This window comes from Hoplias malabaricus, chromosome 12, assembly GCF_029633855.1.
Source record: "Hoplias malabaricus isolate fHopMal1 chromosome 12, fHopMal1.hap1, whole genome shotgun sequence".
NCBI classification, from domain to species: domain Eukaryota; kingdom Metazoa; phylum Chordata; class Actinopteri; order Characiformes; family Erythrinidae; genus Hoplias; species Hoplias malabaricus.
Window position 1 is genome coordinate 9,612,456 of NC_089811.1, and position 72,089 is coordinate 9,684,544.

At 42.0% G+C, this 72,089-nt stretch overlaps 3 protein-coding genes and 1 long non-coding RNA gene across 5 annotated transcripts; 3 read left to right on the top strand and 1 right to left on the bottom strand.

Annotated features, from left to right (window-relative positions):
* Positions 1-295: 295 nt before the first annotated feature.
* On the bottom strand, positions 296-5,657 carry LOC136664119 (uncharacterized). The gene is made up of 3 exons (XR_010795080.1): positions 3,738-5,657; positions 3,543-3,609; positions 296-1,558 (listed from the first exon to the last, which is right to left on the bottom strand). It is a non-coding gene; the product is annotated as an uncharacterized lncRNA (long non-coding RNA).
* Positions 5,658-15,214: 9,557 nt separating this feature from the next.
* On the top strand, positions 15,215-20,538 carry LOC136664224 (putative methyltransferase DDB_G0268948). Its single transcript, XM_066641328.1, has 6 exons — positions 15,215-15,329; positions 15,816-15,976; positions 17,964-18,177; positions 18,482-18,582; positions 18,944-19,081; positions 20,094-20,538. The coding sequence occupies exons 1-6, from the start codon at positions 15,219-15,221 to the stop codon at positions 20,182-20,184; spliced, it is 816 nt and encodes a 271-aa protein (XP_066497425.1). The 5' UTR covers positions 15,215-15,218; the 3' UTR covers positions 20,185-20,538.
* A 597-nt stretch (positions 20,539-21,135) lies between these two features.
* LOC136710797 (putative methyltransferase DDB_G0268948) lies at positions 21,136-27,472 on the top strand. Of its 2 annotated transcripts, none has more exons than XM_066686623.1 (7): positions 21,136-21,260; positions 22,265-22,439; positions 24,858-25,018; positions 25,101-25,314; positions 26,033-26,133; positions 26,695-26,832; positions 27,084-27,471. In XM_066686623.1, the coding sequence occupies exons 2-7, from the start codon at positions 22,329-22,331 to the stop codon at positions 27,172-27,174; spliced, it is 816 nt and encodes a 271-aa protein (XP_066542720.1). In that variant the 5' UTR covers positions 21,136-21,260; positions 22,265-22,328; the 3' UTR covers positions 27,175-27,471. The 2 variants fall into 2 exon arrangements, with proteins under 2 accessions (XP_066542720.1, XP_066542721.1); XM_066686624.1 differs by lacking the exon at positions 21,136-21,260 and adding an exon at positions 21,655-21,938 and having other exon boundaries at positions 27,084-27,472.
* Positions 27,473-27,755: 283 nt separating this feature from the next.
* Positions 27,756-34,836, top strand: zgc:162780 (uncharacterized protein LOC555377 homolog). The gene is made up of 6 exons (XM_066686621.1): positions 27,756-28,232; positions 28,479-28,639; positions 29,356-29,569; positions 30,276-30,379; positions 30,927-31,064; positions 34,157-34,836. Exons 1-6 carry the CDS (start codon positions 28,122-28,124, stop codon positions 34,251-34,253), a joined length of 825 nt encoding a protein of 274 aa, XP_066542718.1. The 5' UTR covers positions 27,756-28,121; the 3' UTR covers positions 34,254-34,836.
* Positions 34,837-72,089: the final 37,253 nt, after the last annotated feature.

Here is a 72,089-nt window from a genome sequence, read left to right on the forward strand (position 1 = left end):
TGCATAATACAATGTTTTACTCTAAATATTTAAATGTACAGTAATATTTTCAGCAGAATTGCCAGCCATTTACTGCCTTTTTTCAGAAACAATACCTTTTTACAGAGGAACACTAATTACAAACAGTTTCTAAATTACATTCAATTCTTTATATGTACTGAACAATACCAGCATGTAATATTTTTGTATTAAGATTATAGTGTTACTATTAAATAAAAAAAAATCAAGTCTGCCAAGCATGAATACTTTAAAAATACTATAACCATAACATACACAAAAGAAGTCCAAATCTACATTCAGAATTAAAATCAGTAACACGCTTTATTAAAACTGAATATATGCAAAATGTGGACAAATTTCAAGTACTACATAACATGTTCAAATCATTTATTTTTTTACTTGAACTTAATATTTTTGCCCCTTATGATATTTGCTTTTTTTTTCCTAACCAAAAATACTTCACAATATCCAATTACATTATTGCCTTGATGAATTACAAGAAAGGTGCCCAAATCTTTATAGTAAAACATTACGTTATATCACGACTTTTGATCTTACCAGACAACACAAATAGTGACCGTAAAACATCATGAAAAATGTAATAAAAAATATGTAATCTGGATTGCTAAAACTTTGTATTTCAAATATCATCAGTGAACCCAACATGTTACTGACTTAGAGTCAGTTTTGTGTTGAACATGACCCTTTAAATACAAACCGGATTCCAAAAAAGTTGGGACACTAAACAAATTGTGAATAAAAACTGAATGCAATGATTTGGAGGTGCCAACATCTAATATTTTATTCAGAATATAACACAAATCACAGATCAAAAGTTTAAACTGAGATAATGTATCATTTTAAGGGAAAAATATGTTGTTTCAAAATTTCATGGCATCAACAAATCCCAAAAAAGTTGGGACAAGGCCATTTTTTACCACTGTGTGGCATCCCCCCTTCTTCTTACAACACTCAAAAGATGTCTGGGGACAGAGGAGACGTTGGGTAACACCATTCTGGTATCGCTGCACAACAAACATCTTTCTGCGCAACAATGGTGGAATTGGTGATCCTCTTACCATCTTGGCTTCAGAGAGACACTGACACCCTGAGAAGCTCTTTTTATACCCAATCAGGTTGTCAATTGACCTAATTAGTGTTAATTGGTCTTCCAGCTGTTTGTTATATGCTCAATTTCCTCCTTTTTGCCACTTATTGCTACTTGTCCCAACTTTGTTGGGATTTGTTGACACTGTGAAATTTTGAATGAACATATATTTTTTTAAAATGTTACATTTACTCAGATTAAACTTTTGATCTGTCATCTATGTTCTATTAAAAATAAAATATTGACATTTGCCATCTCCACATCATTGCATTCAGATTTTATTCACAATTTGTTTAGTGTCCCAACTTTTTTGGAATCCGGTTTGTAAATAAAATTTAATTCAAAGTCCATCAGTTTCTTTAAAGCAAGGATACACACGGATGCATGGTCCAGGACTTCTTGGTTGCTCTCTACGTTGACCACCCCTGGGGATTTGTACCAATGAGGCGTCTATAAAAATAAAAATTCCACAGTTAGTAACATAGCATGTGGAAATAAAGGTACAAAAAAGTTGCAATAAAAATTTTGTACACAAGAGGATACAGTAAGGGGAAGATCAGATGACATCATGGGCAAGACAATTTTTAAAACTAAACATAGCACAAAAATAAGGATATTTTTGTTTGGTAGATTATATCTTTGTTGTAACAATGTTTCTTGGCAATAAATCTTATACTGTTGGAATCATGTTAATTTCCCTTTGAAATGGTGCCACATTTATAAGGAACATGCATTTGTGGGATGAGCAGTAGAAATGAGTATGTGGGTTGTGCCAATGAAACATTAGCCCAATCCTCTCTGCCGATGTCGTTTGGTGAGTTGTGACTGGCTGACTGAAGTTTGAAGAAACAAGACATATTGGCAATTTAACAATGTATTCTTTTAACAAATAGGAGCTTCAGTAGCGTGTGGAAGAACCATAAACAGCCAAAACAGCCCAGGACTTTCTCTTCATGATGGTCACCATCCTGGTTACACACTGCTGGTCACACATGTGGTTGTGTTGGTCACTGTGGCATGAACAGCACTCCCAAGCTGATCCCACAAGTGTTCATTGGGGTTGAGGTCAGGAGCTAGCAGGCCATTCCATCCTCTCCACTACCAAATTCTGGAGGTAGTCTCTGATAAACACCGCTCTGTGGGGGCATGTGTTGTCATTTTGGAGGTTAGAGTTTGGTCCCAGACTGTGGAGATATGGGATTGCCACTGGTTGTAGAATTTCATCTCAATATCTTTTTCTGCATTGAGATTGCTTGCAATGACGATAAACCTCATTTTTCAAGTGAAGGAGATGCCACATCACACCATCACACAAAATCTACTGCTCATCTCACAAAAGCATGTTTAAAAGAGAAATTAACAGTAATGGTATAAGGTTTATTGGCAAGAAGCACTGTTACAACAAAGAAATAATCAACCAGACAAAAATTTTCTTACTTTTTGTGCTATGTTTATTTTTATTTTTCTGCAAGTAATCAGAGCAAATGAGTGAGGTAAAGGGTGAATTACATTAATAATTACAGTTAGATAATGCAGCATGTCCTATTTGGTGCTAAAAATAAACACTAATACTTTGACATTGTATTTTGTTATGGCTTTCATAATGTCATTTCGTATCATATATCTCCATTTCTTTTAGGCATATCGAGATATGAATTTTTGGTCATATCGCCCAGCCCTAGTTGTCGCTTGCTCACACTTTTTGTAGTGAAGACTGAGGATAGATATTAATACGAACTCAACAAAACCATTTTTTTCAAAAGTACTGCAATTTCAATTTGATACCTGATCTAAAAGTCATGTATACTGATATGCTATGCAATATTTCAATGTATCATAGTAATCAGAAAATCCTGTATTTGACCTTTAATTTCACATATCAAAAGCACAAATTTCAACTGCATCAAATAATTCCCACAATGACCCTAATTAGAATTAAATGGTTGCAACAGATGAATGAATGACAGTAAACAGTAACTGTCCTTCATAATAATTTCATAAAGAATTATCCAACAGAAACGGGTCAAAATATTAAAAAGCAATTACCTTCAGATAATTTTAGAATTTTTTAATCCATTTTCATACATGGGGTTTCTGCATCAGTAAAGTTATCATATTTCAAGGTTTTTATATATAATAATACTTTTAATTACAGGTAAGATAACATTAAATAGAGGCTAGTTTAATTTAGAGAAGGAAGTAAACAAGTAGAGAGAGAGAAAGAAAGAAATTTCCTGTCGATATTGGAAATTGAAATTTTAGTACAAGGTGAATAGGGCTGCCTTTCCAGAAATTAATGGAGGCTTGAGCAAACATAGGTCACTTGTCCTTCCACTGTCAGCAAATATCTTGCATTGGTCAAAAATTCCACTGTAATTAATTCAAATGTTAAACTTTTGTCATTCTGGAGTATCTTGCAATTATATATACATACCCAGAATAAACATCTGAGGACTCACAAGCAGGTTAAAGGTTTCAAAATCAGCAACTGTGGCACTTGCCTAAATGATGAGAATATAAATAATTTTAAGTCTTCAACATTTACCATTGCAGTTTTCAATGACATGTCAAATTAAAACCTATATGATATAGCCTAGGTCTAGTTTCAGTTTTCCTGTTTTAATGATACCTGTAAATGTGAGCCTTAAATGCAGCCAACTTCCTGAAAGTCATGGCACGACGAGACTCTCCACATTTAAAACATTTAGTACAGAGATATAAGATGTCATTTCATATGCATTACAAAAACCAACACACTACATTTGTGATCACAGAACTGGTAGCCAACATTTAGTATTTAGACACTTTAAATGCAATACTCTTAAACTCTGATAAACAATTAAAATGTACACTCTATATAAACTAAATAACAAAAATGGGAGTCTCAAATCAGATTTGGAATGGTATGGAGCCCCTAAAGGGACTGGGGGAAAAATTAAAAAAAGACTATTGATTTTGTGTTCCCTTGCAAACATTATTGCATTCCCTCGCAAATACATTGCGCTCCTTTGCAAATGTTTATGATACACAATTGTCTTTGTTACGGAGCCCCTAAAGGGACTGGGGAAAAAAAGACTTTGGCGTTCCTTCGCAAACACAATTGCGTTACCTCGCAAATACTTTGTGGGCTCCGTAGTACTGTGCTTGCTGTTGATTATGTGCTTGCTGTGCGTGTCAGATGAACTATGGAGCAGCTCGTTGAAATTTACTTTGATCTTGGACTGAAATATAAAGACATAGCATTTCTTCTCAACAGAGAACATGGATATGTTATTGGGGAGCACCAACTGAAACATTTGATGCTGTGTTGTTAATAGCTTAGCAAAGAGGATGAGAGAATTTAAAGTGCAAGCGCATGGACAAAGGTTACGTGAACAGTATAGAGATACAGACAATGAACACAGTTTCCAATCAGTGGGAGAGAAAGGAGAGTGAACACCTAAATAAATGTGTAGCTATTGGTAGTGTACTGGAGTAATGTGTGTGTGTGTAAACGTCAGTCAGAAAAGGGTATCCTGTTTTTACTGCAGCTTTATTTAAAAAAAAAAATAAATAAAATAAAACATTTTCCAGATAAAACGAAATGCATGGTGTAGCGACCGGCTCTAGCTCCACAGCCGTGTCTGGAGTCAGCGCGCTGAGCCACGTCTCTGTAAAAATTAGCCCGCAGTGTGCCCTGAGATCTCTGTGTTGCGCCTTACACCCTCCATCTTGTTATTGAATGACTGGATTTTTAAGAGTCTTTGCTAGGTAAAGGTTTTTCGTTAACATTCTTAGCTTGACCCCTACCCCAGTCAATAACAATAAAAAAAACACAGCCTTCCACACTTTTTCTTTCTTTCATGAAGCAGCCTACGTCTCATACACCTGTTACTATGGAAATACGGCGTTCTGACTAGAACTTTCAGGATGCTACATAACGTATATAAACCTGTTGCTGACAACTTCTGATGTTAGGCAGTTCCTTACAGATGTATACAGATGTATTCCTTACAGACGTCGCACTGGCACAAAACTGTGTGTTAGTAGAGATAAATAAATACATATATATCTGTTTCAAGTGGCTGGATTTCACTGGAAACTGCAGTGTCCTGATGTGTTGACTGAGCCACAAAGACAATTGTGTATCATAAAACATTTGCAAAGGAGCGCAATGTATTTGCGAGGGAACGCAAAATCAATAGTCTTTTTTTTTCCCCAGTCCCTTTAGGGGCTCCGTAGAATGGAGCTCAAAATTCTGCAGCAAAATACAGTAGCCTATAATTCTCAATACAGCACAAAGTAAAATCTATTTTACTCCCCCCATCTTGCACCTCATTCACACCTGACACTCCAAATATATATTAGCTAATAATCTGGAATGGAGTTTGTCTGTAGCTAACATTACATGTTTACAATGTCTACAACATCTACGTTTACAATTCTCTGTTATAATGAACGTAGCTAATTTTACCAAACTGACCAATATCAATGACCAGAATCCCTGTCCATCTCTATGTTTATATTTCCCTCCGTTCTCTTCTTTAAAAAGTATTACTCTGCTAGCTAACTAAAACTCGAATAGTACCCGCAAGAAGCCCAAAACTGGACTTTGAGTGTACAATTGTTTGTACAGTTAAATTATCGTTCTCTACTACGCTAAATATAAATAAATAATGCTACGACTGACCCGTACTTTCACCGGCAGCCTGTTTCAATGGAGCAGAACCCTCTCTTTCTTTTCTTCCCGCCTCTTCTCTCCTACCTTTCCCTCAGCCTCCTGCTTGTAAGCCGTCACAAAACTGGTGATGTCTCCGGCTTCAATCCCCTCCAACGGACTAATTTGAGGGGGGGAAACGCCAGTTGACGATATCTGCGACGATAAAACATTAACATTTTTTGGGAGCAAACAAGTGTGCAAATTCAACAGGAGTTATCTGGTTAAATGTTCGCGGCTATCATAACTAGCACCATCTATCTTGCTAAAAAGCAGTACCAAGACAATGTGGTTGGAAACGTTTAGAGCTGTATGATTAAAACATACATTTACTCATTCCTTTTGTTCCAAAATCCCTAAAGTACGATGACGCTTGCAGCCTCTGAATACGTTTTGTCTCTTTCTCTCCGTCTCTGTTCTCGTCACCCCGCCCCCAGGGAACCGTTAGCCCCGTTCTCGCTAACCGCCCCACCCTCAACAAAATAATTTAAATAAAATAAAACAATATTAACGCAAATCATCATCATTATCATCATCATCTTTTAAGCTTGTCCATTTCAGGGTCGCGGTGTAACGAAATGAAAAAACAAAATGCCCAAGGGGGGGGGGGGGGTATTTTGGAACTAATGTAATTACGAATGTAATTTTGGAACTAAGCTATATTTACGTTGTCAAAACAATAAAATAAGTGATAAATAAATGGTGTAAATAAGTTACTCACCTTTAGATGCCATTTGCAGTCCTCAGCCTCCCCAGCTCACAATACAGTGAAATACTGTAAAGCTAGCTTCATTGCTGCTTCCAGTCTGTTACCCAAGATACATTACAATACACATTAAAATACTGTATTCAAAAATACATTACAATACAGTAGCAAACTCGCTACAGCATTTATTTATAGTGTGTTTTGTATTCTTAAGACGGCAAGCATATACCTGTCAAATGGCTTGAAAATGTTGGTAACCCACTGATGGTAGGCCACTGCTGGTCCACCATTGGACTGCTCAGATTATTGCCCACTTAAGAACATCTCAGTAGTTTTTGATCTCTTAAAACTAATTTTAAATGATTTTGATGATTTCTTATTCTATAATTTTACATTTTGGTCATGATATCTCACAACTGAATTTTGTTATGTTATGTCAATATGGCATCAGAATAATGTTTTGAACACACTGCATTTTGGTTTCTTAACATTGCAGCTTGGGGCAGCACGATGGTGCTGCAGGTACTGTCGCTGTCACACAGCTCTAGGGTCCTGGAGCGGCAGGTGACTGTGAGTAGTTTGGTGTGTTTTTCCTGTGTCCACGGGGGTTTCCTCCAGGTGTTCAGGTTTCCTTCCAAGGTCCAAAAACACATGTTGTTAGGTGGATTGGTGACTCAAAAGTGTCCATAGGTGTGAATGCATGAGTGTGTGTCACCCTGCGAAGGACTGGCGACCCCTCCAGGGTGTGTTCCTGCCTTGCTCCCAGTGATTCTGAGTAGGCTCAGGACCCACTGCGACCCTGAACTGGATTAGCAGTTACAGACAATGAATGAATTAATTAATTAATTTCAGTATGGTAGAGTATCAGAATGATGTTTGGAATTTTTTATAAAATTCAACTTGGGACTGCAACAGGTAGTGTTGCTGTCACACAAATCTAGGGTGCTGCAGCTGTAGGTTCGAACCCTGCTCCGCATGACTGTCTGTGATTAGTTGGGTGTGTTTTCCCTATGTTCATGTGGGTTTTCTCCGGGTGTTCCAATTTACTCCCATGGTCCAAAAACACATGTTGGTAGCTCAGTTGGCTACTCAAAACTGTCCATAGGTATAAGTGTGTGAATGAGTGTGTGAGTGTGTGTCGCACTGTGAAGGAAAAGTGCCCCACTGATTCCAGTTAGGCTCCGGACCCACTGCAACCCTAAAGTGGATAAGCAGTTACATTTAATAAATGAATGAACGAATGTTGCATCTTAAACCAACTAAGTATATCCAATATTGTTAGAATGTCACATTGAGTTGACATTTAGATTATGATGTTTATCATACACTGGGTTTTGATTACCAATACCTAACAAATAAATGTAGGTATTTTACATCAAGATGACGTTAAATTTGAAGTACTAAACCCCACGACCTAAAACCAACAAAATATCAATGTCTATTGATGTTAGTCTAATGTTTACCAGGCGTTGGGATTTGGTCACCCTATATTATAACTTAAAGTTGGCATTTTTTTATATCAACTTGACATCAGGATGTGACGTTTGGAAAATGTTGGATTTTGGTTACATAACATCACAACTTAAAACCAACAAATTTTCAACGTCTATTGATGTTAGAATAGCAGGTTGAACTGACGTTAAAATTCAGACGTTTATCAGACGTTGGGATTTGGTCACCATACCTTACAACTTAATGTTGGTAATTTACGTCAATTTGACATCAGGATGTGACGTTTGGAAGATGTTGGATTTTGGTTACATAACATCACAAATTAAAGCCAACAAATTTTCAACGTCTATTGATGTTAGAATGGCAGGTTGAACTGACGTTAAAATTCAGACGTTTATCAAACGTGGGGATTTGGTCTCCATAACTTACAGCTTAATGTTGGTAATTTACGTCAATTTGACATCAGGATGTGACGTTTGGAAGATGTTGGATTTTGGTTACATAACATCACAAATAAAACCAACAAATTATCAACGTCTATTGATGTTAGAATGGCAAGTTGAACTGACGTTAAAATTCAGACGTTTATCAGACGTTGGGATTTGGTCACCATACCTTACAGCTTAATGTTGGTAATTTACGTCAATTGGACATCAGGATGTGACGTTTGGAAGATGTTGGATTTTGGTTACATAACATCACAAATTAAAACCAACAAATTATCAACGTCTATTGATGTTAGAATGGCAAGTTGAACTGACGTTAAAATTCAGACGTTTATCAGACGTTGGGATTTGGTCACCATACCTTACAGCTTAATGTTGGTAATTTACGTCAATTTGACATCAGGATGTGACGTTTGGAAGATGTTGGATTTTGGTTACATAACATCACTACTTAAAACCAACAAATTATCAACGTCTATTGATGTTAGAATGGCAGGTTGAACTGACGTTAAAATTCAGACGTTTATCAGACGTTGGGATTTGGTCACCATACCTTACAGCTTAATGTTGGTAATTTACGTCAATTTGACATCAGGATGTGATGTTTGGAAGATGTTGGATTTTGGTTGCATAACATCACTACTTAAAACCAACAAATTATCAACGTCTATTGATGTTAGAATGGCAGGTTGAACTGACGTTAAAATTCAGACGTTTATCAGACGTTGGGATTTGGTCACCATACCTTACAGCTTAATGTTGGTAATTTACGTCAATTTGACATCAGGATGTGATGTTTGGAAGATGTTGGATTTTGGTTACATAACATCACTACTTAAAAGCAACAAATTATCAACGTCTATTGATGTTAGAATGGCAAGTTGAACTGACGTTAAAATTCAGACGTTTATCAGACGTTGGGATTTGGTCACCATACCTTACAGCTTAATGTTGGTAATTTACGTCAATTTGACATCAGGATGTGACGTTTGGAAGATGTTGGATTTTGGTTACATAACATCACTACTTAAAACCAACAAATTATCAACGTCTATTGATGTTAGAATGGCAGGTTGAACTGACGTTAAAATTCAGACGTTGGGATTTGGTCACCATACCTTACAGCTTAATGTTGGTAATTTACGTCAATTTGACATCAGGATGTGATGTTTGGAAGATGTTGGATTTTGGTTGCATAACATCACTACTTAAAACCAACAAATTATCAACGTCTATTGATGTTAGAATGGCAGGTTGAACTGACGTTAAAATTCAGACGTTTATCAGACGTTGGGATTTGGTCACCATACCTTACAGCTTAATGTTGGTAATTTACGTCAATTAGACATCAGGATGTGATGTTTGGAAGATGTTGGATTTTGGTTACATAACATCACTACTTAAAACCAACAAATTATCAACGTCTATTGATGTTAGAATGGCAAGTTGAACTGACGTTAAAATTCAGACGTTTATCAGACGTTGGGATTTGGTCACCATACCTTACAGCTTAATGTTGGTAATTTACGTCAATTTGACATCAGGATGTGACGTTTGGAAGATGTTGGATTTTGGTTACATAACATCACTACTTAAAACCAACAAATTATCAACGTCTATTGATGTTAGAATGGCAGGTTGAACTGACGTTAAAATTCAGACGTTTATCAGACGTTGGGATTTGGTCACCATACCTTACAGCTTAATGTTGGTAATTTACGTCAATTTGACATCAGGATGTGATGTTTGGAAGATGTTGGATTTTGGTTACATAACATCACTACTTAAAACCAACAAATTATCAACGTCTATTGATGTTAGAATGGCAGGTTGAACTGACGTTAAAATTCAGACGTTTATCAGACGTTGGGATTTGGTCACCATACCTTACAGCTTAATGTTGGTAATTTACGTCAATTGGACATCAGGATGTGATGTTTGGAAGATGTTGGATTTTGGTTACATAACATCACTACTTAAAAGCAACAAATTATCAACGTCTATTGATGTTAGAATGGCAGGTTGAACTGACGTTAAAATTCAGACGTTTATCAGACGTTGGGATTTGGTCACCATACCTTACAGCTTAATGTTGGTAATTTACGTCAATTTGACATCAGGATGTGATGTTTGGAAGATGTTGGATTTTGGTTACATAACATCACTACTTAAAACCAACAAATTATCAACGTCTATTGATGTTAAAATGGCAAGTTGAACTGACGTTAAAATTCAGACGTTTATCAGACGTTGGGATTTGGTCACCATACCTTACAGCTTAATGTTGGTAATTTATGTAAATTTGACATCAGGATGTGACGTTTGGAAGATGTTGGATTTTGGTTACATAACATCACTACTTAAAACCAACAAATTATCAACGTCTATTGATGTTAGAATGGCAGGTTGAACTGACGTTAAAATTCAGACGTTAATCAGACGTTGGTATTTGGTCACCAAACCTTACAACTAAATGTTGGTATTTTACGTCTATTTGACATGAGGATATGACGTTTATTAGACGTTGGATTGTGGTTACATAATATCATGACTTAAAACTAACAAAATATCAGTGTCATATGTCGTCAGTTTCTTACGTCAGTTTAACATCGGTATTAGACGTTACCCTGACGTAAAATTTTGGTCATCCGACGTCACGACCAACATTCAACCACATATCAACGTCTTTTGACGTTGGTGGCCAGCTGGGGTACTCCTAAACCCCCCAGGAGCTGGCACAGGAGAGGGCACGGAAAACAAGACAGGACAACAAACCAACGGGTGACAGGACTCAGGACAGGACGGGAACAGACACAGGAGCTGGGGACACGACAGGACCGAATATACGAGACGGGACATGGGACATGACAGGAGACTGACAAAGGGGGGCAGTAAGAGACGAGAACGGACTGGACAGGACAGGAGTGGACACATGGGACTTGACAGGGTTTTTGACATTGGACATGACACTGGATGGAAACAGGGACTGGACAGAAGACGGGACAGGTGACAGAACTTGGTGCTGGGACTGGACGGGAGCAGAGACTGGTGACAAGACACTGGACAGGATAGGAACGTTAGACTGGACAGGGGTACGTGACTGGACAGAAGACAGGACAGGTGACATGACACTAGACTGGAACGGAGACGGGACTGGAGACTGGACAGGGGATTGGAAGGGAAACTGGACCGGAGACAAGACAGGTGACTGGACATTGGACGGATACAGGAACTGGACGTGAGACAAGACAGAGGGTTGAAACGGGGACTGGACAGGACTAACAGGGGACTGGACAGGAGACAAGACAGAGGGTTGAAACGGGGACTGGACAGGACTAACAGGGGACTGGACAGGAGACAAGACAGAGGGTTGAAACAGAGACTGGACCGGAGACGGGACTTGAGACTGGACAGGGATTTGAAACGGAGATTGGATTGGAGAGAAGACAGGGGACTGAACACTGGACGGATATGGAGACTGGACGTGACTAACAGGGGACTGAACATGAGACAAGATAGGGGGTTGAAACATAGACTGGACAGGGCTGACAGGGGACTGGACAGGACTCACAGGAGACTGGACTGGACTTGGTAGGGGAACAGGGACCAAGATGTTTACGGGGACAGACATGAATACAGTAACAGGTACAGGGACAGAGACAAAGGCTGACACGGGTACTGGGACAAGGACAGAGACGGGAACCATGACAGGGACAGACAAGGGAACCAAAATAACAGGGGGGTGCCCAGGACTGGCTAATGTCTGTGGGGCAGTCTGAGGAACCAGCCTGGGCACAGTTCTGGGGATCGGCCCTGAAGTCCTTCGGGCCGACCTACGGACATGGACAGGGGAGGCCGTAGCCACAGTCACGGGGACAGGAGCGGCGGGTGCCGCTGTAGTCACGGGGACAGGAGCGGCGGGCGCCGCCATCACGGGGACTGGAGCGGCGGGTGCCCCCATCACCGACACAGGAAGCCCCGCAGCAATGTCCACGGGGGCAGGGGAACCTGCGACGTCGTCCACGGGGGCAGGGGGACCTGCGACGTCGTCCACGGGGGCAGGGAAACCTGCGACGTCGTCCACGGGGGCAGGGGAACCTGCGACGTCGTCCACGGGGGCAGGGGAACCTGCGACGTCGTCCACGGGGGCAGGGGAACCTGCGACGTCGTCCACGGGGGCAGGGGAACCTGCGACGTCGTCCACGGAGGCAGGAGAGGCGCGCGTCGCGCTCACGAAGACAGGGGTTTGTGCTGCTCGCTGGGCTCGCGCTGGAGCTGTAAAGGGTTTAGGGGGTTTCACAGGCGCACCCATTAAATCCCTCAGAGGTGCGCCCCTGTTAGCCTCAGACCTCAGAGCTACGGAGGTGAGGCTAACAGCCCCTACCCTTAACGCCCCCCCAAAAATTTCCCCGGACCTGAGGGGGTAATCCTCCAGCGAGGGGGGAACTCCAGAACGGTTCTTCCGCCGACTCTTTCGACTCCCGCTGGCGCAACTACTCGATTCCCGAGTCGACTCCTCCGCTATAGGATCCGGAGCAGCGCCAGGCAGGAGCTGGAGCCGGCGACTCCATTCCGAGGCCGCTTTCAAAGCCTCCCCCACAGGATCTTTGGGGCCTGTGCGGAATGGAGTCCGGCGAACGGCACATCCCTTGAGATAATAGTCTGTGCTAGCTGCGTCCTGGGGGTCGTACATTCTGTCAGGAGCGAGGGGCGGATTGAGGGAGGCGGACGCACTCGCTAAAACACAGCTTTTTAATAAAGGAGAATAACAAAACAAAGATACATTAAAATAACGAAAACAAACAGGGAGCTAACCAGGCTAAACTAAACAAGGGGAGCTAAACAGGGCAAACGGGACTGACAGACTAAAGAGAAAACGAAGGAACGAGAGAGGAAAAGAAACTACGACACGAAACAACGACTAGGGAAACAGACACGGAGAAACTGTGGAGACAGACGGACAGACTCGAAAACACGACCGACTAGACATGAGAAAGGTGAAATGAGAAATGTACGACAAACAGGACGTGACACAAGAGGGCTTAAATACAGACACAAATGAGAAACACCTGGACAGATAACGAGGACGGGTTAACACATGACACGGACGAGGAGGCGGAACAAAGGCGGAGACTCGAACATAAACAAAACATAGCCATGTGCTAAAAAGAGCACATGACCGGGGACAACAGACATGACGAGACGAAGGCGTGACAAACCCATTAAAGTACAAGTGTTCAATGACTGAGGAGCTCAGATTCATTCCAAGGGCTTGAGTGTGGCACCCAGATAATGCACGTATGGCCGAATATAGGATGTGATTCGGCTATGTCTAAATATGGCTATGTCTCAGTCTCCATTCTCTCATTTGTCACACTATTTACATGTTAATTTTATAGCAAAACAATGTTTTTGTTATTTTTATGTAAATACTATGGAGTTTTTACAGTGTATATCTGTTTTTATAACAGAAAAGTACTGTACCCAAAACAATTCTTGAATGTAAAATTTACGATTCCCAAAAATAATTCTGTAATGTCATACACATTTTGGCCATAAATTTTACGGTGAAATTTTGTGGGTTTTTTTTAGATTACAGTGTAATCAGTAAAATAACAGAATTGAATCCAACATAGGACCTGGAGGTTGTGGGTTCGAGTCCCGCTCTGTGAGGAGTCTGGTGTGTTCTCCCTGTGTCTGCTTGGGTTTCCTCCGGGTGACTGTCTGTGAAGAGTGTGGTGTGTTCTCCCTGTGTCTGCATGGGTTTCCTCCAGGTGACTGTCTGTGAAGTGTGTGGTGTGTTCTCCCTGTGTCTGCGTGGGTTTCCTCCGGGTGACTGTCTGTGAAGAGTGTGGTGTGTTCTCCCTGTGTCTGCGTGGGTTTCCTCCGGGTGACTATCTGTGAGGAGTGTGGTCTGTTCTCTCTGTGTCTGTGTGGGTTTCCTCCAGGTGCTCTGGTTTCCTCCCACAGTCCAAAAACACACGTTTGTAGGTGGACTGGTGACTCCAAAGTGTCCGTAGGTGTGTGTGTGTGAGTCTCTGAAGGACTGGTGCCCCCTCCAGGGTGATTCCAGGTAGGCTCTTGACCCACCGCGACCCTGAACTGGATAAGGGTTACAGATAATGAATGAATGAATGAATGAACAAACAAAGACATATACATACATCGTTGATATTCCACAAAACAGGATCTTTCAGTTTAACCAGAAAACTCAAGCTCAATGTCAAGGCTGTCCAATCGGAACAGAGCTGAGAAGGACTCTTATTGGACAGTCCTCTTAACATAACTGGCTCACTGACAAATCATGTTTTAATAGGCCCCTGCTGTCTTGATTTTTTATATTATTAAATCTACTGCACAGAACTTTGGCCAGCTTTGGATTTTAAGATTGCTTCATGAATAAAATAAATCGAACTGACTTGAATACAAGGATCAGCAACAACATTCAGGCCATTTTCTTTTTTCTTTTTACTCTCATTGTCCAGTTAATCACTCAAATAACCATATAGGTTCACTTTGGATGCATTGGTAAAGTCCAGTGTTATTGCTGTGTCTGATCCACTCATATTAGCACACTACTCCAGAGAACACAGTTCCACTGTTCCATTGTTCCAAACAAAGCAGTGAATAGTTCTTTGTAAAGCAGCCAGAAAAGCTGCTCTTTCAACTTGGTCACATGTTCACTCTAGATAGGCTAACCCTGCTCTGCTTATCGTGAAGTAATGAGTAACCACAGAAGTGTCCACAGGACAAGAGCAACTGCTCAAGCGGTGCTGAGTCACTCTTAAGGGGGACAAAAGAGCGACCACCATGACCCACAGGCTCTTCGAGGAGAAAAACCATGCATCCATTTACCAGAAGTATCGCATGACTCCACCTGTTGGAGTGAAGGAGATTGTTCTGCAGTACCTGGACAAAAAGGTGGGACATTAATGCTTCCTCTCGTGATGGGACTCTTCAATGTCTCCTTTGGTAGAGTTCAATCAGCAGGGACCTTTTAAACACCAATCTCTGATATCAGCAAATGTTCTTCTTTTGTGGCAATTTCCTTTTCTCACTAGAAGCTCTGTGACAGGTCAATGTTCTTTCAGATCCAGATCCCTCAGTGAACTGTCCTAACTGTACCTTTAAATTGTTTCATTCATTCATCTTCTATAACCAACTTCATTCTGATCAGGGTCACGGTAGGTCCCAGGGTTTACAGGGACACGCCATGGAGAGATCATCGCACTCTCATCCAGTTACTCCCTCCTGTGGACAGTTTCACACCCAGCCAGTCGACCTAGTGGTCTCACTGGTGTCCCATTTGCCTTGTGTCCAAAAATCAGCATCTCAGACTTTATAAACACACCATAACCACACCTTCTCCTTTAATGTTTGGGTGTTTCTCTCTGGTGTGCTCCACAGAAAGGACCTCCTCACGAGCTGGCGGTGGACCTGGGCTGTGGAACGGGGCAGAACACACGCCTCCTCGCCCCTCACTTCCAGGAGATTGTGGGCATTGATGTCAGTGAGAACCAACTGGAGGAAGCCAGGGCTGTGCCAGGGTTCACCAACATCACCTACAGGTCAGTCCAGAAGAGCCTTAACTGCACATCAGAGCCAAACTGTAGCATCAGAAAGTTCCCATATGGCTTTATATATATATATATATATATATATATATATATATATATATATATATATATATATATAGCAGTGAGAGACTTTGCATATGTGGCTCCTGTGTCACCTCATATTTATACCACAGTGAAACATTCATAGATATTCATACAGGTTGAGATTATTATTAATAAAATCTAAGAAAGAGTGGCCCTACAAACCAGCTTCTTACACTTTGTCAAAGGGTTTCTCAAGTCTCTGAGTGTGTACCACACCCTTGGAGCACCTCCTCCTTAAGATAACCTCTCAGTTGGTCTGTTGATGAATGTTGATAATGGCTTTGTTCCACAATCTCCTGTAGGTGACCAACTAGGTCAAGATCTATAGAAAGAGAAGGTCATCGCATTTGACTTGCAACATTTATCATAATCAACAAACCTTTCAGTGACCCCTTTGCGACCTGTTAAAGAGTGGCACTGTCTTCTGGGAAGAGGCAACTCCCATAAGGATATATAGGATGGAGGAGATCAGTCTTAATAAGTCTGTTGGTTCACACTAAAAATGCACTCGCTCCCTTGAGGATGAGAAATCTGAACATCCAGTTCTATGCAGATCAGCACTGTCCATTTCCACACCACGGCATTCTGTATTCGTCCTACTGTAGCTGGGGGCAGACACGTGAATCCAGGACTTAGGCCCCCATGGCACCATAGCTATGTAAAAGGGCCACCTACTAAAACGTATTGTAATCACCCCTTAGCTGGAGTTGTGAACAAAAGTAACAGTCGGACCATGCCCCGCATTGAACCTTCTCAGTCATCTCTGGTAGCAGGAGTGTAGCAGCAAATTTTTGGCATAGTATTTCACCTCGTCTCATATGTTCTGCTGCATATAAAAGGGAAGAGGTGTCTACTTCCTCGTTCAGATGTTAGTAATCTCCCGTCTTGACTATTGCAACGCCCTCCTGACAGGTCTTCCGGCCTGTGCTGTGAGACCGCTACAGATGATCCAGAATGCTGCAGCACGCCTGGTCTTCAACCAACCAAAAAGAGCACATGTCACGCCCCTATTAGTTGAGCTGCATTGGCTACCCTTAGCTGCTCGCATCACATTTAAATCACTAATGATGGCCTTCAGAGTATTCACTGGTTCTGCTCACATCTACCTCAATAGACACTTAAAACCATACGTTAGCTCCCGCCCTCTCCGTTCCTCAAAGGAGCGCCTACTAACACGACCAGCCTCTACAGGTCAGTCGAGGCTATTCTCATCTCTGGTACCACACTGGTGGAACAAGCTTCCAAGCACTATCAGAGCAACAGAAACCCTCTCTTCATTCAAGAAATCATTGAAAACCCAGCTCTTCCGAGAGTATCTTTTGCACTGAATGTCTTTCTTTAATGCACTTATTACTTCCTGCATATTGAACTCAATGTAAGGTATTTTGTATAATTTGTGCTGTAGTTCGAATGTTAGATCCTCTTTTGTAAGTCGCTTTGGATAAAAGCGTCTGCCAAATGCATAAATGTAAATGTAAATGTACTCTTTGTTGCACAGGGACTGTGGCTGCTTCTGGAACTAACACTGTGCATTTATGAGTTAGTTGCCAGGCTAAATGACCAGTTTATTGCTTTAAAACTAAACCAGAACTGCTGTATTGAAGTCTGGTGCTTTATGCCTTTTAGCTTTTCATTTATATAGACTGCAAATGTAGCTTGTTAGCTACTAGCTTTCATTACTGCAGCATAGTTCGGACACTTCAGGCTCACCTGTTTTCTTCAGAGACTAATGAGTCAGATGTTGCCTGCTCTCTTGTTCTTTCTCTCATGTTTGTAAGTCTAATTTCGGTTTCATTTGAACCACATCTATATGCTATCAAACCACTGCTTTTGAGGCAGGGATAGTCCGGTAAACAGTCAGTGTCTCACACAGACTTTGTCCTCCTTCTTTCAGAGCAGGGACAGCGGAGGAGCTGCCGTTCCCGAACGGCTCGGTGGACTTGCTGACCGCTGCCTCTGCCGCGCACTGGTTTGATCAGGAGCGTTTCCTGAAGGAAGCCGAGCGTGTGCTGAAGCCTGGCGGGTGCATGGCTCTCCTGGGATACACCAACCAGTTCCACTTCAGCTACGGCACCTGTGGAGACAGACTGGACACCATCTATAATGAGGTCAGGACTACGTACAGTAACCATCAGGACTCCAACCGTAATGTTACAGGGTGTATATATATTTAAGTTGAAGTCTAGTGAGGGGTAGGAAAGTGGATGATGTTCCCTCAGCTCTCACCATACGACCAAGCTTGGAACCTGAAGCCCAAATTACTGCTGGTTCCCTTTTTTCCTTGCGCCCTTTTAAGGGTTCAGTCTCAGTCTCACTTCCCACCTTCGCTGACGTCACAGTATTAACATCTTACTGTTGAAGGGTGGTGGGTACTGAGGCCTTCACTAAATGTCTTCCTTTATATTTGTCCAGGTGAAGGATGTCCTTCTCCCGTACACTAGCGGTCAGATAGCAGTGACCAACAGCAAACTGCAGGATTTATATGAAGCCATACCTTTCCCTGATAAAGAGAGGTACATCAGAGGACAGAGAGGTTTGGTGTGAAATGGCGGAATGTGGAAACTCATTTCTTTACACAGGAAGTGACTGGAGGTTGTTGTGTCTACAACACAAATCAGCGATCCACAAACAGTGGTGGACAATGATGATGGTGGTTGTTATTTTATCAATACCACACTTTTTAAAAATAGATAAACACAAAAACTCCAACATCCCAGACTTCTGGCTCTATTCACCAGTTCTGCCATTTCTCCAGGGTGTAGCACGTTAAACCAAATCACCTTCAGTGACTTTGCTTACACTTTGAAACGTGTAATAAGTGTTGGTAAATATTGGAATCCCTCTTTCAACTTCCTATTGATCCTGTTTGTTTAGGATTGACGGTATTCCAGGGAAGATGCAAATGAGTGTGAAAAGAGTGATGGGTTTATTCGAGTCTTTCTCCATGTACCAGACCTTCCTGAGAAAAGATCCCTCTGCTGCAGAGGCACTGATAAAGTCAACAACCGCACGGTATTCATGGCGTCCTGTGCAGAATAATGTACAGTTGCAGGGATTTTTAGTCTAATTTTCTCACTGCTAAGTCCATCCTGATAGCTTCCTTAGAAGAAGAAACCCCTTAGGGAAACAACTTCTTTGCATTTGAACCATTTGTGGCAGCAAACACATAAACACACTAAGGGCAGTGAACACACACGGCTGTGGAACATTACCAGCTCTTTTCACACATTAACTCACGGTGTGTTCCCGCCTTGCGCCCAATGATTCCAGGTAGGCTCTGGACACACCGCGACCCTGAATTGGATAAGTTAAGGTTACGGGAAATGATAAATGGACATTCATTGCCCATCCATCCATTATCTGTGACCCTTATCCAGTTCAGGGTGGCGGTGGGTCCAGAGCCTACCTGGAATCATTGGGCACAAGGCGGGAAATACACCCTCGAGGGGGCACCAGTCCTTCACAGGGAAACACAGACACACTCACTCGCACACCTACAGACACTTTTGATTCGCCAGTCCACGTGTGTTTACAAACATGTGTTTTTGGACTGTGGGAGGAAACCCACGCGGATACAGGGAGAACACACAACACCAGAGTGGGAATCGAACCCACAACCTCCAGGTCCCCGGAGCTGTGTGACGGCGACACTAACCTGCTGCACCACCGTGCCGCCCTGGATATTCATTCTGTGATCACTCATACTTAAGTTAGTGCTTTAGCTTTGAGCTTACAAGGTTTTTTTCTTATTATGAATTCAAAGTAGTCTAGAGCTCATTTACATATATCAGTTTTTAAAGAGAAGGTATCAAAGACCGTTTAATTTCATGAGATGAATGAATGTAACATTTTAGCTCTTTTAGTGCCTAAACACAAACAACAGAGTTAGGGAAAAACTAAATAAAGTCCAAGAGAAAGTGGATGATATGGGCCCTTTAAATGATATCCATTGGTGGTAGTCCGATTAAATGCCTATAAACACATGAAATGATACAGTCTGAAAGTAATGTGTCTTCTGTTGCAGGTTTCTGAAGTCAATGGACGTCTCTTCTGTTGATACAATGCTAGAAGTCTCAACGCTGTATTACTGTGTGCTGGCGTGTAAACCAAAATGACTGAGTGATTAGCCCCACTGTAATCTGGGCTGTGACTACTGTACAATACACACCACATGATAAAGTGCCTGGACACATGCTCATCCAATGTTTCTCCTGAAATCAAGGGTATTATTAGGTAGATTGTTCTCATTTGTTGCAGTATCAGCGATTTTAGGGAGATTTACCCTGAACTTTGACACATCTTTGACACAAGGATCTAATTGCATTTCACACATATATAATCACTCCAAATCACAAAGACAGTAGATTGTACTCCATCACTTTAGAGAATGCAGTTCCCATTAAAATGTGTCCCACAGAAAATCAGCAAAACTGCAGTTTGGCCAGGAGTTGGCCCACATTTTGGAATGATTGTATAAACTTGGTGTTCATTCATATTTCACAAATAAAGGAATGTTCTCTCCAGTTGTACAGAGGAACTTTTCTGACTGTTTATTTTATGCTAACTTTGCCCGGACATTTTAAAATGGGGTCTAAATGGTTTATAATGGGATTGAGTTCAGGATGAGTATGGCTTAGTACATGGGCTATTAGTTGGCCCCAGCTGAATGTGGACGGCCTGTGATAATGGGCAGTCCGGTAACTCTCTCAAAGGGGATACACGAGGGCTTATAGTGGGGTTTTCCAAATTTAGAGAGACGCGTTTTCAGGGGGGATGCCCATATGGGCCCTTTGTTAAATACATCCTGGCCCCATCACTCACCCTAGGCTGTCAATACGTGGGGGGAACATTTAACCTGGTAGTTCAAAAAAAGCCAGTTCATTGATGCAGCCTACATCTTATTGTAGCAAACAATATTATTAATTAATAAAAAAAACTGTTGAATTAAGTGTTGTTTTAAACAATAATAGCAGCAAAGAATCATTGATTCGGCTGGAGGTGAATCGGTTCGTAGTAATGATCCAAATGAACGCGTTCAGGGGCGTTCTTCAAATGAGCCGAGTCAATAGAACCGACTCTTAATCTACTTCAGAATGCAGTGTCTGGCAAACAAACACAGAGCAGGAACAAACGGGACCTTAAAAGCTCATGTGACCGGTTTGGGTTTAGACCGGGCTTTTCTGAGTCTTCGGTAAGGATATATTTATTTACTAATTTATTCATACGCTCCTGTCGTTTAATAAGTTGTTTATTACTCGGTGGTGTTTTGCTAAACTACAACTTGAAATGCCTTCCGACTCGACTATTACGGTCCACCTTAAAACGCGGCTGTCTGGGGGTCGATATGTAAGACCTTTACCCCAGTTTCTGTTAATCTGTACTGGAAGCGCTCACTGCGCTGGCCAGGTTTTAACTGTTTGATCCCCCTGTGTCTGAATGCTAGTTATAGTTTAGCTTTGTGAGCTAAAGTGCAAATGCGCAGGTTACGCGGTTGCCAGGTGTTCGTAGACAGGTGTGCGGGTTCTCTAGGGTGAAACTGTCTTTGTCTGGGTTACTAGGGTAGTTGGCATGGTTTCCCCAGGTAGTTACTATGGTATTTCAGGTGGATATTATAATGTGCTCCTAAGGCTGTGCTCTGAACTTTGTGTTTTTTGGTGGTTTCTAATGTGTTGCTAAGGTGTTGCTTGGTTGTTGCAGTGTATTTCAGATGATTACTGTGGTTGTCAAGGTATTTACTATAGTATTTCATACGGTTGCCATAGTGTATACACACACCCCAGGAAGAGGTTTTTCATTGAGAGCCGTCCCTTCTCAGAACACAGTAATGCTATTGCAGCGATGTTGTCAACAGTGTTCTCTTCAAAGCATGGTGAGCTGTTTAGTGAAATCTTGCCAAGATGTGGTAGTGGTTCATTTATCTCAGAGAAACCTCATACTAGCTTTCGTCCTCCCAGCTGGGGGGCACCATGTGATTGGAGAAGAGTTCACTAATGTATATGAACCTGACACGACTAAATTGCAGAGAACACGGTGCAAAAATCCCTCTAACACTAGGGATAGGTTTAAAAAGGTGATTTGGTTAAAGGCGAAGGCATCACTAAATATGTCCATGTGCTCTGGGAGTGTTTTATAAATGTATATATCTGCTGTTTGTACTGGGTGAATAATTATCTGAATTATCCCTGGCCTTGGCAGAAGACGACCTGGAACACCTCAGCGAATCACTCTGTGAGAAGAACCCATCTGAAAAGAGACCACCATGAGCTTCAGGCTTTTTGAGGAGAAACACCATGCTTCGCTTTACCAGAAATACCGCTTATCTCCAGCCAGGGAGGTGAAGGAGCTTATTCTGAAGTATCTGGAGGAAAAGGTGAGGCTGTCAGTCACCTGTCAGACTTTACTGGGGTTAAGAGGTTTATAAAGGACTTGTGAAAAAAAATTAACACCAAATAAATAAATAAATATCCAGCACTGACGTTGTTTTATAAAATCACACATTTTTGGACCTGTAGCTCCTACTAACCCATCAACTGAAATAAAAACAACACAGTCTGGTTTCTAAGGGCTGCCTAAGTCTGAAAACATGGGATAAAACGAGCAGTTCTGAGTCTGCTCCACTTCTGACGTCAGGTGCAGAGACTTTAGAATCGCCCCGGCCCCTCGCCTGAGTCTGTCCAATCACAGCACTGGACCCACTCAAGTGTGTGAGAGCGCAAAGACGAGGTTAAACGCTGCAAAACAGACAATGAGCACAGAGAAAAAAGATCACTGAGTAAAAACTGAAAAAAGAGAAATGAGAAGAAAGAGATCCAAGCGAAACCAACTTAAAACCAGGGGCTGGTTGCTCAAAACATTTCATTAAGGTTTCCTTGAGACCTGGAGAACCCACTGGATACGCTTAATGAGCAGGTGATTTTAAATTATAGATTTGATCAGCAGTCAATCCCTGATTTGTTTAATCGTCTTGAGTTGGATCACACTACTTTCCACAGCTGTGCTCTTCCTGCTGCGATGCAGTTAATGATTACTCTCTGATTTTATGTTACGGGATCCTTCCAGCCAGTAATAGGCGAGGTATTTCATGTCAGTATGTCAACAGTGTGCCTCATTACTCAGTTTCAAATGCCCTCGCCCGTCTGCTTTTATTGTATTCCTCCAGAAGTATTATCTTTTCCTCCTCTGACCAATTTGGTTTTCTTTTCTTCCATTTTTTCTGAAAAGTTGGTGCGCCGGTACAAGAGAGGCAATAACGGGTATCACAGCGAGTGCATGTAAATAACAGTTTCCATGGAAACTATAGAATTTTACTCCCGTAAAAAACCTGTTATGGGATTTACTGCACTAACACATTTCCTCGCGTAAGGAAATCTTAAGGGATTCTGGGCAACACCCTTATGTAAATCCCTCAGCTAAGGAGAAACTAGGCCTTAACTGTCATACTTTAGGGGAAAACCTAAAGGCTAAGCACCACTTAATGGACCTCCATGAATATTCCACATTATTTTAGTTACTGACAGATATAAGTATGAATTAAAATGAAAATAGCAGCTTAATTTGCTTTAAAACGGACAATTTTATTAAATTGATGGAAAAACCCGAGCTCTCTACGGAAATTCTTGAACGCGACCGTGACGTCACTGGTGGACAACAGCTGAACAACGCCGCGGTAAAACACCGTTATGACTGACTGTTATGACAGTATCTAGCTAAATAACCAACATTATTCATGACAATAGCCTAGCAATAAGCTAAACTCAAATGTAGAGGTACCGTTATTCTTGTAAATGTGATCGAAGTCGAACTCGGATTCTTCCAACACTATAAACCTCCGTAATGCAGCTACGTAGCCGAGTATAATCTGAGCCACCGAGTTTAGCGAGTCAAGCTAACGCTAACTAACACCAACTAAAACAGGCGAAGTGAGTGTCCTTACCCTGTTTACCTCCATGTTACAGAGGCTCTTGAACACCTTTCGTTGGTGTCCTTACATGCCCATATTGTTGGAAAAGCGCCAGTGAAATGAGCTACAGATAACGGAGTGAGCGGATGGTCCTTTCCAAAGTGCCCGTTTAAAGTTGATAAATTTAGTCCATTTTCTGGATATTTTGGGATCTTTGGGCCATTTGTTCACAGATGTCCCACTGTACATTGAATGATTGCAGCCAAAAACAACACACCTTTTCGTCATTTTGCATTAAATTAAGTGCAGCTTCTAGAGTTGTTGTCCACCTTCTACGTCACAGGCAAGACGCCTATGGCCCAATGGTCTTTTAAACCTTATTCCTTGAATTAGTAAGAAATAACATGTTTTCTGACTATCAATAAACACAAGTTAGGAACTCAAATTCCACTGTGTTTATTTGTTTGACACTTTCATAGAGCTGGTGCTTAGCCTTTAAGGTGTTTTGTGCAACTGGCCCCAGGGCTTCTGGCCCCCTCTCCTCACTGCTGTGTCCTCAGGGTCAGGGTGAACAGTGAGCGGCTCATTATCATTTAAAGGAACAGGCGCTGAAAGTGGGCGTTCTGAACAGGGCTGTGTAGACAGGGGGAGAACACTGCCGTGGGGCTTTGACCAAAGCAGTTCACAGACGTTTAAATAAGAAATCTTTTCCATTTTAAAAATCAGGACATATTCTTACAGTTTAAATGAACCCTGGAGCTTCACACTTTGCTCCTGCTTTTTATTACTTTTCTGCTGTGTGAGCGCCACATTCTAACCATTCAGATTCTCTCCTAGCTACATATACCACGTCAGCATGTCTCTGTTTCTCTCTGGTGTGCTCTACAGAAAGGACCTCCTCACGAGCTGGCGGTGGACCTGGGCTGTGGAACGGGGCAGAACACACGCCTCCTCGCCCCTCACTTCCAGAAGGTGCTGGGTATTGATGTCAGTGAGTGCCAGGTGGAGGAAGCCAGGGTTGTGCCAGGGTTCACCAACATCACCTACAGGTCAGTAGGTCACATGAAGCATTTACACTAAATTAAACATATTAACTCTTTCTATTCACCAACTGTTCATTCCTTCTCTCAGCGCAGGTCCAGCGGAGGAGCTGCCGGTCCCTGACGGCTCTGTGGATTTACTGACCGCCGCTTCTGCTGCTCATTGGTTTGATGGTAAACGTTTCCTGAAGGAAGCTGATCGTGTCCTGAAGCCTCGCGGATGCATGGCTCTCTTCGGTTACGCAGACAACTTTACGCTGAACTACGGCTCCTGTGGAGATCGACTCAGCAACATTTATGAGGAGGTGAGCAGAAAACACAGCATTCATCAAAGCAGGATTTCAGTTATTCGGATAATTCAAGCCCAAAATGTGTGTGGTCCTTTAGGAACATCATCTACATCTCTTTCTGTCCGTTAGGCCTGAGTTTGGGCTAGAAATTGCGGATTAAGCTTTGTAGCATAACCTTTAAGGTCATTTATTCATAGTAACACTCACAGTGCTTTTCCACAGTGTGGTACCTACTCTCTGGTCCCTGATTGGTTTTCCACTAATACAGCTCAGTTGGATAAAAACAAAATTGTGATCTCTGCTGCAGCTGGAGATTTTACAGATGGAATGTTAGTGCTGGTCGTCTGCATTGCGTGGCGTAGAGTGACGACTCTCTCTGGACTAGGTTTACACGTCACGGTTTAGTCCCTACTCGGCTCGCTCTGAACCCACCAGAGAACAGGGACTAAAAAAAAAAACTCGGTTCCAGAACCAGGACCAAGTTCACCTGATGAAAAATAATAAATAATCACAGTATAGTCAAATAGAACCTCTGCAGTGGTTAAAATACAGCCTATGAAAACAGGGCCTATTTACATATTTCAGTCTTAAAGGCTGAGCAACAAAAAGCAGTGGTTGTAAAATGAATGCGTTTGCTTGTGTACAAGCTGTAGCCTAAGTGCCTTTTAAAATGGATGATCACACACAGATTTACAAGTTGACTCTTTGTAATATGATGTTATTTTCTGTTCAGCTGAAGAGGACGCTCCAGCCCTACACCAGCACTCAGGTGGCAGTGTCTAACAGTAAACTGCAGGACTTATATGAAGCCATCCCTTACCCCGATAAAGAGAGGTATATCTTGAGGCTAGTTTCCTTCTGCAAGGATAGTACACTGCCCCAGTTCTGACACAGATCCTCAAGCTGCTCCATTTTATTTTGGCATTAAGTAATATTTGAGTCTCGTGACCATTGCTACCAGGTCCCCTCTCAGGGTTCAATTCTTACACAGCTCCAAAACAATGCCAGATGGTGGCACTTGAGATTCTGGAGGTGTGAGAGCTTCCACATTCTGCGCTGGACTCCCCTTTACACTGCAGTTGTCATTCACTGTGGTGTCAACCCAGTTGTTTCCTTATTTAATGTCAAAATATTCAAAAACTCTGTTTTGATGCTAATCTCTGTATACTGCCACCTTCTGGTGCATTTCCTAATTGTGAGTGCATTCTGGTGCATTTCCTAAGTATGAGTGAGTTACTAAGCACCTTGAGGAACTGGCTTGTGTCTATAAAGAGTGAGTATCACATTTGCTCTCAGCTCAGTTTAAAGTATAGTCACAGATATAGAGGATGATTCTGGTTAGTGCCATAGCTTTTACATCACATGTTTATTCCTGGCCTTTTGTGTTTTGCTCAGAATCGAAGTGATTCCAGTGAAGGAGGAGGTGACTGTGGGGAACACTGTTGGTCTTTTGGAGACGTACTCCACCTTCCAGGCTTTTCACAGAGCAGACCCCCAAGCAGCTGCTTCTCTGTTAGAGTCAACGATGACAACGTAATCACTGCATTCACTCTGCTTTCAAGCGAGTAAAACAGTAGTGTTTAGGCGTTTATGCCCTGAATTAATCCATTTGTGCTTCATAGAGTGGGTCGACTACATGTTAAAAATTAGTGCTGTGCAGAGTTTGATATTTCATACAGTATGTTACATTTCATAAGTATGTAACATAAATGTGTCAAAAACTAATATGGAACTGTCACAAGGACATATTAAAATTAAAACTCTCCCCTCTTCCTCTGTGTCAGGTTTCTGAAGGAGATGGGCGTCTCGTCACCTGACACCAAGCTGGAGCTCAGACTCGAGTATTTCTGTGTTTTGGCCTGTAAACCACAGTAACTCGGCATCATTTCATTTTTAACTATCAAATTACTGAAGGGTGATACGACTGATTCTTCACTGCTGTTCACTTCACACTTTGTTTAAACTTAATTATGAATTTCAAATGTTGTAAAAACATGAAACTTATTAATGTAAACAATCACTTTAGCTTTCGGAAACAACTGCACAAAATGTTCTTTACGAAAGGCATGCGTTTTCTTGTTAATAATTAAAACATTGTCCTGCCTGTTGTTTTGATGCTCATTTACTTTGCATTAAGCTCCTATCACAAAATCACTCGTTCTGTCACTCAGTCTCCTGCACTCATGTAAATGTTTGAAGGGTTTGTCCTTTTTAGTGTTTTTAAATGCTAATGCTAATAAATGAAAAAGGAATTGACTTTCTCTCTTAAATTAATCTGATACTTGCGAATGTGTTCACATTGAAGGAGTGTTCAAAGAGAACCGGATCAGGATTCTGATGGAATTGTCACCAGGTTTTTTTCTGTTTATTTATTTATTTAAATATTTGGTTTATTGTTTTATTCCTTTATTAGACCCATGTTTTCATGTCTACAACAAACACACACATTAAACCCTCAAGTACTCCACCAGACTCACTATATACATCTGCACATGTAATGTGTTTGTATCAATGATGTTGAAAGTCTCAAAAGTTGTGGGCCCTACGTGCCATTTATGGATCAGAATTCCAACCCCACTCAGCAGGTTACTACAGAGTCACGTGACTACATGAACACCCCCTTGTGTTTGTACCCTAGACCCTGCAGTGTGTGTGTGTGTGTGTACACACTCTTTCTGTGGAGGAGGCTACATCTCTCTGCAGGCTGTAGATCAGCAAGTGGGAGAGGTTTACGCAGCAAGTGGGAGGTCTTCGCATCACCAATGAATAGTTAGGATCAGGGATGCCCAGAGATACACTTCTTGGTAGAGGGGTGTTGAGAGATGGCTGTCCGGCTTTTTGAGGGAAAGGAACATGCTTCTTCATACTGGAGATACAGAGTGTCACCTCCTCCAGAACTTATCAACAAGGTCCTGACATTTCTCAAGGCACATGTAAGATTTTTTATTAAATATTTAAAGTTTGCTTGTTTGTAAGCTGCATTTTCCCTCGGATTAAGGTCCCCCAGGTGCAGTGCCATTTATCTCATCTACAGCATTCTGCAAAAGTTTTATGCCTTTGTTTTTTCTCATTAAAATAGACCTGGAACCTATAAAAACCCTAACCCATAGCTTAAAAATATATGCAAAATCACCCCATTATTTTCTATACTGTCTGTGTGTGTGTGTGTGTGTTTAAAGGGAGATTCAGTGTGTGAGCTGGCGGTGGATGTGGGCTGTGGCTCTGGTCAGGGGACAGTTCTGTTGGCCCAGCACTTCTCTCGTGTGGTGGGGACGGACATCAGTCCGGCTCAACTGGAGCAGGCGCTTCAGCACAGCACCGCCCCCAACATCTCTTACAGGTTTATATAAAACTCTTATAAAAACAAACAGCTCATTCCAGAAAGAGTTTCGTGCTGGTCTGTTGGTTTAGCTGGTCACTCTGCAGGGTCATTGCTGGCCGACCATCACAACGCCGTCCCGCACACTTCGTATCCTCTGAAGATCAACACTGAAATTATATTAACCTTTATTCAAATTAAACATGGTTCTTCAATCAGCAGAAACATTGTGGCAGGGATTTCCCACAGTTTTGGGAACTGAAGCCATCCACACAGTAAAGTAATAGTTATTCTGCACACTTTGCACGGGAGGCCGTGCTCGGGAATTTCAGAACGGCTTTGAAAGACTTTACTCTGAATCTGGGTCACTCCACTGGGACTGGAACAATAGATGAGTCCCCAGTGTCTAAATTAAAAAGAGGACCTCTGTCCTGTTTTTAATTGCACACACACACACTTCTGAATCTCACATACTCAGAGTAATTACAGTAGGCAACCACACTATAGTTTTTATTAATCCACCATTTCTTGGTCAGTTAACTCAGCAAATTTGGACATCATTCCAACTTTAAACGTGTGTCTTATTGGTGACAAGTGGGTTGTTCACGTGCACTCACCTGCTACGCTCATTTCTTCACTACCCCCTCCCCATTCATATGAGTTGTTTAAATAGCTCTAATGGTTTATATATTATATCCCCACTCCCCAACTCTGTCCCTCTTTCTGGGGACTTTCAGGGAGTGTCCCGCTGAGGATCTGCCATTTGAGAATGGGTCTGTGGATCTGGTGACTGCCATGTCCTCATTCCACTGGTTCGATCACCCCCAGTTTCTTCAGGAGGCCGACCGTGTCCTGAAGCCCGGTGGCTGCCTGGCCATTCTCAACTACAGCCTGGACCTGGAGCTGAGCTATGGACACTGCTCCAGGGAACTCAATCTTATCTGTAAAGAGGTAGATATTATATTTTTTTTCCTTTTTCCGCGTCTATACTTGATCTTTAAAAAAAAACCCACACGTTGAAAAATACTGCTAAAAGCCAGAATATTTGTGAAATACTTGTTTATTTTCAGTTGCTTCTCATCCAGAAATGAGAGCAGTGAGAGAAAGGTGTTAAAACAGCATGTTGCCGCAAGGAAAGTGAGATGAGAGAGGAGGCGGTCGCTAACAGGACTAGAGTTAACACTGCAGTACTTTTAACTTCTTAAAAATCCAGGTCCCCCTCCCTGTTTTCTGCCTGAAATGACATACCCGTATCTGGAGGCTTCCTGCTCAGGCAGTGAATAAACTAGAGGCATTATCATGATTTAATTTGACAGAAGACCCTTCAAAATATGTAAGAGAATCATTTACAAGTCTAGAAATGTACCTGAACTGGTCAAAATCTGATTGGGGGGGGGGTGGTTCTGATTATAAACTGAATGGTTAACCACTACAATACCATGCAAACAGACAGATATCAGCTCAAGGATTCCTGGTAGCACACATGCTTTTCAGATTACTCTATTTACCCTAAAAGCTGTATAGTCAAATGGAGAATTCCATGCCACTGTACACACTGAAATGCGAGCCGTGTATTGTGATGGATTGGCACAAATATGAACCTTCCCAACCCTAATAAATAGTACATAGCGAATATATTTTACTTCTGTTTCTACAGTTTTACGACTCCCTGCAGTCTCACAGACACTCGCACCTCGGCCCCGGCTCCCGGGTGTTGTACGAACAAATTTATAACTCTCTGCAGTATCCAGTCAAAGAGTGGTAAGCATCATCTTCACTTGAAGGTTTTTAGTTCTGAGTGAGTCCAGACTGAAGGGTCCAGACCTGCTTTAGGAGGAGGACTGCCCTTTCTCTAATGCACTAATATAGATTAGTAACCCATCAGGAACATCACTGCAGTGAAACAAGTGAATAGGACACCTGCCGATATCCATCTCCTTGCTATTAGTTTACAATGTTTATAATCATGTTCCTTCCAGCTGTTTTGTTATCATTTCACATTACACCCACTGTGTGCTGTGACTGGTTAAGACTGCACTGTCTCTAGATTGTACAAGTACGATAACAAACAGGCAACAGCGCAAGAATTAGTTGCATTTATGAAAAGATTTAAGGCTGATTTTTCACATGGGATTGCCAGGTATTCACAAAGATATGCACAAAGAGTACAGGTTTTTACCCATGCCAAGTTATATTTAGTAAGGCTTGTACAAAGCAAAAAAATGTTTTTTAAAATAAAAAGTAAATAAAATATTTATTAAAGCTGCCCCTCTTACTGTTACCCGTCTCTCTGTTGGGTCTAACTCAGGGAGCCCAGTTACTGGACGCAGCAGGTTGTCCCTCTGTCAAGATACATTGGAATGATGAAGTCGTTCTCCTGTTACCAGCTGCTTTTACAGAAAGATCCAGAGGAGGCGCTCAGACTCTCCCAGGACATCACACAGAGGTCTGTTTCTCCCCCTCAGCAGTACAGAGGGGGTATTGCATTAATTTAGCTGGAGTGAGTAAGACGACTACAGACAAGTGTTTGTAAACAGTGACTTTGTAGATGTACGTTGTTTAATTAATTTGGCTTGTCAAATTACTGTTTATCATCATCATGATATTTTTAACGCTACTCCTCCTGGAGTTCATGCTATGGCCATGAAACTTCATAGGACCGTAGATCCTATACCAACTTAGGTTGCAAAATGGAAATTTTTTCCCATAGGAATGCATTGGGCAAAATTTCAGCCTGTTCCAACTTGGTCAGTTTTGAAGCTACGCCCATAAAATTTCACACAGTCAGACCTGGGCACACTGGGACCCCGTCACATTGAAAATCAGACTTCATGCACTCATCCGTCCTGTTTTATACCTCCATTCACTTGAATGTGGAATGTCTACAGTGTGTGTGATGTCATTGCACTCTAGCTCCTCTGCCCGGAAAACCATTTTTCACTTTCCAGCCGAAAGTGTGTTTGTGTGTTTTTACACTGCGATAACAAACAATTCTTGCTCATTCTGCACAGTTCTTCTGCTCCAAATCAATTGCCAAAGGGTTCTTTTTCGTACAATGTGATTAGTTTTTCAATGTGGGGTATGGTTTTCATACAGCACTTGGTCCTCTCATAGGAAATCTATGGCAGAACTTTCTGGAACACTGACATTTAACTGCCACTCTCTCACAGACAATACACACAGAGCCTAATACATAGGAATAACAGCATATTCCACTGACTTAAGGAAGGATAAATGTGGCTGGATACTTAAGGTGGAATGTAAAATTCCAGCAGAAGTTTATTAATCAAAGTAGTATATATATAATGGGTGTCTTTTTAAAGTGGGAGGGGTTTAAGGTGTCGGTTTATTTGGCATAGTCTTGACTTAAATGTGGAAACTTAAATAAAATTATTATTGTTTTTTTAAGATGGCCGGCAAAATATTGTGGCAGGCTTTTTAAGGTGGAATTTCTTTTTAAATGTGACCATTTTAATGAAGAGGTCACTTAAGGTGGATTTTTAATGTGGATATTAGAAAGATTTGCCTATAAATGTAACATCATAGCTATTACACAGCATATACGCTAATGTTGGTAGTAATAAGTGACAAGCAAAATTCACAAACTTTCACCCTCTAGTTTCTCTTTAAAATTTGTACATTTTACAGTGGAGAGTTTATAGGAAATATTCAAATGAGCAAAGATATTAGATGATTATTTTTCACTTGTTTAAGAGAGAAAGAGAAATACTAAGGCAGATGTACTGCTGAACTCAATCTGCTTACTTTAGTTACACAACAGACTCTTGGTCAATGAGTGATCCACTGACCTCTAGAGACTAAGAAAATAAAGCAGCTCTAAGCCACTGGGTGCTGAGCAAGAAGATTTTAAAATAAAGGAAAAAAAAACAGAAAGAGGTGGCAAGAGTGGGGAGAAGGAACAAGAGATACAGAGACAGACAAACCCAAGACATAACACTCTAGGGCTTTTACTAAATTACCATCTCAGTCTGTCAAGGCTCTCCACAAAGAGAACACCAGACTGAGCACTGAGAGAAAGAGAGAACTAATTAAGTAGAGCTCCTCCAGGTGTTTTGGATTGTCCTGATTAGAGTCAGCAGCCTCATCTCTGTCTTCCCCTCGTGGTGGGAATAGTTATAACTTGTTACATATTCTCTCTTACAACAATAATTAAATCAAAAAATAAAACAGCCCAGCTTCCAGTCGATGGCATGTTTATTTTCACAGCTATTTATTTCACTAAAGTTTTATTAGCACTTTATCCACAATGTTTTATTTAGCTCTTTGAACACAATTCCAAAATAATCATTAAAAATTCCCAGAAATAAATACGGGTCATTAGATGGTCAATCAGATTTTCAGAGGTCAGAGTTCCCAAATCTGGAACCACATCCCGGATAAAAGGTAAAATAATAACTTTACAGAAGGGGAAAAGTGTCCCTAGGTGTGAGTAAATGTGAGTGTGTGTGCATGTGTGTCAACCTGCAAAGGACTGGCGCCCCCTCCAGGGTGCATTCCCACATTGCACCCAGTGATTCTGGGTAGGCTCCGCACCCACCGCCACCTAGAACTAGACAAGCGCTTACAGACAATGAATGAAATGCAAGATTTTGTCTCAACAGAATATTTTCATGTCTGTAGGTGAAGTTCAGGCGCAAATTATAACAAAAACACAGTTTAAAATATACAGTGGAACCTCTACCTACGAACTTGATCCGTTCCGTGACCCGGTTCGTAAGTGGAAAAGTTCGTTTCTCGAGTCAATTTTCCCCAATATTTAAAATAATGGAAAAGCAATTAATGTGTTCCAGCCCCCACCCCGAAAGTCACCCTTTTTGCACTGATATATGTTTACAACAGTCTCAAATTAGTAAATAAATACATGTAGCGTTACTAAAAATAAAAAAGAAATACAGTGGTAACAGTAATAAAAAAGAAATAATAAAGTTTTAAGTGGTTACACATCGCTACCTTGAAGACGTGACGACTGGCTGGAGGAGTAACACAGGCACTGGCTGTATGGCGGGAGGTGGGGGGTGGTGGAATAACGGAGAGTAGGCGGTGAATGTGGGGAGACGAAGCGTAGATACGGCTTAACTTCGCACGAATTTCGATGTCTGCTATTTACACTAATGCTAAATTACTAAAACTACAATTTGCTTCTTAAAAGCTCACTCAGGTCTGGGCACGCTGGGAGACTCGCCTATTGGGGTCAGTGGCCATTTCCAGCCGCCGGCTCAGGTTTGTTTCTAGAGTCATGGTTCGTTGGTGGGGGCAAATCTTGGAAAGTTCGTTAGTATAGGCGTTCATTAGTAGAGGTTCCACTGTATTTCAAAACTTTATAAATAATCTAGTAAAACCACTGGGCCATAAAACCACTATCACCATGGCAACACAAGGCCCCATTGGCTGGTACTGTGGCTAATGCTGATGATTTTTCAGAGCTAACTTTTAAATCAGATAAAACAATGTGAATCTGATACATTCATATCAGATGACATCTCTCTCTCTCTCTCTCTCTCTGACTCTTTACTCTAGACTCCTGTCTGCGATGAAAGTGACATCCCTAGAAACCGAGGTCACGATGGCGGTCCGCTACTTTTACCTTTTGGCTTGTAAACCCCCGTCTCAGTGATTTTCTCCAAGAAGTGGATCTCTGGTTTTCAAGCTGCTGTTTCTGACATGTTTTACTGCAAAATACCATCCGCAATAAATGTTTTATTCATAAATCCAATACTGTACCTTTCTCCTAAGCAAAACAGCTGCTAAAAGTCTATTACATTTGACTGTAACATTTGTAAAAACTCACTTCAGCCTCCACAAATCCTTGTCCTCATGTCTTGTGCTCCATTAACTGTATTATTTCAGAAGATGTGGCCGGCCAAAGTTGCAGTAAGCTGCCTCCTGTTTATACAAGCTCATTGTTTTGACATCATAACTATACTGAGTGGTTATATGGTAAATACTGTTTTATGGCTCATGTTACATGTATGGACTGGGTAGTGCATGTTTAAACTTTATCTAAGACAGTGTCACATCTTGAAAGAGTGAGTTTTGTCCATGGTATGAACCCTTTAATGGATAAACGATAACTCACAGACCGTCCAGAGTCTACGTTTTGCTGTGTCTCTTTCTTAGCAGCCCGATATGGAACAAGGAGACCTGTGTGTAGAGCCATTCATCATCCAGACCAAGCCTTCACCCACAGAGTTGCTCTGAAACAATGGGCTGGGTGGAACTCCAGCTGGAGGTGAAGGATGGACTCGTTGGCTCTAATTGCACCCAGGTTACGTTCGAGCCACAGTCCAACTCTAACTGCCTCGATTTTCTCATCGACTCGTCTCCTCTGGATAAAGACGCGAGTCAGACTCTCCTTCCTGGAACCTAAAAGACCAAGGACAAGGACCACGGACGGCTCTTGCAGGGTTCTTCTGAGTTTTGATGGAATATATGCATACATATATATATATATATCAATGGTGGTGAGGGATCGTTCTCAGTGACACTGACATGGTGGTGGTGGTGTTGTGCTGGTACGAGTGGATCAGACACAGCAGTTGCTGCTGAAGTCATTAAACCTCTCAGTGTCACTTCTGGATTGAAAACACCAACCGAAAACATCCAGCCGACAGCATACTGTGTGTTAAGGTGCACCTTAATTACTCATCTTGTGAGTAATCTGGTCAGGTGGATCAGACACGGCAATGCTGCTGGAGTTTTCAGACACTCTGTTCACTTAAAAGACTTGACTGAGAATAGTCCACCAACCAAAAATATCCAGCCAGTAGTGTATATATATGGCTTACCTACTTAACGGTAATGTCAGGAGAGTCCACTAGAGGTCGGTGTTGTACAGTGTTTCTGTGCAGTGATGAGCACCAGAGACTCTGCGCTCTATTTCAGAGAAGTCTGCAGGGTTATTCTACACATCTCCAGAGTTCAGTCCTAGTAACTGGTGACAACACTTGTGTTTTAAATGTCAGCTTTTCTCTTTCTACAATGACTCCCAAACAATGAAGGACTTAAAGGAACACTACGTAATATCTGTACCTTAAAGAAGAGAGCCTCTGTTACTCCTGTTCAGGGCTCAGCACTGCAGAAACTGCACTATGTAACTTTGGCAGGAAGGTAGAACAACATCTTTACTTTGCCGCTCCCTTTATCTCAGAATAGTCCTGTATAAGTGAATTACACCCCGCAACGGTAGGAGGAGCCCAGGAGCAAAAACACCAAATGTCACCTAGTGTTTCTTTAAGAAAGCGAATTATCTTCATCCTCAGAAATGGCTCCTGATAAATGAAGGACCTGTACTTAAAGGTACACTAGGCAATTTCCTCAAAGTGTTTGTTTGTGTTAATACAGTTAATCTGATTAGCCACCAGAGATAGCACATCCCAGATCGAAGTGTATTAGCTAGTAGTGTATTAGTTAAGACATCAAGGGATCTAGGGGCCAAATCAAACATCTAGTGGCCTAACAGGTGAACTGCAACAACATAGGCAGCCATTCTGGAATGGAGTGTGGTTTTCAAACAGGTTTTCTCCAGCCCAGACTGCACATGTGCTGATATCTTGCTAAAAAGACTTGTTTGTTCATAATTTACAGTTTATTTGTGCAATTTAGAACATGAAGTAAGATCGTGTAGAGCACCTTTAATGGCTATTTTGATCAGGAATGACAGAAATATAAGGAGGTTTCTGACTTTGGCTCAATAATGTATATATGGCATATAATTTTACAGGGTTTTATATTAGTTGCCATGGTTATGATGTAGAGATACTGCCAATGGGGTGAAAGAGAAGTGTGTGTGTGTGTGTGTGTGTGTGTGTGTATGTATGCACATTTCTGCTCTGCTATAACCAAATCAACCTGTGTATCAGATGAAAGCACATAATTAAAAGTATTCACACAATGTTTGTTTAGCTGGAGGTTAGCAAATTCCCGAAAGGATCTGGACAATTTCTCATGCAACATTTCTTCTGAAATGAAGGGCATTTATCAGGCATCTGTCCGCTCTTGGCTGCAGTAACAGCTTCTATTCCTCTGGAGAGGCCTTACTCTAGATGCTGGAACATTACTGTGAGGATGAGATTGCATTCATCTACAAATATCCATGAGGTGATGTTGTGTGATTAGCTCTGGATTTCAAATTCTACTCCAGCTCTCCACAAACGTAGTGAATGGTGCCAGCAATGCAATGCCATAGCAACCATCTGGAACACTATAGCAACCACTCAGCTATCCCTTAGCAACCACCTGGAATGTGAGAGCAGGAAATTAGCAATTGCCTAGCAATAACTAGCATCCAGCGAGAACACTATAGTAACCAATTAGCGGTTTCATAGCAACAGTTTGAAACATGATAACATCCACTCACAACTTACATAGCAACCATCAGGAACACCCACCTTGTGAACTACAGCAACCACTTAGTAATTGTCTAATGATCACTTGGAACACTATAGCAATCACTTAACAATCCCTTAGCAAGCACTAGGAAAATGATAGCAACCACTTTGCAATCCCCTAGCAACCATCTGGAATACCATAGCAGGCAATTAATCAGAACACCGTAGCAACCATTTAGCAATCAATTAGCACCCAGCTGGAACACTATAGCAACCAATTTGAACTATTTGAAACATGATAACAACCACCCAGTAATCCCATAGCAACCACCTGGAACACCCATCCTGTACACCACAGCAACAATTTAGCAATTGCCTAGCAATCACTTGAAACACCCTACCTGCTGCTTAGCAATCCCCTGACAACCACATAAAGCACCAAAACAATCACTAATCAATCCTCTAGCAACCACCTAGAACTGTATAGCAACCTTTTAGCAAGCCCCTAGCAACTGTTTGAAACATAATATCAACCTTTGAGAAATCCCATAGCAATCATCTGGAATACTATAAAAACTACTGAGCAATTCCCTAGCAACCAACTGGAACTCCGTGGTGACCACTTACAAATCCCCAAGCAACAACCTGGGACACCTTAGCTCTTACCCTTTCTCACTAAGAGCTCCTTCTTTCTTGCCCCTTTTATCTTAGTGGTATTGCCTTATACGTCCTGTGAATCTAGAACCTGTTCCTCTGACAGAACCCTGCTTGGTCTTAATGATACACTGCCCACCACAAGCCCTTTATAACAGACTCCAGTGCTGGAAGTTTTGCTCCAGTGACTCAGTAGCCTATAGCTACATTGGAGCTGGCAGCAGAAGGCAGCCTTTTTAATTGGTTACGAACATTTCCATCACACTGGGGGCCAGAGGGGCTGAGCCACAGGGGCCGAACTCTGTTGAGTCATCTTCCCCATCCTGCAAGACGTATTAATGCAAACTCACCACATCAGCCAACCTTTGGCTCTGTGCAATTTCCCTGGAAGATAAATCTCCAAGAAACATTTGCTTATTCTGAGAGAGACGCACCACATCAGTGCTCCCAGATCTGACCGCGGGGAGAGGTAAACGAAAGTGTGGAGGAGATTATTTGTCACATGTGTCATGGAAGTGTCTCGATTGCAATGAAAAACATATGAGATTTTGGTGCTCTAAAGCCCACCTGAGGAAATTATTCTCTCAGACAAACAAAAAGAGTAAGGAGAAAGTAGCAAATATAACCATAAAGAAACTGTAGCCAATGGTGCCCTGCATATTTTTTAGCCCACTTTCACTCCATCCATCCATTATCTGTAACCCTTATCCAATTCAGGGTCACGGTGGGTCCAGAGCCTACCTGGAATCATTGGGTGCAAGGCGGGAATACACCCTGGAGGGGGCGCCAGTCCTTCACAGGGCAACTTGACACTTTTGAGTCGACAATCCACCTACCAACGTGTGTTTTGGACTGTGGGAGGAAATCGGAGCACCCGGAGGAAACCCCCGCAGACACAGGGAGAACACACCAACTTTCACAGACAGTCACCCGGAGCGGGAATCGAACCCACAACCTCCAGGTCCCTGGAGCTGTGTGACTGCGACACTACCTGCTGCACCACCGTGCTGCCCCCACTTTCATTCTACACTTTAATTCTCAGGGACCCCACAGAGCAGGTCAGTTACACTGACATGGTGGTGGTGTGTTTCTGTGTGATGCACTGATGAGTGGATCAGACACAGCTGAGGCTGCTGGAGTTTTTAAACTCCCTCATTGTCACTGCTGGACTGAGAATAGTCACTTAATCAAAAACATCCAACCAACATGGACCTCCATCACTCTGAGTGTGTTTACATGCACTTAATTATCTGATACCTGCACAAATCTTGCTTAGCAACAGCCAATAATCTCACAGAAAGATATGAAATAAACATCCTGCTGCGGCTTTTTATAAACATGGACCAAACCGCTGCTGAGACAGAGATGAGCTTTTTTAAAACAAGCATCTGTTCTTGGGCGCATCATGTCCCTCTGTTATAGACCGAGACCGAGCTTCTGGAAGCATGTTCGGGATAAAGACTGGGGGGGCAGGTGGTACGTCATGAATTGTGAGACACAGAACAGTTACAATTCTACACTTGCGCAGACGAGACATCCAAAAGTATTTAGGGTATGAGTAAACATGCACTGAGAGATCAGACTACTGAGCTTTCTTCATCTGATTCTAGACCTTACTTCAGTCTCAGAAATTGGAATCTGCTGTTGACATGAGCACTAGAATAATGGTGGATACCAGCTGAGGGAGATCCAGGGGTAAAATGCTAGAAATGGTCCATTATGGCATTTTTATCCATCCTCAGAACTGCACTAAATCTATGAGAAGTTTTAAAACCCCAAATCCAAAAATCTCAAACCACTCGACCAGCACAGACAGCTTTGAATTTCCTAGAACCCCAAAAGAACAGTCTGGGGTGTTTCTCTGCTTGCAGTCCCAAACCTGTTCGGATTCACAGATGTGCCTGCAAACCGAGGCATCTGTTAACACTGCTGCAACATCTGGCACAAGAGTTCATATCTCTGTTCATCAAGAATTCACAAATAACTAATATGAATTTAAATGGGACATGATAATACACTTTTTTCACAAGGAAACATCTGCTTTGACCTGCTTTAGTCAAAACACCACAAGGATCAACCCCACAGCAGTGTTCTCCCCCTGTCTAAACAGCCCTGTTCTGAACGCCTGCTTTCAGCACCTGTTTCTTTAAATGATAACGAGCTGCTCGCTGTTCACCCCGACCCTGAGGTCACAGCAGTGAGGAGCGAGGAGCAGAAGCTGTGGTTCATTTTCTCTGTTTTTACTCAGTGCCCTTATTTCACATGGAGTAGTGACCTACATCGTATCCCAATACACTGCTACAACTACAGTGTTTACTCTTGTAATTACACAAGTGTATCTTCGTAGTTACAAAATTGGACATAACTTTGGACTGGGTTTACTGGCTCAATCATCCTTGACCCTTTTTAGGCTGTAGAGGGCACTTGGTGTTAAAGCGTGTAAAGCAATGAAGTAGATGATGCAGATACAAGGCTCTGTCCTAACAGCGATGCGATGCAAATTCTGAATGATAGCATCTCAAATAGAGCAGAAAACCCCACACCGTCAGAGGAATCTCTTTTCACTCACATCCCCTCAGGCACAACAAGATCAGGGCCCACACAAATCACAAAGAGCAACCGTCTTCAAATATAACGACATGACAGGGGTCGGCTGATGCAAAATTTATTAAAAAAAAAAAACAAAGCAAACAAAGCAGTAAAAGTGAATGGGAATCCATTTGTGAAGGAGAAAGCACTTGAAAAAAAGGTGAAGGTGAAAAAGATGAATAAGAGTAAGAGCTCATGGATAAGAGCATGAATAAATCCCGCGGTGCCCCGGCTCCCTGCGCCCAGGTAGAGTCTGCGGCTCTGACACAGTCCTGCTGAGGCAGCAGATGAAACATAAGAGCGATTGTACCCAATTACACAAGGCTCCCACGCGGAGAGAGCAAGCTGCTGGCCTTCGCACACACGGCCTTCGCCACACTGTCGTTCCTTTTGATGGCACACGTCCAGGATCCTCGCAGATGTGCTGTACGTCGGCAGAAAGCTAATGCTCTCCAGTGGCTAGAAAAACAATACAATATAAAGGAGCACACGCTGATCACCTCCAGCTTCTAATGCACAGCAATAAAGGGGTGAGATTTTAGTTTTGCTCGGAGGCGAGGGTTTAAATATACTCTTTATTCATTATTCTGTGATTTTAGTCTCGGCTGAATACAAACTTATTCCTATAAAACGAGGACTAGACATTAATCCAGATCAAATGAGTAGTAGCAGTTGTAGTAGTACTAGAACAGTTTCGTGTTTAATTAGGTATATCATAATTACATCAACACAATATCAACAATGGCGACAACAAAACAACAATGATTCTAAAAAAAACATGAATGCGTTAAATACTCACATTCATTAACGTACGTAATAATTCTTAATTATTATTCTCGTTCACTTTGATAAAAAAAAAAATAAAATAAAACACAAGATTTTTGGTGCTGCTGTTGTGCGCGCTCGTTGCCATGGTGATGTCGTCACGGCATCATTCACCACTCATGCTCAGCTTTCAAAGGGAATGAGAGGAAACTAATCTGATTGGCTACTGCATGTCTAACCACGCCTACTCTGTCGACATCCCACCAACAGTCCAACACCAACAGATACTTTGAATTAAACTCATTTGAATGCTGTCCTCATTTGAATGCCGCTCATTTGCATAATGCTGATGCTGCCCAGGTGTATCTCAAACTCCATGATCCCTCTAAAGATGCGTTTAAGGGGAAAGCATGTGCCTGTTTATGAATGTAAGAGACATGCAACTCTACATGTTCTTAATAAGTTTGTTATAGAAGCCCTGTTATAGGGGCAAACATCTCTGGAGCAGTTCAATGCCAGGGGTCAGCTAGAGGGGCATACATCTCCCCAGCACTGGGTTGTGGAGCAGTGGGACCAATTTATACCTTAGAGATCACATAGGGTGCAAAATGTAAAATCCAACATCAGTATGTGACCTCAGATGTTCCTAGAGTCAGTTACTGCCCTTCGTTTCAAAAGAAAAGCTGGAAAAGCAGGTGTTTAAGAGCTTATGGTCAACTGAGACTGAAACTAACAACTCTGATATGGAATTATCTGTTGATTATGGCTTCAATAACATGATCAGTCCAGATCCTTCAACACCAAGGAGTTCAGTCACAGATTAAGCCTGAGCCCAATCTGAGTCATCTTCAGCTCTGCCAAAGTCCTGGATTAGCATCAACCCATGACCAGGAAACTGGCCCAATGTAGTGCTTTCTAAAGAAAATATGAATATCCAGGCTATTAATCGTGCATACAAAACAATACAGGCCAATACAAGCCTGGCCAGTTTCCCAGCAGTGTCATGGTTTTATTTCCCTTCAAAAGAGTTTATTCAATAACAGTCGTAGCTGTTTTATTTTGAGTTTATTCCTGTTCCTTCGGTAACTGCTTCATACTGATCAGAGCTGTGGGGGTCAGGAGGTTGTAAGACAGGAACTGATCCTGGATCACAGGGCATCACACACTTACTTAAAGACGATGTAAACACATGAAACTTTAATCTCTCCCATCCCATGAGGACTGAGACTGGAGTTGCCAAACTATCATATGGACAACAGGTCAAAGAGGCATTTCACTTTTGGACAAGATGTTTTTTCTTGAAAGAAAGATGAATGGAGAGGGCACACTGAGCATCTTCCTGAACTCATTTCGATACAGGAATATCAAAAGACCATCATGATAACAGCTGCCATCAAGAAGGAGGATAAAAATAGCTTTTCGCTTCGTGTTCTGACAGATGGACTCGCTCGGGCCTCCGGGACGAATCGAGCGCCAGAGCCAAGTGTCAGCTGTGTCTCTTGATTAGCTTAATCACTCCCAGCCTTACGCTCACCTCCTTATATCCTCCTGATTTCACAACAGACCCTAGGAAAAGACAGGGAGATCTGTCTTTGGCTCTTTGAGGTGTAAAAGATTAAGTGCTTTATAAAAACCAGCAAACAACAAAATACAATCTTAGAAAAAGGATAAAGCACTCAGACCGAATTCAGACACAGACCAAGCATTCAGAGGAAAGTCAAACTAAACATAGACAAAAAGACTTCTCGATGACGTACTCTCGAAAAAAACATCAACAAAGCAAAATGTCCAGGAGCATGAGGCTCAGAAATCAGACAAAACACACACAACATTCAGAGAAACGTCAGACAAAACAAAAAAAAAAAAGAGGTGTAAGTGTTCAGAGCGGTTTAAAAAACAACAAACCCCCAACTAGCAAGTGGTTTAAAAACAGACAAAACACTGAGACAAACTCAGACAAAATAGACAAAAAGTTCAAGCTAAATTCAGACCAAACAGAAAGGAACAGACAGTTTATGAACAACAACAAACAAATAATCCATAGGAGGTTGAGGTTTGAACAAAAGGAGACAAAATGCTCAGATAAATTCAGACAAAACCAGCAGCAGGTAGTGTCACAGTCACACAGCTCCAGGGACCTGGAGGTTGTGGGTTCGATTCCTGCTCCGGGTGACTGTCTGTGAGGAGTTGGTGTGTTCTCCCCGTGTCTGCGTGGGTTTCCTCCGGGTGCTCCGGTTTCCTCCCACAGTCCAAAAACACACGTTGGGAGGTGGATTGGTGACTCCAAAGTGTCCGTAGGTGTGAGTGAATGTGTGTGTGTTGCCCTGTGAAGGACTGGCGCCCCCTCCAGGGTGTATTCCTGCCTTGCGCCCAATGATTCCAGGTAGGCTCTGGACCCACCGTGACCCTGAACTGGATAAGCGCTTACAGATAATGAATGAATGAATGAATATAGGGGTGGTTTCCCAGACAGGGGTTAAGCCTAGTCCTGGACTACACAGCATTCTGAATGGTGTTTTTCCATTAAAAGTAGAATATATTCCTGGACTAGGCTTAATCCCTGTCTGGGCAACTACCCATTAGAACATAGCCATTTAGAAATAACTGAGTTTAGAGAAAATAACAGAAAAAATACTCAGACAACATTCAGACTAAACAGAGGAAGCTGTTTCTGTAAAGAAGCGACAGAAAGGTGGGATCGAAGGCAAGGACGGAGGGACAGATGTGTGTTTGAAATGTGCTGGAGGAAGGCTGAGCTTCAGCCTCGCGAGAGAAGTGAGCTCATCAGATGAAAAGAGGAAAAATGCAGCTGAAGGAGAGTTAGTCACCTCTGAGCCTGAGAGTGAATGTGGTGGTGTTGGGGGGGGGGGGGTGATGTCAGAAGACGCCTGGAGAAGTCTAAAGCCCTGAAGCAGCACGAATCATGACAGAAATACAGCTGCACTAACCTGAATACTGTACAAGTGAACAATGACACCGTTTCTTCAATGACCCGTCTGATCATTAGACAATACAATGTGTACTAAATATAGCACACACTGAATTTCTGACACCTACCCAGTGTGAAGCAATCAGCTCTAACTGTAACTATAAATCCAGCCTTAAAACTAAGGTCCAAATCATTCAAAGTGACTTTGCCCTCCTTTTTTGTAAATACATTGCTGTGAGCATCTGATTGTTGCTCCACAATCTTTATTACTGAGGTCAGCTGCTGAAGAATGACCTGGATTGCATCTAATGGACTAATGTATAACATCAGTAATGCTCTTGTGGCAAAGTAAAGCAAATCAAAAATGCCGTAGAGATTGAGACTTGTGATTCTGCCCTGAGCTACAGACGTCAGTCAAAATAATCTCTGGGTTTCCATCTGAAAAACGGTGTTGTGCAGAATAATGAAAAGCAAACAGCGGCCCTCGTGGTGCAGCCTGACGTAGTGATCTGTATCAGTGCTGCCCTTTTCCTGGTCCACCTAAATCTCATAATACATTATGTACTTAGTGGACACCCACATCCAGATTTATGCCTCCTTCCTTTCCTGAACTATCCGTCATTAAAAACTACAATAGAGCGGCTCAAGGGACCGGGCACAGTGCTGCAGGACCCAGCAGACGCAGGGTTAATAATCTAAGCTGGAGGAATAGTGATCACAATCTAATTTAGATAGAAACGAGAACTAGAGGGGGAAAGTTGAGTTTGGCTGGTGACATATTGCTAGCATCGCTGCAACATTACCTTAGCTTATCTTAAGTCTTCTATCTTAAGTAAATGACCACTTAATCGAAACTCTCACATTGAAAAGTCTGTTAAAAGGTCTCCCATTATATTTTGCAGGCCACCTTTAAAAATGCCCTCCTTAAAAAAATCAGCTATTTTATTTAGGTTTCCACCCTAACTAAGTGACCAATACATAGAGATGGTCACATTAAAAATAAATACCGCATTAAAAAGACTCCCATTGTAATTTGCTGGCCACATTAAAAAATGTCCTCCTTAAAAAAATCAGCCATTTTATATAGGCTTCCTCCTTAAGGTAGGACGGTAAGGTGGACCCACTCTATGGAGCATAAACTGGTTCATTCAGGGACCCCAAGGGCAACGTGAACTACATCAGGGCAAATTAACGTTTAAAAGAAATGTTAATATAGTAATCAACGACTTAAATGTTGTTTTGCAAATGTTTGCTGCTAAAAGTTCCTTAAGCAGAAAAAAACCAGCTGGAAACAAGCCGGGAACCTTTTATTTCTCCAAACTGTGTGATGTACAGAAACTGACAGCTACAAAATAGCCTCGGCTTTCATTTACCGACTGCTTCTAAACGTCAGGATCATCTGCATTTTGCTGAAAGGAGCCTGCAGTTCGTCTTCAGGAGCGTCCCGAGCTCTAGCTGAGCCACAGGAGCAGCGTGTTAGACCCTGAACTCAATTATTCATCTGAGGAAGCTGCACAGAGCAGATACGTCCAAAAGAAAATCCCATTCAGCAACTCTCTAAAAGATAACCTTTCATCCACAGCTGCCGGCTGAAAGAGACCAACGGCAAAGTCCAGAATTCAATCCACCCAAACAGCCCAAATAAAACCCAACCCACTCCCACATGGAAGAATATCCCCATGACCCTATAAAGATCCTACAGAGCCTTTTATACTTTTTTATACCCTATAGACCCTTTTATACTTTTTATACCCTATAGACCCTTTTATACTTTGTATACCCTAGAGACCCTTTTATACTTTTTTATACCCTATAGACCCTTTTATACTTTTTATACCCTATAGACCCTTTTATACTTTTTATACCCTATAGACCCTTTTATACTTTTTATACCCTATAGACCCTTTTATACTTTTTATACCCTATAGACCCTTTTATACTTTGTATACCCTAGAGACCCTTTTATACTTTTTTATACCCTATAGACCCTTTTATACTTTTTATACCCTATAGACCCTTTTATACTTTGTATACCCTAGAGACCCTTTTATACTTTTTTATACCCTATAGACCCTTTTATACTTTTTATACCCTATAGACCCTTTTATACTTTGTATACCCTAGAGACCCTTTTATACTTTTTATACCCTATAGACCCTTTTATACTTTTTATACCCTATAGACCCTTTTATACTTTGTATACCCTAGAGACCCTTTTATACTTTTTATACCCTATAGACCCTTTTATACTTTTTATACCCTATAGACCCTTTTATACTTTGTATACCCTAGAGACCCTTTTATACTTTTTATACCCTATAGACCCTTTTATACTTTTTATACCCTATAGACCCTTTTATACTTTTTATACCCTAGAGACCCTTTTATACTTTTTTATACCCTATAGACCCTTTTATACTTTTTATACCCTATAGACCCTTTTATACTTTGTATACCCTAGAGACCCTTTTATACTTTTTTATACCCTATAGACCCTTTTATACTTTTTTATACCCTATAGACCCTTTTATACTTTTTTATACCCTATAGACCCTTTTATATGACCTTATATTGTCTGTAATAACTGTGTAATTGCACATTAGCAACAAACGCATTAACACTTTAACTAATGCTGATTTAGTCTCTATTAAACATGGAGTAGTTGCTGCTCCCAACTACAGGCTTTAGTTATGTAATTACACAAGTGTATCTTGGTAGTAATAACACAAATACATGTAATTACATGAGTAAAACGTGAAATTGGAAAATAGTATGTGAATCTGCGTAAACTGTGCTACTGTAAAGCGCTAACAATCACTAACACTACATTGCAGTTACATTGTTATTACATGTATTAATAATATGTAACAATACAGTTATAAATGTATATGAAGAAGGATTGAATTTGTTTTCATTGCCAGATATTGCGAAGGCCTTATGCAAATACTGTCACTGTGTTTCAATCCCGCTCACCTCCCCCCCCATATCCCACCCCACACACACTGCTGATAACCACACAAATTAGCTTATACCATCCATTTATAAATCATGAGGAAGCTGTCTCTGCTTTATTTGTGTAAGTATGCTCCAGGCATCAACACGTTCATTTACATTCTGGAGACGGAAACGCCCGTGGGATTGTAGAACAGATCACAGTTTAACAATCCCAGAAATGATTCTGAAAATGGAAGCAAATCGTGCAACAGCTCAAATGTTTTTAAAGGCGACTGCTGAGGATTTTCAGTTCTTGTTACTAATTTTAAAAACGTATCTGCTGCACCTTGTGACATCACATAGACACCAGATTTAAAACAGCTTGTTTCTGCTGCTTGATACAGATTAAAAAGTTATTAAAACATGGATAGCACTGTATGAATATGGCATCAATCTCCTTTTAATAGCCAGGTTTAGCCATGACTCAAGCCCTTTAAACCAATTCCTGTCCTTGTGTTATATCAGGAGTACTGACACTAGTGCTGTGCTATAATTGGGAGCCTTTGACTGTTTGGATGTTCGCTCCTTTTCCACACGGAGCTAATGTTCCTTCGGCCTCGAGGAGACCTGCTCCTATAATTAATCTAGCTCTTCTGTTGAGTCACTGGCTGTTTTCAAGTCTATCAGCTGTTTTTGTAGCACCCCATGGTGCCATCAGACTAATATAGTGTTTTTCTTCATAAGTGCTTTGGCTTTGTGCTCAGCCTCTCTCTGAGTTTCCACAGTAAAGCAATGGGTGTTAGACTTAAAGGGAATGTCTGTGATTGTGGGGAAATGTCTTTCCATGTCTTTTAAGTTGGAACAGTGTGTTTGAGAAAAAAAAAAACTACGATTGTTGCTTGTACATGTCTGAAGTGTCTGTAAGTTTTTATTCATTGTTTAAATTACCACAGAAACTCATTTGTAACTCAAGTTGTTTAGTTTTGTAGCACTTTCAATCTGTGTTTACTTTCATGCAATTAGCGCTCTCCTGAATTTACAGTCAGTTCCAAAAAATATGTACATATTACCCACCTATGGAGCAGGAATAGAGCACTGTCCTCATCTGAGTTCATGCTTTTCAACGTTTGGAGTTCCCTTCATTGTCTAAAAAACTTGTTTTATTGCTGTGAGTTGAGAGTGAGGAAGCCTAGCGTAACCAGTGTTTTTTGGTTAAAATCATGAGGTTCTTCTTTAAGGCTGATTGATGCTTCTGCGTTTACTCAATGCAGGGTCTGTTCTGTAGCTCGCGCAAGTGCCCTATGCTGTTGTGAGCATATATACTTACTTTTTATACTCAAATATCTTCCCCCTAAGTAGTGGTGTAGTAGTATTAGTGATGTATATATTTGTGAAGTGCACTATTTTGGGAGTGAGGTGCTGCTTGGAACAATGTGTAATTTACGTAGTTGTGCAAGAAAAGCAACAAATATAAAACCAGCACTGCCTCCACTCCATCAACCCGCCACCCTCCACCAATCCCCACTCCTTCCTGAATATGCAAATTATTATTATTATTATTTTTTATTAATATTTTATGTACAAATCGGATTCCAAAAAAGTTGGGACACTAAATAAATTGTGAATAAAAACTGAATGCAATGATGTGGAGATGGCAAATGTCAATATTTTATTCGTAGTAGAACATTGTTGACAGATCAAAAGTTTAATCTGAGTAAATGTAACATTTTAAAGGAAAAATATGTTGATTAAAAATTTCACAGTGTCAAAAAATCCCAAAAAAGTTGCGACAAGTAGCAATAAGTGGCTGGAAAAAGGAAATTGAGCATATAACGAACAGTTGGAAGACCAATTAACACTAATTAGGTCAATTGACAACATGATTGGGTATAAAAAGAGCTTCTCAGAGTGTCAGTGTCTCTCTGAAGCCAAGATGGTAAGAGGATCACCAATTCCACCATTGTTGCGCAGAAAGATAGTGCAGCGATACCAGAATGGTGTTACCCAGCGTAAAATAGCAAAGACTTTTAAGTTATCATCATCATCAACCGTGCATAACATCATCAAAAGATTCAGAGAATCTGGAACAATTGCTGTGCGTAAGGGTCAAGGCCGTAAAACTCTACTGGATGCTCGTGATCTCCGGGCGCTTAAACGTCACTGCACCTCAAACAGGAATGCCAATGTCAAGGAAATAACAGACTGGGCTCAGGAATACTTCCAGAAAGCATTGTCAGTGAACACAATCCACCGTGCCATCCGCCATTGCAGCTGAAACTCTACAGTGCAAAGAGGAAGCCATTTCTAAGCAAGCTTCACAAGCTCAGACTTGCACTGGGCCAGGGGTCTTTTAAAATGGAGTGTGGCAAAATGGAAGACTGTTCTGTGGTCAGATGAGTCACGATTTGAAGTTCTTTATGGAACACTGGGACGCCATGTCATCCGGATTGTGGCATGGGCAGCTTGCATGTCTGGAAAGGCACCATTAATGCAGAGAACTATGTTCAGGTTCTAGAACAACATATGCTCCCATTTAGACGTCATCTCTTTCAGGGAAGACCCTACATTTTTCAACAAAATAATGCCAGACCACATTCTGCAGCAATCACAACATCATGGCTCCGTAGGTGAAGGATCCGGGTACTGAAATGACCAGCCTGCAGTCCAGATCTTTCACCTATAGAGAACATTTGGAGCGTCATAAAGAGGAAGGTGCGACAAAGAAGGCCCAAGACGATTGAACAGTTAGAGGCCTGTATTAGACATGAATGGGAGAGCATTCCTATTTCTAAACTTGAGAAACTGGTCTCCTCTGTCTCCAGACGTCTGTTGAGTGTTGTAAGAAGAAGGGCGGATGCCACAAAGTGGAAAAAATGGCCTTGTCCCAACTTTTTTGGGATTTTTTTTGACGCCATGAAGTTTTGAAACAACATATTTTCCCCTTAAAATGATACATTCTCTCAGTTTAAACTTTTGATCTGTGATCTGTGTTCTATTCTGAATAAAATATTAGATGTTGTCCCAACTTTTTTGGAATCCGGTTTGTATTTATTTACTTTTTTGCCAGGTGCACGTCAGGCTGATGTAGGATACGACATTGTTTTGTATTTTTATTTATATTCTTTCTACAACTTCAGCTCTGTGTACTACTGTGATTACGCTGATTACATCTTTTTCTTGTATTATTACAACCTTAAGAAGGAGAGTAATTATTCTATTGATCATAGTTGTTTGGTTTTATTATTAGCAATAGTATAATAATCCCAATTATATTACCATCACCCACAACATCAGTCACATTACTAATAATAGCCCGTGTAAATCCCTGATTGATGCTGTGGCCTGATTCGCTGTAGAAGCTAATTATGAGCTGTGAGCTGTGTTTTCCACTCGTACGTATTCAAACACAACACACTCGGTCACGGCAGCTCCATCTTACACCATCACAGGGGATGTAATTACCTCCATCTGTTAAAACAATCAGAGAATAGACACACAATTACACTGAGGGGGGAAAAAAATTCCTTCGGGCCCCTGGAGGCCCCGAGAAAGAGCAGCCATCCAAAATAATTCATAATGGATCTTGGGCTGGGTCCAGCCTCGAAATAAACAGCTCCAGATCGGTGCGGGTCAGAGCCACGGGCCGGGGACAGGAGATGTAAAGCGAAGACGCATAGGATGAGCTCGTCTATATTTTATGGCTCTGTGATTGTCTGGTGCCCTTCGAGGACAGGACTCAGGAAAACCTCTGGCAGTAATAGTCCGGTATCAGCAGGGGCTCAGTGTGAGGAGAGACCCTCTCAGCCACATGTTCACATCCCTGATGTTTGCTATTGCTGACGTTTTTAATAACAAAGTGAAAGGGCCCATAAATCTGATTCTACACTCTGTAGGGTTTTGAAATTGAGGACCATGGACCGTGTCTGGCTCCGCTACCAATGTGTGAGGATAGATGCATGTGGAAGTTTACATTTATACGTTATCAGTTTCACTGCTGTCCAAAGAAAACCATTTTCTCCGTTCATGTGCATTTTTAATTATTATTGTCATTAAAGGTACAAACAGTGTAAATGTACCTTTAAAGGCGTAGATCATGATGTACTCATAAAACACGTTTTATAAAATTCAAAAGATGTTTCCTCGCCATTTGCTGCTCTCCAGTCGGTTTGTGCTGGAGACTGGTCTAATGTGTTTTACACACTACCTGTGTATGTATCTGGTATTATAGCCTCTCTCTCTCTCTCTCTCTCTCTCCCTCTCTCTCCCCCTCTCTCTCTCTCTCTCTCTCTCTCTCTCTCTCCCCCTCTCTCTCTCTCTCTCTCTCTCTCTCTCTCTCTGTCTCTCTCTCTCTCTCTATGTCTCTCTCTCTCTCTCTATGTCTCTCTCTCTTTCTCTCTCTCTCTCTCTCACCCACAGCAAAGGTTTATTTTACAGAATGGTGAGAACTTGATAAATTGAAAAGCACAAACTGATGAGTAAATGACATCTGCACATGTTTTTTGTTTAACTTTACACAAAAAAGGCAAAATCTCAGGATTATTAAAGTCAGAACACCCGAGCGAGGTGTTACTCAAAATAAAGGAGGCTGTGGATTAGTGACAGCAGTCGGACCCTTATAGAAATATAAGTCAGTACAAAAATACCTAGTTCACAGCAATGCCCTGTTCCTTTATCAAGTGTAAATTACTTGGATGATAAAGTGTTAAAGTGCTTGATTTTAGAAAAGTTCAAAAACTTGAACATATAACAAAACATGTTAAAATGTTATCTTGTAAAAGTAAAGTAAGTAAGTAAAAGTTTATTTATAGAGCACATTTAAAACCAAAGTGCTTCACAATAAACAAAATAAAAATTTCCACCTTCTAACCACCAGCATCACAGAAAAACATACATTAACACAGCTCCTAATCAACAGATCAACAGCTGCCAAATGCCAGACGGTAAAAGTGTGATTTAAGCTTGGATTTAAAGACAGTCGCAGATGGTGCGTTTCTTACGTCACTTGGAAGACCATTCCAAAGTCTTGGTGCAGCAACAGTAAATGCACAATCTTCTTTATGTTTAAGACGAGACCTAGGAACAGTTAGATATGATTGAGCTGAAGACCTTAGAGCTCTTGAGGGCACATACAGGCAAAGCATGTCCACAATGTATGCTGGTGCAAGTCCATTTAAGGCTTTAAAAACCATCAATGCCATTTTATATTGGACTCTGTAACGCACTGGGAGCCAATGTAGAGAAGCTAAGATTAGAGTGATGTGCTCTCTTTTTTTGGAACCAGTTAATAATCTCTAATGGCTGCACTATTTTGAACTAACTGTAAGCACGCAAGAGATGCTTCACCAAATCCAAAGTACAGTGCATTACAGTCGTCCAGTCCGGATGTAACAAAAGCATGAATGACTTTTTCAAGATCTAAGGTATTAAGAAATGACTTTAATCTGGAGATTGTTCTTAACTGGAAAAAGCTCTTCACTACTGCATTTACTTGCTTTTCAAATTTGAAATCAGAGTCAAAAATGACCCCAAGGTTTTTAACCCGTGTTTTCAGGAAAGGTTTTAAGGGGCCTAGGCTTTCCTTTAGACTATTGGTTAATGAAGGGGCCCAAACAGAATAACCTCTGTTTTACTGTCATTTACTGTGGTATGAACAGAAAATAACAGGCGTTCCGTGATCATACACACAGTCAGCGACTGACAGGTTAAACTCTATTTATTGTTTGTTATTATTTGTTATTATTGCAAACAAAGACACTGATAGGAAGCACCAAAGCTTCTCTGGACCTTCCAATGACAAGGGTATGTATTTTAGGGATTTCCTGCTTTTGAAATGCCAGAAAACTCTCAGTGAAAATCGCTATATGGTGGCCTGGCAAAACTAGGCTTGCCTACTTTCTCTTGGCTCTTGAGACTGGCTGACTGAATGGAACCAGACGTCTGAAGCCTCTAAAAGCTCCTGACAGAATTAGACGTAGACGTATTAGGAGTAGAGTTTGGGCAAGTCTCCACAAAATGAATGGAAGTCCATGTAATGTCCCCACAATGCATGAAAACAAATACTACACATGCCCAGTGCCAGGAGTCAGCAAGATGGGCATAAATACATAAGTGCTGAAAGTCTCAGGGAGAAAATTCATGACTATTCCTTCTCCTAATCCTAATAATGATCCTGACCATAAACTTAACCCAGAAGATTAGAAGCTGCAGGACGTTCCCCTGTCTAATGTTTTCCCACAGCAGTGCAACGGTGCCCCCCATGGACAGGAGCATGCTTAGCGATCATAAAGAACAGCCAATCAGGATGTAGAAATTTGCAGACCAAACATTTGGTGCCGGAACACACTGTGACAGTAAAAGCAAAACAAAACAACACAAAAAAATGAAAATAAAAAACAAAACAAAGATAATAGATAATAGATGATAACACAGAAGCTATTTTTAGCTTTGTTGTGTTTATCTGGGTGAACCCTAGTGTAGAACATTTTCAGCACACATGTGCATTTCAGGTTCAGCCATTTAGAGACAACTTATCCATTCTTCACACACGTCCAGACTCCTATTATTTCTGAATAAATCATATGTACTGTTTAGACTCATGATGACTTTATCTGTAACAGGTACATCGCAACAAACCGTGAGGTCCTGACAGAGCAGGACTGTCCTGGGACATACTGCTGCCCTTAAATTACTCTCCCAAACTCTCTGAAACTCCCAGAGACTTTTCACAGCATGGGTGGGCTCTGAAATGAATGTGTGTTGGGGGGGCTCTATCACTTACAGCAGTGCTAATGCAATGTAATTGGAGTTCAACACACTCGGAGGAGAACACTATCCACCCACCTTCGCTTATATCCAAGTTCAGCTTTCCCCAGAAGAGTAGATGTTACCGCTGCAAAACTAGAAGGATCGACCCCTTAATACCATCATTCCAGAAGAACTGCGATGTCCAGGTGTTTGACCACAGCGCTGTGTTTTTTCCACGGGTGGAAGACGAGCTGTTCCTTGGGATTTTCGTGGGAACGAAGGATGTATGTCAGTCCTTGTTTAACAGTGTTCTCTCCCCCGAGGCATGAAGACCATCCGAGCTCATCTACAGTCAGAAACACTTCCCCACAGATCAATCACAGCCTGGGAACAAGTGGAAATCAGCTTGTTCTACTCATTCAGGCCGTTCCTTACAACAGATGAAGCTTTTATCGTTAACGGATTCTGGCTACTGGACCATGTCTATCAAATAAATGTCTGTGTTCGGGTAAATGATTTCCTGAGTGAAGTTTTTCCAGATTTAGGTCACTGTCTGAATACTAAAAACTTACATTTCCTTCAGTGAAGTCCATGGCAAGACCTCGGGCTGGATCTATATTTTATTTCTGGAGCTGCTAAGGGATGTAAACAGAAGTTTCTCAGCGTTAAAAACAAACTTTAGAGAGTGAAACAGTGCATATGACAGTGAGGGGCTTGTAATTCACTTGCTCTCGTTTAGTAGGGTGAAGATAATATAAAGATAATGTTGAATAATATTGAAGATAATTTAATATGTTATAATTAAACACACACACACCTATGGACAGTTTTAAGTCACCAGTTCACCTACCAACATGTGTTTTTGGAATGGGGGAGGAAACAGGAGAACACACCAAACTCCTCACAGACAGTCACCCGGAGGAAACCCACGCTAACACAGGGAGAACACACCACACTCCTCACAGACAGTCACCTGAAAGAAACCCACACAAACACAGGGAGAACACACCACACTCCTCACAGACAGTCACCCGGAGGAAACCCACACAAACACAGGGAGAACACACCACACTCCTCACAGACAGTCACCCGGAGGAAACCCACGCAGACACAGGAAGAACACACCAAACTCCTCACAGACAGTCACCCGGAGGAAACCCACACAATCACAGGGAGAACACACCACACTCCTCACAGACAGTCACCCGGAGGAAACCCACACAATCACAGGGAGAACACACCACACTCCTCACAGACAGTCACCCGGAGGAAACCCACACAATCACAGGGAGAACACACCACACTCCTCTCAGACAGTCACCTGAAAGAAACCCACACAAACACAGGGAGAACACACCACACTCCTCACAGACAGTCACCTGGAGGAAACCCACACAAACACAGGGAGAACACACCACACTCCTCACAGACAGTCACCTGGAGGAAACCCACACAATCACAGGGAGAACACACCACACTCCTCACAGACAGTCACCCGGAGGAAACCCACACAATCACAGGGAGACCACACCACACTCCTCACAGACAATCACCCAGAGGAAACCCACACAATCACAGGGAGAACACACCAAACTCCTCACAGACTTGAACCCACAACCTCCAGGTCCTTGGAGCTGTGTGACAGCGACACTACCTGCTGCACCATTCTTGGATGTGTGCTGTTTGCCTCTGGTGTTGTCCATTTTGAGCCTTGGTTTCTGTTTCACAACACTGTCGCCTCAGCAGTGTGCACTCGAGGTGAGGACCCTGAAAACTGAGACTCTGAACATTCCAGCTGTAAAAGCACACTCTGTAAATAACAGAGAAATGTACTGTAACTGATTTACTTTGCTTTTGTTATGCTGTTAAAGGCAATATTTACATCCTTTTTTTTATATAAAACTCAGAGAACATTTCCTCACCATTTGTTGATTTCCATTTGTATTCTGGAAAAAGGTCTGGTGTTTTTATGCAGCCCTGGCTTGGTAAATGGGAAACAAATTGCGTGTCCCTGTTCGAACAGGCTCAGGCATTATCCCTCTCTCCCAGCCACGACCGACATACAGCGTCTGCATTCATTTGGACAGTGAAGAGACTCCAAATGTTGCTCTATTTCTGCTCCACAGGTGTGTAATATTGAATTATTTTTGCTGTTACAGTTAAATTACTTAAGGAAGAACAGCCTCTAAACTCTAAACAAACAGACAAGTCACACTTCAGCCACCAACAAACTACAGTCGGATTCTTGCTCAGACACAGTGTTCCACACACTGGGTTCCTCGATGCCACACATTTGCAAAACTGCCATTAATTTTAAAAGAATATGACTTGTTCCAGCAGGGGCCATTTGGTCAGTGCTATTTTAGAAGGATTCTGGAAATAATGACATTTTATGAAATAACCACTGCCTTGATTGGCTGCACTTTGCTGTTCTTCCTAAATGACTCCACGTTAATCTGCTGCAGTGAGTCAGAGTCCCACCAGGCCAATTTCCGCTCATAAGCGGAGACCACCAGAGCCATGGGGAATGGCCAATTTAGTCTGAGAGTCAGAGACAGAGTCCTTTCTCCAAGAATGCTGGGAAAGGGAGGGGACAGCAGTCTTTTGGAGAACAGGTTGATGTGACACAATGAAGTAGGATTCAATTAAGCCTTTCAGTAATGACTCCTCGGGGCTTGTTTCGTTCCGAGGCCGAAAGAAAAATCAAAAGACCCATCTCAGAGTTATGGCAAGAAACACTGTGGAACTAAGAGCCTCGGGTCAATCCATGTCTTGTGTTTCGTTCTGAAGCTTGTGAAAGCTTCTTTTTTTGCTGCTGTTTCAGTGTCTGTGCCACTCGACGTTCCTGGAATAAAATGAAATGAAAGACTCTCTGAAAAACAAAACAAACAAAAAAAAAAAACCCAAAGAGGTCTTAGAGAGGATGAAAGATGAAAAGCTTAGGATGAGACTGTTTTACTCTGAGAGACCCACTGGGTTCCTATGGTTACTTCCAGAGTAATAACAATAATATTGGCACAATAGCTGTAATATCCATCCCATTCAGTTTTAATCTCTCTCCAAACGACAAGACCACACAGCTAATCTCGAGGCTCTAATAACGCACCAATATTACCCTTCGTTCAGTTGTTGGAAGGCATGGAGAGAGCTGTGCAAAAGATTGTTATTGCAAAGGCAGCTGTGAAAATATCTGTGCATAGACCCTCATTTAAAACAGCATTGCAACATTACAATAGTCATTTGTGCCTATAATTTCCTTTTAAGCTTCTGTTTTCTACATGCACAGCTGGGAAACTTTAGGGCATCTGTATATTGACGCCTGTCTCAAATGTGATTTAAAAAAAAAAAAGCTCACTGAGTCAAGTGGTAGCATAGGAAGCAAGGCATCAAGTGTGCCTCCTGTTTCAGACCCAGACCCTGTCTGGCTTTAGTTTCTATGCCCTAGATTATTTACTTTTTTATTTTTCGTAACCACAGAGAAACAGCCACACTGCCAGCAGAGTCATGCGACGTGGAGGAAAACCGGCAGGGAACAGTAGAGGTCCTCTAGTATCTGCTATAGCAGGGTTATGCAATTCAAATTAAATGCGGTCCAGAAGGTACTAGTATTTCTGAAAATGTAGAAATTGTACTCTAAAATAAACAGAAGTACTGATAACTCAGTAGAGAAGAATTTGTTCGTCGGCTGACGAACAGATCAACACTGGCTTATCTCACTGGATGTGTGTGGATGAGGGAGCTGTATATATAACGATCCAGGCAACAGTGACGGAGGCTCTCCACAGACCCATCGATCCGTGCCGGACACAGAGAGCTCTGGATGAGGGCCTGACCCGTGTGGATTAACGTCTCTCGGGGACTGAGAGGAGTGAAATCTGCACCAAAAGCAAAGCCACTGAAATCAGTCCCAAACCAGCACCTGAACCTCCTTCAACAACTCTGGAGGATACAAAGCCTCAGAGTCTGCTTACGTTCATTCATTCATCTGCTGTAACTGCCTCATCCTGTTACTCCCCTCACCTGGCGGTGCTTTTATCTTACGGCTGATTCCCAGACCATATTCTGAAAGACTAAAGGCAAAAAAGAGACAATTAAGCATTCACCAATGGAAAATCCACCTTAAAAATTACCTTGGGAATATGACAGAGACGGAGAAATGGGCTCTAATTACGCCAGCTCCCAGCGATGTGTCTAATGAAGACTGCGGATCTTCCTGACAGTCCTAATGGACCGCCTTAAAAACGCGAATCTGTGAAGCACAGATGAGACCGGGGCGTTAATGAGCCTGGCTGTTTCCAGGCTGTCACACACTGGATGCCCACTTTTAAACTGAGGGTCTTCATCAGAAGAAATAGAGGTAAAAAGGTCAAGCAGGTGGCATTAAAGGGTTAACACAGAGGACTTCTGATTGTTCTGGCTTTTCTGATTAAACACGACTTTTTTTGTAAAATTCTGACGATGATTCATCACCATTTGCTGCACTCCAGTGGTTTGCAATAGAAACCATTTGTAATTTGTTTACAAAGCCCCAGTGTCTTTATACAGGTAAAAAAAAAAGTGTATTGGTTCGAAATGCTAGGCTTTCTCTCTCAGTACATCTGGGAGTTTTACACAATGAATATGGCTCTAAACATTGAAAAGCATGAACTGAGATGGGGATATTGCTATATTCCTGCTTCATATGTGGGTAATATTATTTTTGCTGTAGTTTGAACTGACAGCACTAACTGCACTAAAGTAAACGCAGACAGAAAGTGCTACAAAACTAAACAGCTTGAGTTACAAATGAATTTTGTGGGAATTCACACAGTTAATAAAAGGTTGCAGACACGTTTCAACTCATCCACGTACAAACAAATGTTTTTTTTTTTTCCTCTCAACACACCACTCCACATTAAAAGAGGCTGAGCTTCTGAACATTAACAAACCAGAGAACAGAGATTCCCCACAACCGTAGATGTTCCCTTTAACCAATGATTAAGGCATGGTATATGAACATTACCAGGTTTTAAAACTCACCTCGCTGTCTGTATAAAGAACTGAGAGAATTAATTACAAAACCCATCCACCCTCTTGTATCCACTTACTCCTACTCTCTAAGTTATTAGGAGTGTTTCAGCCTTGACTGCTGTTTGAACAAGGCAAGACAGCCAATCCAAACCAAGCTCATTTAAATATCCCTGTCTTAATGATAACAGAAACAGTGTTTTTAAAAAGCCCAGCTGGGGCCATCATTTCTAAATAATTTAAGGCATGGGAATGACTTAATAATGTATGGGAACAACTTAGTAAGGCATGGGAATGATGTAAAAGAAACTGCGAATGACTCAATTTCTTATTCCCACAAATGATTAAGACATTCTCGTATATTGCAGAGTTGTTCCTATGCTTTTTAACGTTATTTCCACACATTAAATATCTTGTTCCCACATCTTATTAAGTTCACATTCCTAATTTATTAGAAAGGTATAGAACCAGCAGAGCTCCCTGTGACTGGGTGAATGTCTGAGTGACTGTGTGAATTACATAGTGACTGGGTGAGTGTGTGAGTGACTCAGTGAGTAGCTGAGTGAGTGGCTGAATGAATGGGTGAGTGTGTGAGTGACTCAGTGAGTAGCTGAGTGAGTGGCTGAATGAATGGGTGAGTGTGTGAGTGACTCAGTGAGTAGCTGAGTGAGTGGCTGAATGATCTGGGGGAGTTGCTGAGTGACTGGATGATTACTTGAGTAAATGTGTGTGTATCTGGGTACATGTGCGAGTGACTGGATGAGTATTTGGGTAAATGTGTGAGTGGCTAAGTTACGGGATGAGTTTCTGGGTGTCTGGATGAGTAACATGATTGTGTATTTGGGTGAGTGGCTGAGTTTGTATGTGAGTGAATGGGTGAGTGTGTGAGTATCTGGGTACATGTGCGAGTGACTGGATAAGTATTTGGGTAAATGTGTGAGTATCTGGGTACATGTGCGAGTGACTGGATGACTGGATGAGTGCGTTATTATCTGGGTGAGTGGCTGAGTTACGGGATGAGTTTCCGAGTGTCTGGATGATTAACGTGAATGTGTATTTGGGTGAGTGTGTGAGTGGCTGAGTATGTATGTGAGTGACTGGGTGAGTGTGTGAGTGGCTGAATGACTAGGTCGGTGTGTGAGTATCTGTGTGAGTGGCTGAGTTACGGGATGAGTGTGTGAGTGGCTGAGTGACTGAGTGAGTGTGTGAGTATCTGGGTGAGTGGCTGAGTGACTGACAACACTTGCAGGTTGTCTCCTACACACTACGACCTTGAACTCGATGAAGTGCTTACAGGAGATAAATGAATGAATGATTTATAAATGGATTATGGATGTTTTTGGGACAAATGCAATTCATGAAGTGTAAGAGTATTACAGGAGGACAGTCTGTGACAGGCTCTTTATAAATCTTTCGGAGAAGGTCATGGTGGACGTCTCTAGGAAACTGTCTCTGTTTGCTCTGAAACAATGAGCACACAGCCGTCCCAAACTCGGCACACTGCACATTTACGTAGAGCTTTCATCATGCGCTACAGCACTGAATCTGACAGCCCACTGAGCCATGAGATGCCCACACACACACACACACACACAATGACTAAGACTCTTAATACAAGCACAGGGGAACAGAGTGAATACCTTATACTCTGCAGAGACACACACAGAGAGAGAGAGAGAGAGAGAGAGAGAGAGAGAGAGAGAGAGAGAGAGAGAGAGAGACAATGAGAGGGAGAGGGAGCTAGAGGGCGAGAAAGAGAGATAGAGACTAAAATAGAGATAAGAGAGAGAGAGAGAGAGAGAGAGAGAGAGAGAGAGAGAGAGAGACAGAGAGAGAGAGAGAGAGAGAGAGAGAGAGAGAGAGAGAAAGAGACACAGAGAGAGAGAGAGACAGAGATAAGGAAGAAAAGAATAATAAACTGAATTTCAATAACCTTCTGTCTCCGTCTTCCCCTGGACGTGATGGACACCTCACTTTAAAGGTGAACTCCACCCATTCCTCTAGAATCCCTGTAGAATTTCAGTGGTAGAGATGTAAACAAGGTCATTTTGTAGTAAATTAATGAGGAAGATGTTTTTTTCTATCAGCCTCTACTCTTATACTAAGACCCTGGCACATTTCTGTAGAAGGTTTGATGGCATTCAGCCACAGCAGCTTTAGTGAATCCACTTACTGATGTTGAACGTTTAGTAATGGATCTCAAACAGCAAACTAACTAAGAGAAACAGCAGTTATACTGGCACCTAGTGGCCTGGATGTGTTGTAAGGTTTCGTGAAAATGGCCACCTACATGTGGAGGGGGCATTCTATGGAGCTTGAAACGTGAAAAACTAATAAATTAACTGTCTTTTATGATTTGAAAACAGAAGCTCACAAGGAAATATAGTTGGGAAAATGCTTCATCTGTTTACTGTTGCCATGAAGACAAGCAGAGCCAGGTGCTAAGAATGGAGGGTCTGGGAGTCGCTCGTATCAACTGTTGGCTAATGATTCATAGAGTCATATTCTTTGTTAACCTGTTTTTTAAAATGTAACATAGCTTTTAAGATATTTTTATGAAAAATAAGTGACAAATAACTTTTAAAAGATTTAAACCTTTAAAAATACATCACAAAAAAAATGTTTTATTGTTTAATGTGCTACAACTCTCATAAAACTGCTTTCTACAAGGTTTCTTCATTAAAGGAAATGGTTCTATGCCAAACCTTACAGCTGGCTCCTCCTACAACCACCTGAGCTTCAGTTAGGGGCTTCTATATTTGTCTGTTTCACAAAACAAGGAAAGACAGACATGTAAGGCCCAGTCAGTGTAGAGTGTGTGTTTTGTAGAGTGTACATCTCCAGTTTACAGTCTGCAACAATGAACAATTAAAACCAATCCTTTCATGGATAAGGAAAACTAACAAGGTCAACAAATTGGTTGATAATTAATAGTTTTTTGAGTGTCTTACGGCTGATTTAAGACACGGGTCAAAACCGAACCATTAACATACGAGATGGTAACAGAAAGCTAACACAGGAGGAGGGTTATAAGGATGGGCAGTGGCCTTAAGTCGGAAGGAACATACAGTATAACTACAGCTGATACATGATGGGGAAAAAATGGTGTGATCACTCAGACGCCCAAATACGTGGAAACCCTGATACCTCCGAAAAATCAGGCCTTTGTCAGAGCTGCTCTGAAACTGGCCCGAACTGCCTGGATTTGGACGTCTAGCATGTGGAGGCTGCTTTGTGAAGCTTCACATCAGAGGAGCTTCACAAGCTCAGTGGGGAACATACACACACACACACACACACTGGCAAGCAATTACAGCCAGCACGTCTGCGCTCTTCTGGCAAGTGAACAGGCATCGAGACAAAGGGGATGAAATAATATATACATAAAGGAAAAGAACAGAAATCAGAAATGAAAAAATGGAGATGACTTTATTCATCTTCACACTCGAGACCAGACTCTGGAGTTACACCAGAATGAAAGTGACAGTAGGAAATCATGACCTGTATGTGGTGTGTGTGTGTGTGTGTGTGTGTGTGTGTGTGTGTGTGTGTTACAATATTTAACACACATCACCTTTTCTAACGAGTGCCTTACCAGTGAAACACAGTTCTGTTTCTTAATGAAACCCCACAAACACTGTAGCAGCAGCACAGCAGTGTTCTCCCTCGTCTAAACAGGCCTCACACTCTTTCCTCGCCTCTCCCTTTAAATGATAATGAGCCGCTCGCTGTTCACCCCGACCCTGAGTGCACAGCAGTGAGGTGCAAGGAGCAGAAGCTCTGGTTTTTAGCCATTTTTGCTTGGTTCTATTTCTTCTCTGTTCTCGTTTTTTCTCAGTGCCCTTATTTCTCTACGCTCATTGTTTCTGTTTTGTTGTGTTTAACCTCATCTTCGTGCTCTCTCATAAACGCGGGTCCAGCGCTGTGATTGGACAGACTCAGAGGAGGGGGCGGGGCGATTCTAAAGTCTCTGCACTTGACGTAAGAAGCGGAGCAGATTCAGAACGACTTGTGTTATCCCATGTTTTCTCACTTCAGCACACAGAGAACTGACTGTGGTCTTGTTTCACAGTGTGGGGGTTGGTGGGCTCCAGATTCATACTTTAATGTGAACATGAGGAGCAAAGTAAACACACCACTTTAACAAGCGTAGGACTGATACTGTGTTATGTAACGTCAAAGTCATTGGTGCTGAGTAAAACTCTCAAAAGCCGTGAGAGGGAAGAGACCACTGTTTATTTCACTCTGTAAGTGTGGTTAATTGAGATCTAAGAATAAAGCTCTTGTACTGTGTGTGTGTGTGTGTGTGTGTGTGTGTGTGGGAGAGCAGGCTGCTGATAGGTAATGCTGTGTGATGGCTGTGTGGGTGAGGTGACAGTGAAGAGGGCTAGCGTCACTACAGCAGCTACATTGACTCTGACATCCAAACATTTACCACAAGTTTTTGCAGTACAGGTTGAAACATTGCTGTGAGTATCTAATGGCAGCCACAAGAGAAACAGTGATGTCATATTGGAAAAAGCCTGTCACACAGAGCTGGTGGGCTTTATACACAGCAGATTTTCGAACATTGCTGTGAGGATTTGATAGCAGACACAAGGGCATGGATGAGGTCATGTAGTGATGTTAGATGATTACTGGTTTACTCCTAAGTTACTAGGGCTTTCAATCCAGAACACACTCCTACTGTTCCACCACCCAGTGCCGGGGGGCTTTACACTCCTCTGGCTGATGCTTGGTATTGGGAATGAAGTCATGTGCAATTACTCCACAGTTAAACAATCTTAATATTGGGTTTTATATAAATAGTGTGAAGCTCTAATGGATCCACACACACAAACACACACAAAGCTTATTTTGTGGAAAGTGAAATTGCCTCGCCCTCATCCTTCCCTGTCCCTTTGATCTGTCCCACTCTGAGCAGTGATGAGGTCAGTATTAACACGACTGACCGCCAGTGCCCAACACTGCCCTCTCCTCCCACCCTCGCCACACACATCACTCCAATATCCTCCTTAATCACACCTCCCTCCATCACACACACTCCCAACCACCTCACACACTCCCCCCGACCCACAACGCTAATCACCCACTGGGCAGAGTTCAAATCTCCGGGATTCCAGTTCCGCTGACCGCTTAATTTCACTAATTCTGGATGGAGATGGACAAAGCTGTATGAGAAAATATTCAGATGAGCAACCGAAACTGGCCCAAGCCTTATTTTGGAACCAGTAATTTTGTAGTAAAACTACAGCTTCAATATTACTGTGATGCCCTACTGAGCTGTAATAGGGAGAATAGGGTTTTTGCTTTTGCTACTCTGGGCTCAGCACTGCAGAAACTGCACTATGTAACTTCTGAAGGAGGGTAGGTAACAACCACACCCTCCTTCCCCTCTTTCCCCACCTTTGCCTTGATTTCAGGCAAGTGCTGTAAAAGTGAAGTACGCACTGCAAAGGTAGGGGGAGACCAGGAGTAAACAATACTAAATCTTTACATATCATTCCTTTAGAGTACCTGGCCAAAAGGGGGACAATTTTAATGGGTCTATTGTGTTCAGACTTAGCTCAGCTTAGAGAAATACACAAAAAATGACAAGACAGTTTGTGTAAATTTAATTTTACATATCAGTAGTGATTTATCACCAATCCGTTTTATACATAATTTTGTTTACAAATGGAAGCCTTAAAGAAATGTATGAATGGCATGAGTCATGGTTCTTTATATGTGCTTCTATACAAAGAGTGAATGTGCTTCTATATAAAGAATGATATGTAAATAGACTTGGCTCTGATTGCTTTACCTGTATTGTCCCTAATTGTTTAAACAATTAAACAAACTGTAGGTCTATAAAGGCAATGTAAACTGATCCTTTGGGAGGCTGCAGTAATCCAAAAGCTTCCTGACAGCCCAACATTTAATCATGTTTTGACAAATTTCCAGATTGTCATCTGCTGTTGGGTGAATGTACAGTGAATTGTAGGCACGTTCATGGTTGTGACATCACAACCAGTCATTTAAAAAATGCCATTTTGTCAGCATTCTCTTCTTGTATGGACTCAGGAAGGGCCCAGGAAGGTTGGAAATGGGAAAAGTCAAGTGGAACATATTTCCAGAAGCTTCAGAAGTCATTGGTGATGTCATGCAGGGAGGATGGCAAGTGAGGGATTGGAATTTCTATGTCTGCTCATATCTCAGAGTTAAAAGCTGAGTGAATAACACCCCCCTCCATCCCAGCCTCTTTATCACACAGCTCATTGATCCGGGACATCCAGCGGCCGATAGGGTGATTCATTAAAAACAAGTCTGAGACCCTGGAGGGAGGGAAGGAACGGTCAGCACTTCTATTTATTGACGAGGAGTCAAGGAAGTTAGATCTCTGAAGATTAAAGTGACAGCTGTTGAAGTACAAGATACATGACCAAAGGTTTGGACACTTCTGGATTAATCACACGTGCATGATCCTCCTAAATACCGGAGCACAGAGTGTTTGAAGGTTATGAAAACTTCATTGTTCATCTGCTCACTTATGTCTGCATCTGGAGGCCACCAACCCTCACACTGTGAAACAAGACGACCCAGTCAGTTTTCTGTGCGCTGCCTGAGTCTGAAAACATTGGATAAAACGAGCCGTCCTGATTCTGCTCCGGTCCTGGCGTCAAGTGCAGAGGCTTTAGAATCGCCCCGCCCCTCGTTGGAGTTTGTCCAATCACAGCGCTGGACCCACGCTTATGTGAGTGCACAAAGACATGGTTAAATGCATCAAAACTGTCACAACATGTGGAGAATTAAGAGCACTGAGTAAATACAGAAAACGAGAACGACAGCGGGAGAATGCTGCTGTGGGGCTTGTTGGGTTTTGACCAAAGCAGGTCACAGAGGTTTAATTTAGAACCGTGACTGTGTTCCACTGTAGAGAAGGAGGTAATATCCCCTTTAAGTCCAATAGATAAACCCACCGTAGCTTGTAAAGACTGCTGTGAGAAGGTAGATCCCCCCTAATGCAGATCTGAGATCACTTATCCACTAATGAACACACCAGCAAATAAATAAATAAAGTCTAATTGATTGAAAGTGTGAGTAATTAAAAGTAAATTGGCAGACAGTGTGCGCTTGATGGAGAGAGTAATCCTCTCAGGGGCCGCAGGGCACAGCCTAATGAGGGGTAAAATATAACACAGTTCCTATGTGGGTAAAGGATGGAGGACGCCTCTCTGGTCAGTTTCTGTTTCTAAAAATAGCAAACTTCTATGAATATGAATATTTGATGGACATTTCCGAAGGTTCTCACTGAACCATCTGTAAATTGTGTAGTGTGTAACTCACTCACTCCTGTTTAGATGGTTCTCCACACATAGTCCTGCAGTCCATATGTTGCTGTGCATGCTTTGTTTACCAATATGCAATGATTTGTGTGGTGGTCAGAGTAAACAAAACAAGAAAGTTCTATTCAAAACTATTCAAATGTCTCAGGAAAGAAGCAAAAAGTGTGAGAGGATCTAGTACTGAACACTGATCCATACACTGTTCAGCACCTCCTACTTCCTTTTAATTTGAGAAAGCACTCATTAACCACGCCCATGAGTTCCAGTCAAAAGAACTACAACGTAATAACACATTGGATCATGTCTGTTATAGTGTGTTGTGCTGGTACAAGTGGATCAGACACAGCAGTGGCAGCTGGAGTTTTTAAAGACCTCAGTTCCACTGAAATGTGTGTACTTTACCAAGCTCACAGCGTCCTTTGTCCACTGATGAAGGACTAGAGGACGACCAACACACACTGTGCAGAAACAGATGAGCTACTGTCTCTGACTTTACATCTACAAGTTGGACCAATGAGGTAGGAGTGTCTTACAGAGTTGACAGTAAGTAGACACAGGGTTTAAAAAATCCAGCAGCACCTGCTGTGTCTGATCCACTCACACCAGTGCAACTGTGGTGGTACCGTGGGGGTCCTGAACATTGAAGAAGGGGATGAAAGAGGTTAACAAAGTATGCAGAGCAACAGGTAGAGATACAGTGTGTAACTGGAAAGGTAGAATGTCCTCCTGTATAAAACAGACAGTGAGTTTAGAGGTGGTTTTAATGTAACGGCTGATCTGTGTTTGATTGACGTGTACATAAACAGTAAGTGTTCAGAACAAGGCTTCCTCTTCTGTTTGTTCCTGAGATGTGGAGGCCGCTTATGTAAAGACAGGAATCTTTCAAATACTTTTAAATTTAGCACAAAATATATAAATAAATAACACAAAAACAAAACGCTTAAAGACGTGTTGTGTTCTTCTTCACAGCTTATGAAGGAAGTGGAAGGAAAATCAATCCCTGGCCTTTGAAATGGATCAATAAGAAGTGCTGCAGGCTGATCCGAGCTGGGTTAGCGTAAGACATCAATGCCGTATTATTGCCTTGGACACACCACAGCTCTGAGATCAGTGTCCAGGGCTCTCTGTCATTTCCATTTAGCCACTAAAGGTGGCCTTTATTTTGTCCTGGCCTTAAAGGTGATATTCATGATTTTAATCCAATACACTTCTATTAAATTAATTTGCTGCCCTCCATCTGTTAGCACTGGAAAAAGGTCAGGTGTTTGTACACAGCCCTGGATCCATAAATAGGAAAACAAGCAAACAAAGTCTCGATCTGAAACGGTTTATGTGTTAACTCTCTCTCCCTCCCTCTTTCTCTCTCTCTCCCACCCTCCCTCAGCCAATAAACAATATCATCTGGAGGCATTTGGACAGTAGAGAGACTCCAAATTCTGAAAAGCATGAAATGAGACGAAGATGTTGCTCTATTCCTGCTCCATAGGTGGGTAACACTTATTTTTAAGTGGGTGGCAAGTGGGTGGCAGGCACATCTAAGACCGGTGGAGAAAGGTGTTAGAGGATTTGTAGCCAACTCGGCCACATCCCTGCTTGTGCAGTTCAGCATCAGGGGCACTGGAAACTAAAGGCAGCTGTGAAGGAGTTATCAGAAGCAGCTGAAAGGTCTAGTCAGTGGTTGTGGATAAGAAGAGCACATATTACTTGGGGAAATGCACTGTAGAGATGCTATTGATATTGTTAGTGATGTATCATGTAAAGTTCACATGGAACTGGTGGCACTGGGCATGCATTAACGGTGCCAGTGGGGCTAGGTACAGCCTTAGTCACCAGGGGAGCCAGTGTAGATTTATGGATGTTGATAATAAAGGGACTGTATAGCTGGCTTGGAGGGGTGTGGGGCTGGGACGCCAGGCTTCACTCTTGAGTCTTCTGGAGGTGTTTTGGGCTTAATTCAGTGAAACACCATTGACAGGAGGTGCCTACCTGATGACCCCTGTGAAGAACTAGTGATGCAGTGGCTGGTTTGGATACTCATGTGATGGGCTCACTGAGTAACTGTAGTTGTTAAGGGGCTGGTTGCTGTTCGGATCATAAATAGCCAACAACCTAAGTGTTGAGGTGCAAGATTCACCCAGAATTTTGATGGCTGCAGGTAGGAAGAGAGTGTGGTGGGCCCTATGCGAAGCTCTAATGGATTGGAATAGGATATTTTACATCTTGTGTATGATTATAATTACTTATTTTTATATTTCAGATATGTTATTCTGGAACTGACTATAAATTCGGGAGAGCACTAACTCCCACACAGCCACCAACAAGCTACTGTCAGTTCTTACTCAAAAACACAGAGCTTCTTATTGAACACAAACAGCAGGAGGAGTTTGTTTTCTTATTTTGTCTAAGTTGCTTTTCATGTAGCACTAGGTAAGAGTTAGTACTCCTGGGCTCCCTCTACAGTTGCAAAATGTATCATCTTGGTATGGAGGAAACAAGTGAGGTGGGTCCCTGCCCTCCTCCAATAGATACATAGTGCAGTATCTGCAGTGCTGAGCCTGGGATATTAATTAAAGAGGCTCTATTTAACAGCTCAGTAGAGCTTCACAATTATTTATATTTTAACAGCTGCAATTCTAACGTAAAAATACTACCTAATGTTGCTATGCTAATGTAGCTAACATTAGCATAGCACCTAGACTGGTCTTAAATTTTAAAGTAGATGAATGTACAGAAGTTTAATTATAAGTAACTTTAAAGCATTTCTGTTCCGTCACAGTGTAAACAAATAAATAAATAAATAAACATAGGGTCAGCTGTGGTCTAATGGTCATTTTGGAGCATTTCTATTGGTTCCATGTGATTGGAATCTCCACACAGCTAATGTCTCCACACACTGCTAAAAGGTGAATTATTGTGATGCACCTGAAGCTATTTCCAAGCAATAATTACACTCCCTACAGGATGTTAACACCGGCTCGCAGTTATCACGATACACAGAGCAGAGTTTACACCATAAACATGTCCTGGGGAGACAGAGCCGGTCTGTGGACAAATCAGACATTGGCTACGGCTCCCTGGCTTCTAAAAATAGGCTTCACCCCATTCTCAGAGCTCTGCGACTGGGAGGGAGGATGATAGGCAGCGGGAGGGAAGAATGGAAATGCTGGTTGTGTGCGTTTAGCCTCGAATGCCGGTGCTTACATCAGAGACTGTGGTTTGATGCGAAAGCCTGGGAGCCACACTCATCACCACAGAACTTAATGGAGGATACTCTCAGCCCTTTGTTCCCATTCACTCGTTCATTCCTGTTCTCTCTTCCATTTGAAGCTGAATTAGCTGCTTTCTGAATGAGAGAAAGGGGGATGAAAGCTGAGAGGGTCATGGCTTTGAAAAGGTCACTTCACATGTCCTCCTTCCTTTCACTCTTCAAGTGTGTCGGTTTATAGACTACAGCCGGTTACAGACTGTAGTCCATATGTTGCTCTGCATACTTCGTTAGCATCCTATGTCCACTGATGAAGGACTATGGGACCCCCCTCAGCGACTGATGAGCTATTGTCTCTGACTTTTAAATCTACAAGGTGGACCGACTATGTAGGAGTGTCTAACAGATTGGACAGTGAGTAGACAGAATGATTAAGAACTCCAGTAGAAGCTGCTGTGTCTGATCCGTCAGTGTCACCACAGTGTAGAGAGCACATGCTCTGTGGGGGGTCCTTGGCGTTGTAGAACAGGGTGTAAGGGGCTAATAAAGTATGAAGAGCAACAAGGGTGTCAAATCAAAGCAGCAGGTCAGATGAGTTCTCGTCTTTTTCTGATTTTTTTCACTCTGTCTATCACAAACACACGTCTGGCTTAGGGTTTCTGATGCAGTTCTCACAAATGAGCTGTGTCCACGGCCAGGGGACCAGCAAATGAACAGATCCACTCAATTACCGACGGAGAAGATGGTGAAATTGGCTCATTCTTCACCGTCCAAAAACCCACACCGAAGCCCAGTCTGCGGGAAACTTGAGCAGACACAAAGGCTTCAGAAAGCAAAGCCAGAGGCAGATGAAATAAGAGCCAGAGACGAGTTCCTCCCACAGGCGTGAAGACGAGGAGCAGACGAACACCGCTGCGGAACGCTTCTCTCCATCCTTTTACACCTCTGATGACAGTATGCAGAATAAATACAGGATAAAAAAGTTTTCTGTGGGCGCCCTGTCACACTGCTGCATGACGGCTGTGAATGTCAGTGGTGGGCTGCTGTGGATTTCTATATTTAGAGCTTCACTCTCTGGAGCTGAATATTTCATATGATGTTCACACAGGGACAGAAACAGGATCTCAGCAAAAAAATGACTGTTTGAGTCTGTGATAACAATAAAGAGCCGTAGTGAACCATATCGGACGCTTTTTAACATCAGTCTTTTCACCTCGGGTCATTGGAGTGTGACGTGTTCTCCCTGTGTCTGTGTGGGTTTCCTCCCCTGAAACTGTCCACAGATGTGAGTGACTGGGTGAGTGTGTGAGACTGTCCACAGGTTTGTGTGTGTGTGAGAGAGGGTGAATGAATGGGTGAGTGTGTGATGCCCTCTGATCCAGGGTGTGTTCCAGCTAGACTCTGGACCCACTGCGACCCTGATACGAATGAAGAGGTTACACAAGATGAATTAATGAATGTCCACACACTTCTCCTATGATCTCAGTCTAATTATGTTTCCCCTCAGAGAACTAAGTCTTTCAACACCCTACACTTTAGTTACGCCATAAAAAGTCAGAAACCAGAAAAGCGTGTGGCTCCTCCAGGACTGAGCCTGGAGAACTCTTAATATTGATCATACGCTGGACTCTAGGAGTGAAGAATGAAAGACCAGAACTGATTTCTCTCTGTTTCATCACACAATAGGGAACCCTCAGGGTTTTCTAAGCCTTAGAGAATGTCTAATTATTTCTAGGGATTGAAAAATGCATTTGTTAATTTGTGTTTAATAGGATCATCCAGCTCTGAGGGAACTGGGGCAGCACTCTCATTTCACTGTTCACAGACAGGCACAAGATAGCTTTCCTCTGTGGTATTCTCAACTTTCAAAGGCTTGGGTCTTCAGGAGCTGAACAGAAGGTGTTAAATGTTGTATTTATCATAAACATTAGTCAACAGAAGCTGACAGTGCACACAACCAATCAGGTTGTTTTTCATTCTGTCCCGCTCCGGGTGACTGTCTGTGAGGAGTTTGGTGTTCTCCCTGTGTCCGCGTGGGTTTCCTCCCATGGTTCAAAAACATGTCGGTGTGTCAGTGTAAATAGGTGTCAGTGTATGAGTGAATGGGGGGGCACGGTGGTGCAGAAGGTAGTGTCGCAGTCACACAGCTCCAGGGGCCTGGAGGTTGTGGGTTCGAGTCCCGCTCCGGGTGACTGTCTGTGAGGAGTTGGTGTGTTCTCCCTGTGTCTGCATGGGTTTCTTCCGGGTGCTCCGGTTTCCTCCCATAGTCCAAAAACGTTTGTAGGTGGATTGGCGACTCAAAAGTGTCCGTAGGTGTGATTGAATGTGTGTGTGTGAAGAACTGGTGTAATCCTGCCTTGCGCCCAATGATTCCAGGTAGGCTCTGGACCCACCGTGACCCTGAACTGGATAAGCGCTTACAGATAATGAATGAATGAATGCATTAGTGAATGTGTGAGCGTGTGTTGCTCTGTGAAGGACTGACGCCCCCTCCAGGATGTGTTCCTGCTTTGCTCCCAGTGATTCCGGGTAGGCTCCGGACCCACCATGACCCTGAACTGGATAAGGGTTACAGACAATGAATGAATAAATAAAAATCACAACAATAAAATTAAAATGCTACATCCTTGTATTATAGGAGGGAATAACATGTGGTATGATATGAATCACTAACTGGTTCGAGGAAACCACTATTTTTTATTTTACTGTAATAATTCTGTGTAGTGTTAACCCTAACCCAGCTCCTGGCTCAAACTTTGTAAGAGAGAAGTGTGTGTGAATGGGTTAACTTTGACAGCACTATAAGAATGTATTCCTAACATACCATTTTTAACTTTGTAGTGATCAGCCTGCACTGATAATTAGCCTGGACACGAATATTCGGGGTTTAAAATGAACAAAAATAGCATGCCCATCACGAGAGATATAGAAGAAGTTCCTTTAAAACTGTAACTCAGTGATGAACCGAAGC

Excerpts from the sequence above, each read along its gene's own strand:
- LOC136664224 (XM_066641328.1), top strand. The coding sequence starts at position 15,219 with ATGACCCACAGGCTCTTCGAGGAGAAAAACCATGCATCCATTTACCAG. Across the intron at positions 18,583-18,943 it reads CCTTTCCCTGATAAAGAGAG|GATTGACGGTATTCCAGGGA; the intron begins GTACATCAGAGG and ends CTGTTTGTTTAG. Across the intron at positions 19,082-20,093 it reads ATAAAGTCAACAACCGCACG|GTTTCTGAAGTCAATGGACG; the intron begins GTATTCATGGCG and ends CTTCTGTTGCAG.
- LOC136710797 (XM_066686623.1), top strand. The coding sequence starts at position 22,329 with ATGAGCTTCAGGCTTTTTGAGGAGAAACACCATGCTTCGCTTTACCAG. Across the intron at positions 25,315-26,032 it reads TCAGCAACATTTATGAGGAG|CTGAAGAGGACGCTCCAGCC; the intron begins GTGAGCAGAAAA and ends TTTTCTGTTCAG. Across the intron at positions 26,134-26,694 it reads CCTTACCCCGATAAAGAGAG|AATCGAAGTGATTCCAGTGA; the intron begins GTATATCTTGAG and ends TGTTTTGCTCAG.
- zgc:162780 (XM_066686621.1), top strand. The coding sequence starts at position 28,122 with ATGGCTGTCCGGCTTTTTGAGGGAAAGGAACATGCTTCTTCATACTGG. Across the intron at positions 28,233-28,478 it reads TGACATTTCTCAAGGCACAT|GGAGATTCAGTGTGTGAGCT; the intron begins GTAAGATTTTTT and ends GTGTGTTTAAAG. Across the intron at positions 31,065-34,156 it reads TCCCAGGACATCACACAGAG|ACTCCTGTCTGCGATGAAAG; the intron begins GTCTGTTTCTCC and ends TCTTTACTCTAG.